The sequence below is a fragment of the Melanostigma gelatinosum genome (assembly GCF_949748355.1).
Source record: "Melanostigma gelatinosum genome assembly, chromosome: 5".
Classification (NCBI taxonomy): Eukaryota; Metazoa; Chordata; class Actinopteri; order Perciformes; family Zoarcidae; genus Melanostigma; species Melanostigma gelatinosum.
The window spans coordinates 14,058,873-14,130,961 of NC_136638.1; the positions used below are offsets into that span (position 1 = coordinate 14,058,873).

At 42.3% G+C, this 72,089-nt stretch overlaps 5 protein-coding genes across 6 annotated transcripts; 2 read left to right on the forward strand and 3 right to left on the reverse strand.

Annotated features, from left to right (window-relative positions):
* Positions 1-18,381: 18,381 nt before the first annotated feature.
* On the forward strand, positions 18,382-23,696 carry LOC306777609 (uncharacterized protein; the record flags this gene model as incomplete). Its single annotated transcript, XM_079268772.1, has 7 exons — positions 18,382-18,524; positions 21,011-21,164; positions 21,598-21,741; positions 21,865-21,993; positions 22,076-22,324; positions 22,575-22,700; positions 23,163-23,696. 7 exons carry the CDS (start codon positions 18,382-18,384, stop codon positions 23,376-23,378), a joined length of 1,161 nt encoding a protein of 386 aa, XP_079124898.1. The 3' UTR covers positions 23,379-23,696.
* Positions 23,697-25,409: 1,713 nt separating this feature from the next.
* On the forward strand, positions 25,410-27,172 carry LOC306777485 (putative alpha-ketoglutarate-dependent hypophosphite dioxygenase; the record flags this gene model as incomplete). Its single annotated transcript, XM_079268626.1, is given in 8 exon segments — positions 25,410-25,467; positions 25,470-25,535; positions 25,862-26,034; positions 26,038-26,099; positions 26,184-26,275; positions 26,648-26,787; positions 26,879-26,983; positions 27,086-27,172. Coding segments are annotated over 8 exon segments (783 nt in total).
* A 976-nt stretch (positions 27,173-28,148) lies between these two features.
* On the reverse strand, positions 28,149-29,396 carry glod5 (glyoxalase domain containing 5; the record flags this gene model as incomplete). The annotated part of the gene is made up of 4 exons (XM_079268628.1): positions 28,149-28,292; positions 28,437-28,592; positions 28,817-28,972; positions 29,340-29,396. 4 exons carry the CDS (start codon positions 29,394-29,396, stop codon positions 28,149-28,151), a joined length of 513 nt encoding a protein of 170 aa, XP_079124754.1.
* A 487-nt stretch (positions 29,397-29,883) lies between these two features.
* Positions 29,884-38,417, reverse strand: rlim (ring finger protein, LIM domain interacting). Of its 2 annotated transcripts, none has more exons than XM_079268621.1 (4): positions 38,286-38,417; positions 36,993-37,220; positions 33,984-34,097; positions 29,884-33,901 (listed from the first exon to the last, which is right to left on the reverse strand). In XM_079268621.1, the coding sequence occupies exons 2-4, from the start codon at positions 37,159-37,161 to the stop codon at positions 31,875-31,877; spliced, it is 2,310 nt and encodes a 769-aa protein (XP_079124747.1). In that variant the 5' UTR covers positions 37,162-37,220; positions 38,286-38,417; the 3' UTR covers positions 29,884-31,874. The 2 variants fall into 2 exon arrangements, with proteins under 2 accessions (XP_079124747.1, XP_079124748.1); XM_079268622.1 differs by having other exon boundaries at positions 36,993-37,217; positions 38,286-38,402.
* Positions 38,418-41,062: 2,645 nt separating this feature from the next.
* On the reverse strand, positions 41,063-52,359 carry nexmifb (neurite extension and migration factor b; the record flags this gene model as incomplete). Its single annotated transcript, XM_079268620.1, has 3 exons — positions 41,063-41,129; positions 43,437-47,646; positions 52,278-52,359. 3 exons carry the CDS (start codon positions 52,357-52,359, stop codon positions 41,063-41,065), a joined length of 4,359 nt encoding a protein of 1,452 aa, XP_079124746.1.
* Between the last annotated feature and the right edge of the window lie 19,730 nt (positions 52,360-72,089).

The following is a 72,089-nucleotide window of genomic DNA, read 5'->3' on the forward strand; positions in this document are numbered from 1 at the left end:
CAAACCTGCCCCAGAGTCTGACATCATTGTTTTTAATGAGCACTTCAATCCCCCCTCCAATCCATTTCTAGAAATGGATATAGATTTCAGGGTGGAGAGACAAAGTGAGAGAGTAGTGGAGAGACACGGCAAGTAATCTACTACTTTTATTTAAGGACATGCATATTCAATATCGGGTAGGCATTACTCTGAAAAATAGGGCTTTTTCATTGAGCTGTAGTGAATCATATGTCCGTAGCTCGGGATGTATAGCTCCTATTAAGGACACTGAGGTTGTCATCTGTGTTTATTTTCTAGGAATTTTGGAGTTTTAGAAATGCATGGAAGTGGTAGAATTTAAGTTTACCGTGTTTTAACATATCCAAGTAAAGAATATATAAAATTATATTTTCTTATTATCCTTGGCAGTCTGCAGAAGGCTATGGCATTAGTATTCATCAGTATTGAAACCAACATGTAGAAAAACAACATTTTGACAATATAATTTCACAGTTAACCTAAACATTATGAATAAAATACAATATATCTAAACATTTTTGTGACTTGACCAGACCTTTTTTATGCATATTTATTACTTCTCGTATACATTTTAAGTATTTGTTTTCATTATTTTAGATATCTTTATTGTTTTTTAGATATTTATTTTGTTATTTAACAGTATTTATACTTGCCCTCAGTATCTTCAGGCTACTGGGCTGTCCGTAGCAGCAACTGTCAAGTCCCTAAGACTGGCATCGGTCAGATTTGTGATCTTATTTACTCATACTTTAATCTTCTACGTTCTTTGTTTCTTTTTAAATTTTGCCAGTTTAAAAGAAGTTATTCTCCAACTGCTTATGTGCTTGTGCATTGAAACAAGGCAGTGACATGGCTCAGTGCTTTGAACGCCATATTGTTTATAATATTCACCCTCTTAGTTTAGCCTGTTGATATCCTATCATTTCTCTATCTCTCTCTAACTAACTCTCTGAACAAAAAGTAAAGTTGAGAATGATGGGAATGTTATTAGTGTCACTGGACACATTGAAATGTTGAACTGATGATGGCACTAGAGAAAAAGCTAAGGGGTCACCAGAATTCATACTGAGGGAAACAAATTCCATGATAATTTGTTTCCCTCAAATCCACAACTGTCAACCTCCCGGTGGTGCTAGAGGCCGAGTCAGGGGATCATCAAAGGCAGTAGGAGTCATCCTCCAGGGACCATGACATGTTCAACCAAAGTTCATTCCAGTTCTCCTGACAGTTGTTAGATATTTCAATCCGGACCAAAGTGGTGGAGCGACCAACTGACCGACCGACACGAAGACCCCGATAACAGAGCCCACAAGCCTGGCTTGCTGTTGTATTGGTATTATGTTCGCATTAGTATTGAAAATATAATATATAATATATAAAGACATATTGTTGGATACACATGGCCTGACACGATGCCCGTCTTTTCATCTTTAATCAATTCTTGTTTCAGGTATTCAGTATTCATCAGTGCAGTTTATTAATGTATTGGGACTGTCAGTTGCTCAATAAGTGCCGGTGACTCACCTCAAAGCAACATCCTCAGTCACTCTTCTATAATCCTCCAACTCCTCGTTGCATTCTTTTCTCTTTTGCGTATCTATATCGCATAGAGTTTTTTTAATCTCACAGATCATTAAAGTGATCGGCCTGTGCAGCAAAACTAATTCAGTGGATTTGGAGTTGTTGCCTTTTGAGCTATAGTTCACTGGGGAAGCGAAGACTCCCAAAGGCACTGGAATGGAGTTATAAGGAGACCGAATGAGGAACCAGAGATGCCCGAACTGACAGACATCATGAAAAATTGAAGAAAGGAAAGGATTATGCTAATATGTGCAAATGTTGTGTTAATTCTCATTCTGAAGACTGTAGTTCTCCAGTGTCACAGCATCAACTCAGAGCTGATTTGTGCAGCTATATCTGCCTCTGTTGTATCTCCTCACCACTCTCCCACCTTGTCTGACTCCTTCCTAAAATCCCCCTCTATCATCTGTGTCTCCGCTCACCCGTCTGCCACGTCCTCTGGTAATATATATTAGGTTGATCGACCTCCCACTCAGAATCTATTTGTTTTTCTGAAATGTTGTTGTGATGCAATTAGAGTTGTGAACACTGCAGTCTGATGATATCAGTGTGGTTAAACTCGCAATCAAAGTCTGCAAAGTTGCAGTGACATATGTGAAATACTAATTTGACTTTCATTTAATCAACACATAGTTTCCTGTTACTTTTTCATCAAAGGTTGTTGAGTTTTATCAAAACTTGTTTGGTTCCCATGAGGACCACGCACATGTATAAAGGAACCACATATCATGATTTATGTTCCACAATTGGCCGTTTGTATGATTAGTTGCCACTGCTGCTGGCCCGACCTCACTTACTCACCTCACTTGACAGAAACAATTGCTACTCTTCTGGAGACAAGCCATATCTAGCAGTACATGATGGTTGGAAAATGCCCAATATCCCAAGAGGAAAACTTCATTTTTATATATAATTAGTATATTGTATTATTATATTAGTATAGAATTACCCAGATGCATATACTGTATCTAAAGTAATCTGCTCTGTGATTAAGCCCCCAAACTGTCTTAATAACATGAAACCAGCCGTAAACACAGCATGTTTATGGCTGGTTTAATGTGAAGTGCAACAGTTTGTCAGGCTTTATGATCCGCGCTTTGCTGATCGATACAAAGTTAAGTGTTGGTCGGACTACTTAAGTTTCATAAGCAATTTGGTGATGGCTTGTATTTCCGGTTTGATGGAGGTGGTGATAGACTGATGGTTTTAGATAATCATCATCAGTAATTAGCTTTTAGTTGTTGCTTGTACATGTATTGTACATTGTCCCTGCTTAATATACAAACTTCATTGGGATATTTTCCAAGAACATTTTCACAAATGTTTGTACGGTAGTTAGTGATTCACATGTGCACTTGGAGTCTATTTTTGCGTTCCCCTTGAGCTTGAGTTAATAATCTTAAATCATCTTAAATCCCATATTGACACGGTTTCATATGAGTGAAGCTTTGCCTAATTCTACTTCAGGCATCTTCTATGAGTATTTTACACACTCTTATTATTCAACCTTCTTCATGGAATTTCATTGATCTTGAACAGTAAAATTATATGAATTCTTTCGATATGCAAATGTATGTTTCATACAGTGGAAAGGCAGTCCGATATTATGCACAACACATGTAGTATTCAGCCTGTATTGTATATGTGTCGATGTATTTATATTTGTTTAGAACTGAGAATGATCCAACAGCAATTTAGAGATATTTAACTTCTTTATTATTCTTTACATTCTTTATTCAGAAGATTTAATATCTCTCCTCAATGAACCATGGAAGAATCACACTTTTTAATCTGTTCTCAAAGACAAAGAACGATACAAGATGAAAAGCAAAATGTACTCATCTCTTTAGAGACTACAATAACATCATTTAAACCAGGGCGTATACATTCTTTTGAAAATATGGATTAAGTCACATGAAATAAATGCATTGCAGCTGCACAGACGTCTTCAAAAATATATTGCAAACCATTCATGACCGAAGCTCAGTCACACTGTCTGTCAGTAATCGTGCATGGACCTTTAATTTCCATTCCAAAGTAGTAAAAAGCACACAATGTCTTCTGCTAACGTGTAAATGCAGTGAGGGAGGTGTGTTTGATGAGTAATATTTCCTATCCCTTCGGACTTTTGAAACATTTCCAAAACATGATGTGATTACATTCTGGGGTCATTGAGGTGTGACAAACTGAGCTGAGTTTCACTCAGTGATTGGATTCCTGGAAGAGAGGTTAGAAGAAGAACACACTCATACTGTACACACACACACACACACCAAATGATGCAATACTGCAGTCTGTCAACAAGAATGTTCACAAAGCGCAATTAAAAAACGTTAGTGACTCAGCAACAGTCCAAGGTGTCACTTAAAGTGTGATTTGTTCAGAGTGTAACTGCCAGTTTCTGTGAAAGATGTAACACACCGTTTTATTTGTTTCATTTAAAGGAGTTTGAGGGCGATTGGTGTTTGATGGGGACGAAAACGGTGCTTGCCGGACACCATTATTAACAGAAATTCCTCTGAAGCTTTCATATGTTTAAGTACAAGTTTCTCCACTGTTTGACAGACTGATATCGTTTGTGTGTGTCCCCCATAGAAATGTGTCAATGGTGCCCCCTCTAAAAGCTTTTGGTGGAAATGTGAAATAGTATGCTGACTATCTGTTTCCAACTGAATTTATTTCAGTTAAAGTCAAAAGATATTTCAGTTTCTGCAAAGTCATATGGGAGAATAAGTTCAAATTCAGTTTCCCACATCCGATCAGGAAGATGACTCATCATACAATACTGAAATTTGCAGATGTTGAGGGGCATCCCTAACCAGACAGCCCCATTCATAAGTCATCTCTCACTGGATGAAATAAAAGAACTATATTTTCTGATATCTTTCTCCAGCGGCAGAGGATCATCTCATTATGTCCGACTCTGCAGATTTGCCAACATTCTGAAGCAGTAGTACAGAAAATCCCCCTCACTTTTAGTTTGTGCTGCTATCTGCCATGATCTATTAGAAGCTCACCACAAGGTTGAAGGAATTTGCTCCAAAGACTTTGTATTTCTCTTCCCCTGGGTGAGATGTATGACAAAGGCGGGCTGAACCTGCACTCGTGATTAGGGGCAATTACGTCTCAGACCTCCTGGTGAAGGCTTTCAGAAAGCAGCCATTTCTTCAACTCCACACAGCTAGGTCCTGGTGGAAAAAAATGAATAATTAAGAAACTTAGCAGGAGTTTTCGTTAGAACCACCTTGGAAGGGAAAGCCCAGGCTAAAGAAGACAATACTGGCAATGAATCCACCAAATGCCATCGAGACAGTTTAAGCTAGTGGTGAGACCTAATCTCCAGCGATGACAAGGCAAAATACTTGCGGGTGATAAGTCCTCTTTGGTTTCAGTGTCTTAAGGTTGAGATAATACAGTATATTGTGGTCCCTGCTGGACAAATACATCACAGGAAACACATATATGATTAAAAGTTGCCTGGCCGTCTTCTAAATCTGCAAAGCTCTTTGAAGCTTGACTGAGATCAGTTTTGTTGATCTTAGACTTTAACGATGCATTTTTCAAAGATTCTAAAATCCATATGGGAATATGTTTTTTTAAGAACGCTACTGGGGGCTTTTAAGTCGTACTGCTCCTCCAAGGGAAGCAGAAATATCTGCCATGCTATATTAACAACACGAAAGAGCAACGCTCTTGCTGTGTGTCAAATGACGAATAGCAACAGATAGACTCGCAATATCAAATACATTGGGCTATTTTGTGCTGTAAACTTGACAACTTGTAATGTAAAAGTCTTTCCTGATTGTATTAAAGGTAAACTTCAACATAAATGTAATGTATCATTTGGTATTTCATGTCAACACCAGTGACACAAATCCTGGCAGAAAACAAATGTACTTGCTCCATAGAAACAATCAAATATTAATCTGGAATCAATTTTAAGTGCCTGACTATTCAGCACTCGATTGTAGCAGTGTGGTCGTGGTGCACAACCAGAAACTGTCTGGGACACTTTTTGAATCAGAAAAACCTTTCAGACAGGCTGGAGTTGTGTTCCTGCCCCTGTGACTGTGAGAAACCTTGACTCAAAGCTGTTCCTCTCTGCTGCACATCACCGACTCCCTCTGGACGCTGCCGCCACTCCGCTGCCACCACATGCTCTATTTCCCCTCCACATGTGAATACTCTCAATCCCTCTGTCTTCTGGACCGCTTAGTGACAAGTGTTTGCGTGTGCCTATGTGTGCATGTACATACAGTGTGTGTATTGTTGTGTATGTGTTCTGCTCCTGGCTGCATGAATGAATGGGTGTGCGTTAGGGGTGTAACGGTACGCGTATTCGTATTGAACCGTTCGGTACGAGGCTCACGGTTCGGTACGCATGACGAACCGAATACGTTTGAATAATTATTTTCTTTTTTTTTTCCTTTTTCTTTTTTTTTTTAAACCTTTATTTAACCAGGTAGTCCCATTGAGATTAAAAATCTCTTTTGCAAGATGTAAGTAACAATACTACATAACATTAAGGAGCAGTTTTTGTTTTTTATGCTTATGTGTTGCTAAGAAGACACCCCAGAAGATGGGTCACTCAGGTATAGTTCCATCATTGTTCAAAGTCAAAGAATAACTTTATGATGTTAGTTGTAATGAATAAATATATTTTAAAATCCAGTACATTTCTCTGGCATTTATAGTTTTCTACTGTACCGAAACGTACCGAACCGTGGCTCCACTGTATCGTACCGAACCCAACCGTGGATTTTGTGAACCGTTACACCCCTAGTGTGCATGTGTAGTCACTGTTTTCTCTATTTTCCTCAGCAATTAGATAGACTCCCACAGAATCCTTCCATTAGTACCCATTTCAGTGGAGGGTTTTACTGTTTCTGACATCTCTCCAAGTACTTTTTGGTGTGTGTGTGTGTGTGTGTGTGTGTGTGTGTGTGTGTGTGTGTGTGTGTGTGTGTGTGTGTGTGTGTGTGTGTGTGTGTGTGTGTGTGTGTGTGTGTGTGTGTGTGTGTGTGTGTGTGTGTGTGTGTGTGTGTGTGTGTGTGTGTGTGTGTGTGTGTGTGTGTGTGTGTGTGTGTGTGTGTGTGTGTGTGTGTGTGTGTGTGTGTGTGTGTGTGTGTGTGTGTGTGCTAAGTGAGACTGCAGGCTCTCTCATGAGGAGCAGAGGGAACAGTGGGACTGAATGGCGGACATCTTGGAAGGCTTCAAATCCGATACCTTTGCTTCTTCTCCCTCAGGCTTGGTTAACATTTAATTTCTCCATCCTGGTGACCAATGCATAAAAGAAATGGTCCTGCTGCAATTACAGCCAAGGTCAGTGTAGTGTGCCATAATGTTAAGATGTTGAACGGAGGCTTTTATGGCATCGCTATTCTGTCATACATACACACACACACTGGTATGCACACAAAAGGGAAAGGCAATCTTCATTTCATTCAAACAAAGATGTTATTTCTATGCCATATCAATACATTGCAGCAGCCACAACCTTCTGTGAAATTACAAATGTAATGCAGCATGTTTTTTCACGTCAGTCAGGATGTTTTCATAATTAATTTAATCCATTTATAGCTGTTTCAGTCAACCGGCATAGAAGCCATGCATGTCATGAATTCAGCCTCCTGCTAATTGTTTTATGATAAGGCTTCGGCTTATAATCGACTCGACTCTGCCAGTGTGATGAACATGTAGGATTCCATGTTCATTAATAACCTGTCAGTCAAGCAGAAGCGGCACCGCAGCAACCAAAGGCCATTTTTCATTGGTCCATCCATCTTTAGTAGGGCTGCCCCCTCTGAGTTGATTAGTCTACTAATTGGGCATTTTGGTCTCAGTCGATTAAGATTTATTTAGTTGATAAGTCGATTTTTATGATTTCTCATGCTAATTAACTTATTTCCAAGAAACGTATGAACACATCTCTGGTAAACACAAGATTAAAAGTGGTGCTTTTTGTTTGTTTCTTTGTGGAGAAACTCAGTTTTACAGATCTTTCGATGAAATCAACAAATTGATAAGTTGACAAAATTGCATTAGTGTTGGTCAACTAAGTATTTCTTTGGTCAAAGACAGCCATAATCTCTAGCATGGTCATTAGTGTGCCTCTCGTTGTGCAGATGCTTTTTCACACTCTAATCCTGCCAAAGCGTTACATCCCAGCCTTGCTTAACATCTAGCCAACTGAAGCAACAGAGCAACACCTTGTTATAGCTTCTTTTTTTTGTAGCCCATTTACCGCAGCTCTTTATCCTGCCAGCTTTGTTTCTCTCTCTTTCTCCCTCTCCTCTCCAGGTCTTCTTATCCTCTACTCCACTCCTCTCTCATTTTCTTCCTTACCGGATGCTCATTAGGAGCTTACACACGCCAGAGACCCTGCCAGTCAAACTGGAGGTAATCATACCTGTGAGATGTAGTGGCCACACTCTACCACCGGGGGCCGGTAATTTGGCACAAAGTACTTATCTTTCCAAACCTACGAAGCGCAAAATGCCCAGGAAATAAGGTGAACCCTCATGTTTCAGCAGCAGATGGATTGACTGAATTAATAAGTGAGGAACTCCTGCACCAAACTGAAATCAAACTGTACTGGAGGTCACATGGGAGCAAGGAAGTTAGAAGGATGGAGCAGATGGCAGACAGATGGAGACGGGAGAGCAGAGAGGAGCGACTTAGAGAGAGAGGAGAAAGGACAAGATCCAGGGTGAATCCATCAGCGTCTTCCTGTGAGGCGTGACAGAGTGCCGGACAGCTAGATGGATGCCTGTAGGTGTGCCCACTAAGGGGCAGAGCAGCTGGCTATTCACTCCTCCGTCTTTTGCTGGATTCATTGACACATATGCTGACACAGCACTGGTACCACACACTCACGCATCCACCCACAGCCGGTCAAGCACGTACAAACGTGCTTAAAAATTCACAGTAAGTCCTGCAAATAGAAAAAAAAGGCTAAAGCACGGAGCAGTGGCACAGACAGCCTCAGTATTGTTTACAATAAGCTTAATATCAATATAATTCCAGTCATTTCAGTGTGGAGCAGCTATCTCAAATGGAAGTTTACGCACCCGAAGCTTTTTCAGAACGCTCAGGACCAAAGCTCACTTGTGAAACTTTGGGCGAAGAGACAATGCTTATAATGCTGTGGTCGCTCAGTGGACTGGATGTAGAGACAGAACGAGACAGACGGAGATAAGTTGGTTAAGAAGTCGAATGCTGAGCAGCTCCGGCCTAAGGGCTGTGAGCCAATATCCGTCACCGTGGCATTAATTATATTCTCTGTTCGTTAGAGCACACCCTGGGGAACGCAGTTATTAGACACAGCCCAATTAGGTCTGCGGTGAGTTAACGATGCTGGGCCTGGGCGAGGGGCAGTGGGGCGAATAACAAAAGCTAGAGGGTTGCAGCAGTGCCTCCATCAGACCCTTTTCTGGGAGTTGGAGGACTCGGAGCAGATGGGAAAGGATGATGTAAAAGGAAATGTAATCTTACAAGCCATATCCTCAAAGAAATCCAGTTTTACTGTTATTCTCTTTGAATATATGAGGCAACAAATGTGTCGGGCTTTGGTGTATTCATATGAAAGAAGGATCATGTCAAAGGATAAGTAAATTACAGAAAAAACATTTCCAACACTCGCACTGAAATATGCTCCAGAAAAATCCTCTTCAGACACAATTAGCTCAGTGACTTAGTTGATGATGGACATGTATGCTTGTGTATGGGGGACAATGTCCCCCAAACACAAGTAGTTTGATTGTTTCATCTCATCCTGAAAGCCCTCGTGTATCCTCATACTTTTATTGCTCAAAGAAAACTGCTTGGGAAAAGTTACTGTCCCATGAAAGACAATGACATCTTCTATTTCTCATTTTTAAGGTCCCACAAGGACGCAGCGGAAGTAAGACAGAGCCCTAGTATTGAGGAGATAATAGACAATCTCTATGATTTGGTGAACAGCTTCCAAATCTAGACGGGCATTAGAAGATGAGGGGAGATTTACCGTCAGCGTTGCTGCTTGTGATACTTTGTAATGTCACATTTTATATTCATTTGTGTTTGATGACAGTGTCAGGACAAAGCTGCTATTTCAAATTAGGAACCCTCAGATTGAACAGATCAATTATATGTTGCCCTGATGTGAGAGGCATATTGATCTTTTAGCAGCACAAATCCTCCATTTCCTGCTAAATACCTCCTCTTTCAGGTTATCTTTCTCTCTGTCATGACGACCGTATGTGTGCCCCTGGCTGCCCTGGATCAGGCAAATCAGATAGGCTGTTATGGCTGCAGGTGCGGGTTAATCAATGTATCAGCACGTCTTTGATGCAGAGCCTGTTTCCCTATATCTTGTCTTTGGTTGATTAAACACATCGACTGCTCTGTCAGCGGGCTGGAGGGACGGCCCGCTGCAGCACTCCGTGGCAGCGCTTCTCCAGGTCTGAATTTAAGCTGGAAGCGTACAGGCAACACTGGCTGTGTCGCGATGTCAGCACAATCAATTTGACACGAGAAAGCTTCTCTTCATCTTCTCTGTTTTCCCTCTCCTTGCCTTTGTACACTTCTACTGACAGGAACCTTTTTTATTTGTTCCTCCTCTTCCCCTGCTTCACATCCTGCAGCCTTGCAAGCTCCAAGACTAAGCAATCTCACTATACATGGCAATAGTGCCCCAATTCCAATGCTAAATAGACAGCCACATTCTGTAATTGCTTCGGCCTGCTCGCTGTCCATTACTGAAATAATAATTTCTCTCTTTCTCTCTCTTATCCCCCCTGTCTCTAACCGTCTCTCCCTCTGTCTCTCGAGCTATCTCTGTCTTTCTGAGGGTGAGCTGATGCAATAATATCAATGGCTCCCTGACTGCAGTGCATCCATGGGCTGATTATGCACTTTTCCCTCCAATCTAATCCAGCTAATGATCCTGGGATTTCATATTTATTCGGCAGCACACCATCATTTATCATTTCCCAGCGCCCCACATAAATAGTCATATTGGCTTTGAGTAAATGAAAAGCAGGCACAGGCAGACACTTACTTTCTGGATAATGCCCTCATATGCTATTACAGGCCCAAAGCAGTCATTTATCTCACGGAATAATTGTCTAATTTTCCCTGTCAACGCAATAAGACCAACAGTAAATCAACTAAATAGCTGTTTTTGACCTTACCTTGAACACATGACTGACTGAAAGGTGTCGCATCAACACATCCGGTCCCTTTGGACAGGTAAAGTGCAGGCAGACCTTAAGGTTTCATTCAAAGTGGCACTCCACAGTGGCACCTTACGAAGACAAAGTTAATTTAATGGTCACAGGGTGGACTGCTCAGCCTGTGAAAACCATTGTATAATGTCTTTTAAAGGAGCGTCGTCATGTCTGCAAAAATTACATCATCTGGGTTTATTGCGGATTGGTTTTGGGGACTACAATTTTATAACAAAAGATTACTTTGCAAGATAAGGGAATTTACCCGACAGCATAAAAAGAAGCATAGGATTCTGTGTTTTTGGAGCTTAACCCACACTCAGAACTAAAGGGAAATGTATACTTATGCGTTAAAGGTGATGGCGTAGGAGCCTACACATGTAGCTGCTGTTGCTGAGCCACAACTTACATGCACCTCCTCTAAAATGCCCGGGGCTACGGCAACTACATCGATGGAGGCTGTGAAAAACTGTGATTGGTCAGTTTTGGCTGCTTGTGTTGATGACAGTTGACAGTTAAGAAAACATTAAAAGAGGAAGGCCAACATGTTTCACTTCCAACTTGTCAAATACCACAGCTGGGTCAGTGGCCCTGAGCTTCAAACTATGATGTGTCTTCTAGCATCAGTTTTGGACTTGTCAGGGACTCATATAGGCTCCGCCCTTTATTGGACTCAATGAGTAATACTCTCCTCCAATCACAAGCACATATTCTCCTGCTGAAAATTTGCATACACGTAAACGTCCAATCAGGATGTACGAACCCGAATACGTGCAAACCCAACAGTGTATTAGATAGCACACACCACTGTTCAACATCATTTTTTCTTCAACAAACGGCGATTTGTCCACTGACTGCTCATCTCCACTGATGGAGTCAAGTCAATTCAATTCAATTTATTTTTGTATAGCCCAAAACACAAACAAATTTGCCTCAGAGGGCTTTACAATATGTACACATGCAGCATCCTCTGTCCCAGGACCCTCACATCGGAACAGGAAAAACTCCCCCAAAAAAACCTTTAACGGGAAGAAAAGAGGAAGAAACCTTAGGGAGAGCAACAGAGGAGGGATCCCTCCCCCAGGATGGACAGAAGTGCATGTCATGTCCCGGCCTCATCGCCGGGACGAATCTTCACGACATAATATGCTTCAAGTGCCCGACCATGCAGAGAGCGGCGTTCAGTGGCAAGTCTGCTCCCCAGCCGCCAATGCCTCACCGCTGCCTAAGGTCACCCGCGCTTCGTCTGCAGATAATGGCGATGAAAATATCTCATCTATCTGGTACATCAGCACTCCATGGAAGCCCACTGCCGGCATCTCTCCGTCGGGACATCCCGCGAGTGATGACAACACAGTGCAGAGCGGTGGCCATTAGCGAGCCGCTGCTCAAGTAGACATTGCTCCACTATATCTTTACATAGCAAAGATAGTTGTTTGATGCTATATTCATTTTCTGAATCCTGTATAGAGAACCGTTAAATATTTGCCATTTCTTTCTTTCTTTCTTCAGCTTACGCTGGTCTTCTGTCAGCAAGGGGAAATTACTTCTAATCCTTTTTCACTTTTTCTTTTACTACATGTTGTATGCTGATCTTAGAATCATTCACATCAAAACGCACATATACACACACTGAAGAAACACAGTGGATTACAGATGGATTTGATTTCGTGTTTGCTTTCAGTCAGGCCCTATGTTAATTGATCCCATTGATTATGTCAGGCTGATCCAGAGCCTGCAGGCTCCCCCGCCCTGTTCAGCTCACATCCTCACAGACCTCATACTCTGTCAGCCAACACGCACATATACACACAGCATTTCACCAAAGCAGTACGTGGCATACAAATACATATTTCACAGGCCATCGAGTTCCTATTTATTTTACTCCTGCCCCATAATGGCCACACACTGTTCTGAAATGATTGTAATGGTAATTTCTGTTGTCTCAGCAAGTATGTGCTGCTCTATACATTCATTCATATGGCTGAGCAATTGTAATGCAATCAGGGGCTGGCCAGAAAATATGACATGTTGAATATAGTAACCTCGCACCACTGCGGGACTTATTAGCTCTGCAGAAGCAGCAGAGTAGAGTTATGACTTATGAGTGGAGTTATTGTCATGGCCAGTGTGAAGTCTGCAGGTGAGGATCAATACTTGGCTCGGTTTGTTCATGAGGTCACAAGTTGGTCCAGTGATGAGCACATGAATGACACTGATTTACTGTCCCATGGTTGATTATCACCTGGTGTTAGGTTTCTCTGTGTCCAGGACAAACTTTACAGAGGATGTATGTAGTAAAGGCTAGCATGCAGAAATGTATGCACACTATTGTGTGGGTATGTGAGATTTCGTGAATACGCTACAAATATTGTAATTGATCCATATTTTGCAGCCATTCCAGTAAAAGGTATGAAAGGGGTTAAATGTACCCAGTGGTGGTTCCATTTTAAGTTGCCAAGAGTCTATTTTTGTTTGATTCTTTGCTCAGACATTTTTCCAGGTACTTTGATGCTTTGCATGTTCAATGCAACCCTGCCCTTTCTCTCCCAATTCGACTCTCCGGCTCCAAGCTGGCACACAGATTAGGCAGGGAGATGTTGGAAATGAAATCTTTCAGATTCAGCCTGGTGTGATATTGCAAGCTCCTGCTTCCCTCACACTTACTAACGGCCTGTTACCTGTACAATATGCATTCTATACACACAAACATACACAGGACAGGTTTATTTGTTGATGGATGTTTATGTGACTGGGGGGGCCCCCTTCCTCTTCCTCCGCAAGTCAGTGGGATAGACAGAGCAAGTCTAGCTCAGCTCTATTTCTAATTTAAATGAAAACGATCCAGACAGAATTTCACTCTAGCTCTCCCACTGCACTGTGATTGTGATTCACAGTTTAAGTAGCAGAAGAACACAGTGCTGCTCCATCATGGTGTCCCCTGATATCATTTCTACAGCAGATAAATAGGGGTCATATAGGTCTAGGCCAGATATGCAAAGTGTTTGATTCTCGTCTCTTTGTCACGCCAAAGATATAAAGTAGAAAAGATAGAGGGGAGGACACAGGGAAGGACCTTCCAAGCATGCACGAAAGGACAGAAAGACTGAGGAAATATAAATGAAGGACATATATATAATTTAAGATCGAGATCAAGATTACACAAGGAGATAATGATGGACCTGGCTGGGCTACTGATTTAAGTGGACCAGATTTATTCCCCAACAATATAATCCTGACAGTAAACCGGGACTCCGATGTGTCGTGTCATGGCCGGGCAGGGAAGAGCCATGTTCAGACATCTTCCCTAATGAGCTCACCCATGTAGACGTGCAAAGCAGGGTGATATTAATTCTTCATGGGGGCATTCAAAGTTTAGATAGTGAAGAATCGGGAGCATTTGTGATTAACTGGCCAAATTAATAGCAAGTGGCACATTAACACTTTGCTGGGCTCAGTCTGCCCTCCTTCCTGTCACAGAGGGTTTTTCAGATGCAATCAGAAGGGACTCTGAATGTTGAACTAGAAATGTGCGCGTATAGAAAAGAAAAGCATAAGTCTAAGGTTGAATGTTGAAGCCAACAGCATTCTTTCTTTATCTTACTGTCAACAAATCACATCAGAAATGAAAGCAGGTACAAAAAACCCACAGCTGGGCCCTGTTGTTTTCGTCACAAGAGGACGTAGTCCTATTTTTAGCTGAGGATTAATCCACAGCAGCAGGATAGTGTATGTGCAACTGATTCAAAACAAACTAAAACCTCTGTGTTAACATTATGGAACAGATCAGTCAGTGCACGTGTAAATGGTAAATGGACTTGTACATTTTCTTGTCTTCCGACCACTCAAAGCGCTTTGCACTACATGTCATTCATCCATTCATACAGTGATGGCAGTGCATGAATGGGTGTGAGTGCAAGGCGCCACTATCCATCAGGACGAACTAAGCATTCACACCCATTCACACGCCGATGGCACAGCCCTCGGGAGCAATTTGGGATTAAGTACAGTCCATCGCCGTTGACTCGTGGAGCCGGGAATCGACCCGCCGATCCTCTGAGTGAAGGAAAACCCGCTCTACTACTGAGCCACAGCCGCCCCAGTGTGAATGTTTACCTTGTGTGGCACCTTGTATGGTAGCCTATGTCACCAGTGTACGAATGTGTGTGTGAAAGGGTGAATGCTGACTTGTGTTGTAAAGCGCTTTGAGTTGTTTGTTGTGAATGTTGTTTAACACCTTCAGATGTGTTACGCAGTGTATAATTACATGTGATCAATTTCAATTTAAAAGTGTATTTCTTTATCTGTACAATATCAACTGTTTTCCAATGACACATTCCACTTATATATTCCCTGTTTGTTTTCCAATGCAAAACATTTCTGCTGAAATGCTGCAAGCAGCTGAGGAACCTTGATCTTACTCAGTTTCAAAGCTGGAACATTTTGCTTCGTGCTTTTAAACAACAGTCTCTTTTCCATTCCGACGATTTTCTCTTCGTGCTTACCAGCAGGGGAAGGCCATGTTCCATCAGACGCTTAATTAAAGAGCCTTTTCTATTATTGACAGCCTTTGCATGTAAAATGGCCTTCAGTTGCATTAGTCTGTCTGCTTACACATTCATCTTCTTTGGAGGACACAGATGTATTATGCCTCATCTCACACTTTCTCTCTCATTGCTTCATGCATTCTTATGGGTCGCACACAAATCAACATTTTATATGTTCAAAATATAATTAAAGTGACAGTGTGCCATGCATAGGAAATAAATAAAACATAAATAAATCTTTGTGATATAAAACTGCTCTCCCACGGAATTCACGCCCAGTCGTTTCTTGACTTACTAGTCAGAGCAGTTTAATACAAGCAATTCTACTGCACTGCAGGGCACTAATTCAGTACTTGCATGCTGCCCTGTGAGGCACGTCCCTTTGTGGTAAACCACGAGAGGACAGCATTGTTACGCTTTGACAGAAATTCCCCGGAGCCTACATTTTAACTCTCACACTCACCCATAGTCATGCAACTCAGACACACACACACACACACACACACACCAGTCTCTTAGTTAAGACATACAGAGATGCACTCAGTCACTGAACCTGGAACAGTCGCTCAAATTCAATTATTGACACCGGTTGAGTTGGCCAAGCTATTGCAGCTTGAGACTTAAAAGGTGAAGCAACTGTTAGGGTCAGAGTGGCTCTGCAGAGAGACCAAGTGCTAAAGAGCACAATATGCTCCAACCCAGTTAAAAAAAGCCAGACTTTCTGCTTTTATCTGCTGATGAGGAATTCAGCTCACATTAGGAGCGACAGTAACCCAGGAGAACTATCCACCTCTCAGTTGTCCTCACTACATGGGGCAGTCTCTATTCCCCTCCACGATCTCCTGTTAGACTAAAAATCAATCCCCCAATGGAGCAGCAGCGCATTTGTCTTTGACTTGACAGAAGCTTGGGTCAATAAAGACACTGCATCGCTACTCCCTCATTGGGCCTCCCAGCAAAGCCTCTGCTTGGCACAGCAATACTGACTATCATCCATGATAGATGGCACAGGCATGCGAATGGAATCACTGGACACATTTTGTTGCCGCTGCCACTTTTATCTCATGGTGGTGCATCAGATGCTAAAATGACAGAAACTTTGAATCTGCCTGCTGGATACCACAGATAACACTCTAACTCTTGTTTTTTCCACCAAAGTCTAAATTGAAGAAATGGAAATAGTTATTTTTTGACTACTCTATCATCTCTTTTACTGCGAATCAAAGTACTAGTTAGTTTGACATATATTTTAGGCACGCTAGTGATGAAATGGTGTCTGTCAGTCATTCACATTGGGCACATGGGAGAAGTTTGCCTTTAGGACTTTCTACTTTATTCTAACACAAACCACAATCTTTAACCTAACTTAACCAAGTAGGTTTGTTGCCTCAAGATAAGGATAATTCTGGCAGAAAGCCCTGAAGGTAAACTTCTCCCATCAGCCCATTTCGGTCCAAACTGATACGATCGGATGGATTGCTATGACATTTGGTACATACATGCTGTCCCCCTCCAGATGAATCACTTTGAGGGTCCCTGACTGTTTACCACCGTCAAGTCAAAATTACAATGTGTCCAATACTGTGGTTTATGATAAATAGCTGCCAAGCTAATGACATTCCCATGAGCCTCAGCTGTACTTTGTGTTGAATGCTAAAGGCCTAAACTAAGATGGTGAGCTTGGTAAACATTATATCTATTAAACATCAGGATGTTAGTATTGTCACTCAGACCATTCAGGTTGTTTTCAATATCGCATACTAACATACTGCATATTACATACGCAAACTGTATCAACTGCATACTGCCTACTAAATTAACTATTAGTATGCCATTACCAGCAGACTGTTCATACTGAAGTGAACTCCAGAAATACTCACTTCGCTGCATCACATGATGTTACCAGTCTGAGCTACCGTTGAATGAAAATAACAATATTTTTTTCAGTAACATACTGTGTATAACAAAACGAAATAAAAACACCAACTATAACCTAAAATGTATCTTGAGCAAGAGCTTTTTCTCATCTCTCATGCATGCTCCAAGCATAATTTAAACGTTCTGTACGTAAATATCTAGGTCAGTTTTTGTGCATCAACCTAAAAAAAACATCTATCTCTGTTTTATCTTACTACACAGAATATTATCCGGTTCCTGGAGATGCTGACGAGCTTCACTGATAAGTAGAGTTGTTTCTAATAACCTTTGAACTCTCAACATACCTTAAACAATGTCAACTATGTCAATTCATGGAGAAGAATGTGTAGCAGACGAGGTTGGCTAATTCATTTCCTTGGTGTTAATAAAAGACAGCTTAGCCTGACTAAGAGGAACATAATTACAAAATTCCTTTAATTTACTTGATTGCCCCTTGGATGAACATGGGATTTCCTAATTAACCTGCTGCAGCCCACTTCCTTCAATACCAATAATGAGCAGACTAGTGACTCATCCTGACCCTATTATTATTTGTCATGAATAAATGTATGTGTCGCGATTATTATCAATTACATGTTCTGCAATTATGCACATCTATGCAGGTCCCCTGCTATTAGCTCCTTCCTGAATTTCTCATTTAAAAACACAAGACAGCAGCTCGGCTAACAGGCAACGGTCTCCTTACCGACACACAACACATTCACAAACAAGCACACGCACTTCCTACACAGAGTGGAGTTTCCCAGATTCTCCAAATGATGTCAAAACAAAACAACATCTCAACTGTGTAAACATTACAAATAATGTACGATCAGAGTACAATATGTACAATACATTTATTCAATTCACCGCAGTGGGACAGGCCCTCTTTAAAGAAAGGCTGAAACAGTTATGAGAGTCACTTCCTATTCTCATAACTTTGCATCATGTGGCTAAAGGTCTCGGCTACTTCCTCTTTTGTTACGTATCAATACTGATGACACGATTTACTTTCCACCACATCCTCAGCAGACAAACGTTGCCCCGTGTGTAGAGCAGCATTTTAATTTTCTTTCACACTTTATGAAGATTTCAACATTAGAACGATCATGGATGGAGACGTGTTGTCGTTGTCGTCTTCCTCATCATTATCATCATCAGGAGCTACAGGAACACGGAAAGAAACCTCACCAAAGAACGACAGCAGCCTCCCTCAGAGCCAACAGGATCACAAATCAACTGAAGAATTATGGTACGTGTGTTTCACATTTCTACACTACGGGACAACACGAAAACAGGAACATGTTACAGTATAATCTATAACAATTGAATATAACGACGACTCCAACAGCCATCAACACCTCTCTGACTGATGGTGAACAAATGTTAAACATCATACAGTAAAGGTAGTATTTATTGTAGGGATATTGTATTGTATTTTACAGGGATTCCTGCACTAATGAAACCTATGTGATCTGGCCATAATTTGTAATGTATTACATTCTAGAAACAGAAACCCATTATGGATGAATTATATTTCATCAGTCCAATAAGAGGAGGAATAAAGAGTGACTGCGGAGTTTCCCATGAGGTCATGCAGATGTAGCCTTCAGTTCAATATTTCACAACACTGATACTCGTCATGTTGTAAAAAAATGCTGTTATAATGATATCGATGATATAATGTCAAGCCATCAACCTGAAATTAGCTTTGTATGTCACGGTCTCTACTTTCATGGCTCTTAATGTGGGCACACTTGCTAAATGTCGTGACGACATTACCTACGCAAATGATTAGTCTGCCTTAAAATAACCATGTTGAAATAGTGAAACTGCACACTTCTCTCCTCTGTAAGAGGATCCGACTGTGGCCATCAACCAGTAACACACACAGGCGCATCTACAGTGATATTTCTCAGGTTTGCCACCAGCAAGATAGAAAGATGAGATCTCTCTCTTTATCATATGCCGTGACAGTGAATTGTCATATTGCTGCTGGAAGCAGTGGCATTTTGGTGTCCTCCCAAGGCGGCATACAAAAAAACTTTGTGAAACTGGGTCAGACAGTGTGGATCAGAGAGACATGGAGCATGGTGTGCACCCACTAGGACGGCTGAATACACAGAGCTGATTGCCATGGCAGGGTATTGGGCCACTAACACATGGCTCCATTTCATGTGTTTCATTTCAGCTTCTCACTTGATCCTACACTTCCCAAACTGTAGAACTGTTTGTTCTGTGTGGCTAATTCTCACATTAGTGTCCATAAAGAGCCTTCACTGAAGATTGTTCCCGCCTTGTTGAACTTGATGACAAATGTTTTCACTCTGGGTTAACTTTTCTATTTTGTTTTTCCAGATACTTATTGAGTATCTGATGAGACTATGTAGGTTTCACACAAAAATCAATGTATTGTAAAATAGCACTTAATTGTATTGAGAACGTAACCTTGTTTTAGGATATTATCTTTTCTGAAAAGTCGTCTTTTCAGGAAATAAGGAAAATCCCCTTGTTCTGAGCTTGATAACAACACATTTATAATGTTGTCCGGGGGCTTTTACAAGTTTGCGCTAAAAGCCCCTAAATATGCCAATTATACGGGTCGTTTTATACCCCATCGTTTTGTTGTTGTTGTTGTTTGCTTGGAAAGAGCCAGTTCAGCTGTTTCCACCTGTTTCATGTCTTTATGCGTTTTTTTAAGTGTTTGTTTGTTTTTAAAGCAGAGTTTACTTTGACCGGGTAGCACGGTAGACAGGCCAATGTCGCCTCAACCCAAAGGTGCCATATTTGCGCCCATTTTGGATCCATATTGATACACATTTGTTGCAACTAAGTCCAGTCCATTTCCATCTTTGTCAGTAACATCTGAAAAATGTCTCCAAATGTCAGTCTTGCCTTGCTTTGCTTTTGAATTGTAATTACCTGCATTTTAACTTCATTTGTTGACTCCATTCTTCCGGTTAGCGCTAGCAAAATCCTCGGACCCGCAGTTAGTTTTTTGATCGCCCGTATTGCCTTCAATACAACTCTCTAAAATTGTGTAACACCGGTTTTTACATAGCAGGACATTGTGCATAAGTGGAGGAAAATGCGTGTTTGCGATGGACCTTAAGGGGGATGGGAGGTGATCGCAGATTGTGATTCATTGTCGTACTTAGTTCTCTGAGGTTACAGCAGTCCTACAGTATTGTGTGACGAAGCCCTGGGGGCTACATTCAGAGATGTGTGTTCTTCCATAGCAAGCAGAACCCCCCCGGGCTTAAGATCTCCTCTACATCTCTGTCAGCTTTGCCTTATAGACAATACCTCACAGCTGGTAGAAAGGACACTCATTTGAATATTAATCTTTGCACATAGTTGTTAAATAGAATTCAACATTTTGCAGGTGTCATCACCCATATTGTTTCCAGGGGCTATCAATATGCAAAGACATCTAATAATAAACAGAGATTCTGATTGGCTGGGACGCAGAGAAATGCACCACCCTGTACGTGTGTGTGTCTGAGGTTTTTCAGTGCATAATGTGACTGCATACATGTGTGTGCGTGGGTGTGCATAATAGCTCCGATTCAATTCTCTGTAAGTGCACTCTATGCAAGTGGGTGTTCAAAAGTACTCTGACGTTCTTTTGTGCGCACATGTGTTTGCTTATTAATGGAAATCCTTTGCGAATGTTCTTCATCATGACTTTATTTATGGACCATTTTCTCTGTATCTGTGTGTTGGTGTGTGATGCAGGACAGAGGATGTGAGTCCCGTGGGTGGCAGCAGGCTGCTGTCCACTGAGGAGCAGGTCACTCTGATCACTGAGAGTATGACTGTCACCTCCACTGACCAGGAGAAACTGCTGCTGCTCAACAAGAACACTGAGCTCCGCCGAGTCAACAAAGAGGTACAACATCACCTTAAACCGCTGCAGATTCTCTACAGGACCACATTTGTATTGCTGATGTTGGCCATTGCGTTTGGTCTTCTCTGAAAAACCAGAGGAGGCTTGTCGGCGTTTTGTGAAAACTGCTGCTAAGCTGTGAAGAACCATCATTAAACGTACGCAACCTTTTCTTCTTGATTTTAATTGGATGCTGCTTCATAAAAAGAGAAAGAAAGAAGGAGAAATGATTCTCTCAACTGCTTTAAACTGTGATGTATTGAGAGTGTGTTGTGTTGTGTCTCACCTCACTGACCTCAATCTACTTCTTGATGCCCACGTTGTTTTCAGGACAGCCTGAGAATGACAACAGTAATGATGGAATGACTGCAGCTATCGCTGGCTGCAGTGGAGGCCATGGCACTGATGATAATGTGATGATGATGGTGTGTTACAGCTGATGAAGCTGAATGGGGACTGGGACCAGGTGTACCGCAGCGCCACGCTGGGTCTCCAGCACAGACTGGAGGCGCTGGAGCTGGAGAACACTGCCGTCAAACAGCTCAACAGCAGACTGTTGCTCAAAGTCGAGCACCAGCAGGTAAACACACAACACAGGGGTGTAATACCTAAACGGTGCATTATGGCTGAGGAGGTATTGATGGTGGAAGATGATAGATGTGGTTTATGTGTGTGAGGTTTTCTGCTGTGTTTGGGATTGCAGAGTGCAAAGGAGTACTATGAGCAGACTTTGATGCAGGAGCTGAAGAAGAACCAGGAGCTGTGTGAATACATCAGATTGGTGGAAAGCAGGATGCACCACCCAAACAGAGACTGCACACCTACCAAACAGGTATTATACCTGTCAGTGGAAATTTCTCTCATGAGTTATGACTTGTATGTTGTTCATCTTTTTTCTTATATCTTTACTGTAGGGCAGCGTCAGTACTGTGATACGCAGCCCTGTGACTGGGCCCACCACCAGTCCTCCAGTAGGTCCCGACCTGTCACCCAGTCACGTCTCTGGATACAACCCCTCATCCTCCCCTTTCACAGCTTCTTCCAGCCCAGAGGCCGGGCGGCAGGGACAAAGCCAAAGTAGAAGTACCCCACTGGGATCACTGGGAGACCCCCAGCGAGAAGTGCAGGATCTAAAAGAGCAGCTTGAGGCACTGCAATGTCAGGTGGGGATGCTCTCGTCAGCACAGCATCAAAAGATGTTCCCATTTCTGATGTGATGAGCGCAAAACTGAAGTCAGCTCACTGTTGCCAGGGAAAGATTTGCTTAATGCTTCAACTTGAATTAGATGGTAAAGTGCACCACCAAGTGGTGCCTTGGCGCTGTTTTCTCACAGGAAAATAAGAAGTATCTGCAGATCACATGACATGGCTTTGATATTGGCTCACTGCCATATTGATGACTTGTGTCAGCAGACCCAGATATATGAAGCAGAATATCAGACAGAGCATAACGACCACAAACACACACTCCAGGAGAACCGGAGGCTGAGGAAGAAGAGGGAGGAGACTCGCCAACAGGTGGCACTACTGCAAGAGCAGGTAATGTTTTACAGTACACATTCACACAGATGCACACTCTGCCAAAGGCACACGCTCACAAACATATACACTCACAGATATACACATTCATACTTGATGATACATTTTTAAATGTAAATAAGCTGTGATAAAAAAAAAGTAATTGCAGTGCTGCAATTATTTTGTTAATTCTTACAAATGTTGGTTTGGTTGAATGTGTAGAGGATAAGTGTCTGGCTAGTGCAATAGCAGTTTAAACGTATAGTATGTGATCGAAAATAAAGTCTCATTTGCTTAAAAAACCTTTATTAGATATTTCCATAGCTCCACATCTCCTCCCAGGGTTTAAAATAACCTATTTTAACAATATATGGTGATGAACCAAGTTATTGCTGATTCCTGAATTTCTTTCGTGTCTTTCAATGGAATCTCATGTTTTTTTTAATGATTATTTTACTGTCTCTGGTTATGACATTGCTACAGATCAAGGTTTATGAGGATGACTTCCGCCGGGAGCGATCGGACAAACAGATGCTGCAGCGGCTGTTGATGAAGAAAACGCCTCCAAACAAGGAGCCTGTGCTTATCCACCGCTGCAATAATGAGCAGCAGCCACCAGGAGGAGACAAGAGGACACAAAGTGGAGAGAAAAGAAAACAGCACCACCCACTCTGCCCCAAGCACCCAAACAGGGACTAAGACTCAGACTGAGGGCCGGAGATCAACTCAACCAAGTCAAATTTTGGCCGTCAACTTTTAGTTGTCCTTAAAACTCACTGACAGTACTTTTATCTGATTACTAACAAATTCATGTTTATGTTTATGGAAATAGCCCAACATCAGCAAATCTGAGGTCAAATGAATTGTTTGTTCTTTTAGGGTTCTGCTTTCTACCCTTGATAATTAATACAGTGTTTTACTGTACAATCCTTACATTAATAGAAAATAGTTGCCAAGTTTGGTACCTACAGTATATATCATTAATATATTTAATATGCGTTCTTTAATATACCTCTTTCCAATATACTGTTTTTCTTCATAGGTAATGTTTTTTTTGTTTTCTCTGGCTTTGATTACTATCAAGACAAACAAAAAAACTATAAATATATTCAAAATAATACAAAATATATGATGATAACCGATATAAGCTGGTGGTGTGTTACTGCTTCAACATCTCTACGTCAGAGGAGGTTATCCGACTTATTTCTTATAACAGTTTAATCATATCTTCCTTATGTTGTACATTACTTTGAAGTCTGTAAAATAACTTATTCTCAAATGACTTGACTCAATAAAACAACCACAATAAAAGTCAAAGACCTGAATCGGTTGGAGTGTCCTGCTGAGTTAATGCTTTGCTCTTACACTGAAGGAAGCTGTGCGGTTTACGGCTTCTGTTTCCTGTTCACTGGTCCACATCTGAACTGAAGCTATTGACACATCATCACACAACAGAGATGGCCACCAGGACATCAGATGGCCACCAGGACATCAGGGGTTTCCCCTCTGTAGATTCGTCTCTCAGCCTCCTCGGAAAGTTCCTTCAACAGACTGTTAAAGATTCCTTAACCTGCCTTTTGTGTTAAAGTACACAACATCAAGTACATTTTATGAAGCAGTCCATCACAAGTGATCTATTCCTTTATTTGGATTTGTGTAAATGAAGTCATGAATGACATCAAGCATCAGACTAAATAAGTCCATGAGGAAACCAAGAGGTCGCATCACATAAGTCACGATGACTGAAGTTATAATGTGGACGCTGCTGTTTCTTGACCACACAGACAACGATCTGCATCCTCAAAACATGGTTCTCACACAGTTTTCAGAAAAGGAAGTTGATAACTTGTTTGTACGTTGTGTATCTTCCTCCTTCCCTATTTATAAATCCAAATGTAAGCGCCTAATAAATAAGTAAGGGATCAAAGAAGAGAATGTATGTTTTTCATGCTTTTTTTATTGAGTGAGTGAATACAATACAAATATTGCAACATGTTACATATTAGTGCTTTCTTCAAGAGTTTTAAACAAAACTATGCCCACCCCACTTTTTGTGACCAACATTTTAATGTGAAAATTTGCCCTGTTTTTCCCTTCTGACATTCATTCCCACATTGTACACACTCTCCTGCAGAAACACACAGATCACACATATGAAATATCTCTTTGTATTGTGATCCATCATCATTCCTTCACTTCCTCACAAGGAAGAGAAAAGTTGAATATAAGGCGGTGATGACTGGGAAAGACTGTGTTTACCTCGTGGTAAAACATGACGTCAGTCCAGATGGAGATGACACACGACCGGCACGTAGCTGCCCCCAAAACAAATGTCACTTTCGTCAATGAATGTCTTTGAATGGCCCGATACACCTGGATTGCACAGTAATGTGAAGGCAGTGTGGTCACAGTCATGTGTTTTTCCCTTCAGTTAAGTTTTTATAAGAATGTAAGTCAACACTTTAATTATGCTATCAAGTAAATCGTAAGATGCTGACAAAGAAAGGGGAGTTTCCAGCAGGTGCTCTGTGCAGTATATAATGGTTGCCACAGAGGGGATTGTCAGCATCCAGAGACTCACAGAGACAGGAAGAGAAGACTGAACACCAGTAAGGTATGGAGACAACAACAACTCACTGCAAAAGTTATAGTTAATACTGACAAGTGTAGTAACTTTGTGTGTGTGTATGTGGGCCCCCAAGGCATCAGCAGTGAAACTGTCTAAAAGAGATGACTGCATCCACAACTACACTGCGGGAGATCTACAAGCAGCAAGGCTTCCTGTCCGCGCTGTGTTGAAGGAGACTGAGCTGATTGAAGCCAAGCATGCCTTTTCTGAGCTGGAGAAGGAATTGGGTAAGTAGCACTGGAAGATGAAGGAGTGATGATGAAGGATGAATGAAAGATGAAAGATGAAAGATGAAAGATGAAGGATGAAGGATGAAGGATGAAGGATGAAGGATGAAAGATGAAGGATGAATTAAGTGAAATAAGATAGTGATAATTATCACTAATAAGACCAAATTTGGATATGAGGAATGTGGTTTTGGTGTACAATATAGACTGTAAATCAAAATGTATGTTTGCGTGCTGTTTCCTGTTTAGAGTGTGCCCATCTTTTTGGGGTAATATATGGTGTTGCCCTATTCGTCAGTGACCTGGCTTGTTCTGTATGTGTCCAGGAGAGGAGTATACCCAGTACAGCCTCCACAATGTTCACCTTCAGTATCCGTGGGTGAGGGGCCTAACCAAACACCCTCAAATCACACAAGTGGTCAAAGCCATCCTGGGTCCTGACGTCATCCTGCTGGACTCCCGCTTCATCTGCAAATATCCAACACTCAAACCTGACATCTAGAAGAATGAAGAAGGGGAAATCAAACCTGGTCTTCCATATGTGGCCTGGCACCAGGATATGAGGTAGATTCACATCCTGAGAAAACCACTGAGAGGTTTTGTTTTGCTTTGTTTTGTTTTCTCTAAGGGTAATTGTTTGGTTCACAGGTATTGGGGTATTGCTGGTGGTCCTGTTCTCTCTGTGTGGCTCGCTTTAGACGACTCGCTGCAAGAGAACGGCGCCCTTCAGGTCATCCCAGGTACCTCAGCTACTCAGTTCTGCTCCTCATGCAAGTGTATGGCCTCTATGGCCATTGTCCTGGTTAAATCTTTTCATACTCCTGATTGCTGAAATTATTCAAAATGATTTAATAGCATAATTAAAGATATGCATTTACTTCACACAATACATAGCTGTGTCACCAAACAAATATAGTTGAAGAGCCTACCTGGGACAACGCATTACACAAATGAGTAGCTGGATGCTCCAGCTTAACTGATTACAACCAGCCTACAAGCTTTTTTTGACTCCCACCAAAGACTATAAAAAAAGGTCTTGGATTGATATCAGTGTCGAATGAAATAAACAACCTGCTTTATAGAGTGGAACCTTTTACATGTATGCCTTGTAGGTAGCCACTGTGCTGCCATGTTGCCCCATCGCCAAGCTACTCGCCCGGGAAACATGCTGTCAGTCAATCAGGAGATCCCAGAGCAGCTGGTGCAGGCTGATGAAGCTGTGTTTTGCCCTCTCCTAGCTGGGCAGATGTCGGTGAGTTTATTCCCTGTTTGTTAAAGATGACAGGGTTATGCATGGGTTTGAGTTGAAGAAAAGGTGGATTAATAGGGATTTCTTTTGATAGATTCATGATGGACTCCTTGTCCATGCCAGTGATCCCAACACTTCCCAGAGGAGGCGCTGTGGGTTTGTGATCCGTTATGTTTCCACCTGTGCATATCCCATTCAGGTGAGACAAAAATTAATATCGGTTTATTGCTGTATTCCATGCAGATTATAACTTCACACACTCGCACTGTGTATTGATCCTGATTCTTTTTGTTGCCGGTAGGATCCTGATCGTCCCAGGAAATTTGCTGCAGCAGTGTTGGCCTGTGGAACGGATCTGTTCAACCATTTCTCCAACAAAACCACATGAATACGTCTTTGGTTCTTCCTATAAGAATAGATACTTGGACACTTTACTGGAATATTTCATACTGAGCCCAAATGTCTATTCTATGGTCTTTGTATAAATAATGTTGTTTATCAAAATGAATGGCAGATTTCTATAATAGTTTGTACTAAATTGTATAGTATTGAAATGTTGCAACTGTTAATGGATTAGTATTTAATCAAATATTGTTCTAATGTTAAGAATATGTGGACATTATATTGTGCCATATTTACATTTAAATGGACTGTTTTAAACTGCTCATAAATATACCCAAATATTAATTGTATTTTCAAAATACTATGACACTCTATGATTAAGTTATGAAATATGATCCAAAAGTGGAGGTATATTTTTCATTACTAGGATTTGGTAATACAAATAGAAAGACTTCAAAATCCAGCGCTTCAATCATTTAGTCACAGCTTGTTTTAGTGTGAAATCTGTAAAATATAAAAGTTTTAAGTCTTTAAGTTTGTCGATTTGCATATTTGATTCACATAAATTGTCAAAATGTAGCACAATGTCATTCAGAATATGAATAGGTGTTCTTGTTCAACAGTACTTAATTGATTTTTGTGGATTATACTTCTTACATGATTTCACAGATAAGGAATAAAAGTTTAAAACACCAGAAGCAACAATTGTGTTACTGTATACACTTAATTAAACCCACTTTTATAAAAATGGTGGGTTGTTGTGTTTTTCACTTTCTATTGCGAATTCAAAGTGCTAAAACAGCCTTTACCGTGCATGATTAAAATAACAACCACTGGTCAGCAGAGCTACACAGGAACAGTGTCTTTACACAGCCAACTGATGTTATCTAGTCTGAAAATAGTGCATGTGTTGTTTGAGTTACAGTAATTCTGGTGGAAAACTTCAAAGCTTAAACTTAAATTGTACAAAGTGGGTCCAGCAGACAGAGTTGGGTTCATTCACCAACAAGGCAAAAGAAGTCTTAAGAAGTTCCCTCTGATGTTAACTGGTTATAGTTTGACACTTCAATGAGATTGTGGTCTGGATCTCTGAAGTAAAGAGAGGTGATGGTCCCCACAGCTCCGCTCCTTTCCACTGGACCCTCCTCGATCTCGACCCCACAAACCTGCACAGAAGAGACGATACAAACTGACATTGTGCATTTCAGTGGCATGTAAAGCTGACTGGTGGTTTTAAATGAGTAGCCATCTTGCAAGTTTACGATTGACATCAGTAATTCAAGACAGTATGTAGGAAACAGGTGAACAACCTGCAGATGTGCAGCTACTGTAGCCAGGGGGGTTTTGGTGATGAGGCACAGATCTGCAGAGCCTGCGGTTGGATGCTTGGCTTTGGGCTCAAACTCCTGACCCAGCTGGTGAAGATTAAACTTCTGCTGCCCAAAACCCAGGGCCTTACGGGTTCCCTTGAAAGTGTAGAGACATGTGTGGGTGTTGAGAAGTGTCTGTCGGCTCAAGGTCTCTTGCATCCCTCCTAAATGAGTGGAGAGGGGTGCTACCAACTGGTAAACAATCAAAGCCTGCCATCTAGCGGATGTTCTCTCAAACCAAAAACAAGAGTATTTCTAGTCTCACTTCTAATACTAAAATAAATAATAAATCACATTATTGTACAAAGCACCTTGCATACCTTGAAAGTGATGACCTCCATGCCAAGGACCGAGGAATAGAAGTCGATGGTGTCCGGCACACTTTTCACTGTGAGAACCAAATGGTCGAGACGGCTCACTTGAACTGGACAGGTTCGTTTGAATCTGACAACTCCAAGTGTCTGTATGGAGACAGTCTATAAGAGACAACACAAATACATTCTAGGGATAAACTAAACATATCGACATTAAAGAAGGTATTGCAATGTAATAGCGCATCAACAGCGCCGCTGAGTGGAAAGCGTGTACGGCGTCGCGTGAGCACCTGAAAGGTGGAATTCGAGTACCGATAAGCAAATAGCTTCAGCCCTCTAAAGTTAAGTCGCGTTCAAGTACGTGGACATAATTAGCTACCGTAGTAACGATTTCTCTACAGTGAACTCTTCACCCGTCTGCCGTTAATGTTACTTCCGCCCGTCCCGTGCAAAGTAATGAGTATGGAAAGTGCGAGTGAGAATAAATGTAACTTTGGTGGTGAAACAATCGGGTAATTAATTAATTTACCTTGAAGCTGTTCCTCTGAAAATGCAACAATCGACTCCCAACTCTCTGAAGCGCCATCGTTGCCATACAGTGACACGGGTACTTCCTTGTTTCTGGACCGTGAACGACTGACGACTCTACAAATGAGGGGGGGTTAAACATTATTTTCTTCTAAACTATAACCTTTGTAAACCAGACTTCACCGATGTTTGTCTCCAACAAAGATCATGCTCGCGATCATTTGTTTATGTCAGATGTGAATGAATGGGGACTTCCACAAATCCTACCAGTGACGGCGCTACTAACAACACTTCAAGCGCTTCATACATGAGTACACATATCCAGTGTATATTGTGACAGAGGACTGGCACAATGGGTGTGATCTTTAATGCTAATAGCACTGAGGGGGACACCAATCATCAGTCAAAGTCATCGGGATCAACGTTCAAGAACGTGAAAAATTAAATTCTGTAAAGCTCAAATGTGAAGTGGTTAGGGGGAGAAAAATCGCTGTCAAATGAAAGCAAACATGTAAATAAAGTATATTTAGAGTGTTTAATATAAGTGTTAATATGGTAATAGTAGCTCATGTGTGCACCTTAATTCAGAATGAATTTACCCAACAGCACAGAGTGTAAATAATGCATACCTGCGATGCATTTTCTAACATAACTTGTTTAATTCAGCGGTTAGTTTCATTTAACACCCAGTTAACATACTGCACTGGGTGACACAGAACAAGACCAGAACTAAAGAATGGCTTAAGAGGGAACATACATTTCATTTACATATTTATGGTATTCAACAATGACAATGTCTTGCAGTCAAACTTTTATGTCCCACAAAGGGAAGTAATAATTGTGGCAAAGACATCAAACAAGAAACATGACAGGATGGCATTAATAGTGATGCCCTTTTCTTACTTTAGCCAGTGTTTCTGATCAACAGTGCTATTAAAAACTACTGAACTTCAAAATAAAATAACTTCAACACATTTTAAAAAGGTAATAAGTCTTCATTTAAGATTTTTGCCATTAACAACAGTTCTTAACAATAGCATATATTTATATCATAGTTTGTATTTCCCTACTTTCACTTTAGCATGTATTGCACACTGATATGGAGCGTCTGCTCATGGGGCAGGAGGAGGGCACAGCGGGTGAGCCTCTGGGCCTTACTGTGACAGAAGGACAATTGTGTGAATTGGTAAATGTGTAACCCTCAAACCCTTCGATTAATAACTTAAGTTGTCACGTGTACATTGAGGTGGACCTCCAGGTAAAGAGATCTGGTTTGAGTTGACATTTCACTTGGAGTCAATTTCTGGTCATTTCAATAAATGCCAATACCATCTTAGAGAACATGATTCAATCAATCGATTATTAAAGACAATCCAATATGTTAGTGGAAAAATAAAGAATCAGACCAGTAGATAATAGATGACAGGACGAGTGATTGTGAAATCATTGTTGTACATTAAAAAGTAAGTATCCTTTGACATTCGGGGGGGAAAAGGCAAGTATATTCAAATAGTTTGACACGTCATGCCTGATGTAGTAATTTTGAGGTGAGTAAATTCACATGCCAACCACTTGATTTCGACATTCAATATTGAGACATCCCTAATTTCTGGCATGAATACTACGCAATCGTTTCAATGATCAAGAAAATAAAGATGCTAGGATTCCAAAATAAGTGGACATTTTGCAAAACTAGCCTGGTTTGATTAGTCTTTCCCTCATGTCTGTACAACAATCTACTTTTTTTTTTTAAACAATTCATCAGAGTCTTCATGGTAAATGCCACCCCAAAACAGTAGTTTTGGATTCTTTCAAGTGAACAAAAAACAGAGAGCACAAGTCACACTGTTAATGGCAAACAAATTTATGTCCTACATCCTGTGGACACCTCAAACTCTAAATAATTCAGCTGTGTACACTGACACCACCTATTCGTCAACAGATAATTTAGGGATGCTCCGATAGAGAGTAATTGCGGCTAACACAACCCTAATCTTTATGAGATAATTTACAATTCAAAACCAATTCACTAATACAAAGTATGATTCAAACTTATTTTTACAAGCTTATTTACAGCTAATACTTTGAACTTGCATAACTAAGAACTGTACCAATACCCAACTTCCGGTATATAAGGCGCCATTTATGAGTTAATACAAAAGAGCAGCTGTGCCGCAACTACCTGCAGATGTGCAGCATTTATAACCGGGGGATTCTTTAAGAGATACCAGTCTGCTTGTGTGCACGGATTAATGCAATGAAACAGACTGCTTGGTCACTACAAGTTGATTCAAACAGCATGCATTGCTTGTGCCTAACTTTGGACTGCAATAATAAATGTCTTACTAAAGACTGAATATGCCCCGGTGTCACTGTATGGAGCACCCCGAATCAAATCTATAAATGCATTATGATCAAACTCACAAATGGTATGAAGGAAATACATTTCAACAGTGGAGACACATTCAAAGCCTCTTTTGGACTTGGGATATTTGATTACTTAGGTTGAGACAAAAGGCCCGCAGTCTTTAATAAGCTACACCACACTCTCTCGGTTGGCCGATACCAAGACTGCCCTGCGGCAGATGGGGCAAGTGGAGTTTTCAGAGAGCCAGCGATCAATGCAGTGCACGTGATACTCGTGAGAGCAGGGCAGCTTACGTAGCTTGTTACCTTCTGCATATTCTGTTATGCATACACTGCAAGTCTTCAAGGCATCACTCTCACCAAAGTTGCGCATTGAGAGGTTGTCAATCTGCTCTTTGGTCAGCCCTTGGGGCTGGTCCTCGTCGTCATCATTTAGGAGGAAGAAGTGGGCAAGCCGCAGGAAGGGCAGTGAGCTGGGCTCCTCCAGGCTGATAGGTGGTCTAGGTCGAGCCCTGCCCCCGGAGGGAGGTGGAGCAGTGGCAAGGCCCTCATCAATATCAGATTCAGCTGTCCTTGCTCTGACTCCTGCAGCCACAGGCGGTTCATCAACATCAGCAACAGGAGCAGCGGAAGCAGCAGGAGTAGCATCTGGGTTGTTGAGGGCTTCAGCTAGATCTGCAGGTGTGCTGGCGCCACGGTTTGAATCTGAAGAATCAGAGTCTGAATCCATGAGGTAGCCGAGTTCACCAAAACCAGTCATTATCTGCCTAATCATAGATTGGAGAGCCATTGAGGTTGCCTCTCCCAAACCTGCATCAGAGATTCTTCGGATAGGGATGCGAATAGTGCTGACATAGGTCCTCACACCAGCACGCTCAGAGCGTGAGAAAGTCCTACGGAATCCACCACGCTCACTCTCATAAAGAAATGTGTTGTTTGAGTTCTGGGAGCGTGAGCGGGTTCGGCTAGCAATGCTGTCTCTTTGGCGATATTCACCTGGACGCACACGGCGCACCTGGAGATCAAGCATAATAGTAGGGGGTCGGCGCACGGCTGCGCCCGCTTCCCCCCCAGCAGCTTCTCCTTCCTGAGACGCCATATTTTGAGCCTCTGGGACCGTTTCTGCACCAGCCCTAGATGGCTGAACATCACTGTCAGCAGTGCTTTGCCTAGAAAGAACATGTTGTCGAGTCCGAGAACTGCCCTCCACTTGAGGCACAAGGGGCGTATTGGCAGCAGAGTTGAGGCCTTGAGAGCCGTGAGCATTATGTAGATTACGAAGACCATCCTGCTGATCCAGGTTGAGAGGGGAGCGGCTCCTAGCTGTACGGGCCCTAGTCCTGCGTGGTTCTGGACTGCGGCTGCGGGCTCTCCTCTGTCCTCTGCGTGGAGAAGGAGAAAGTGGTGGTTGTACTGTTAAGGTGGCAGGTGACCTGGGTGGTTCTTCAAAAGTCTCTTGTGAAACAACTTCTTCTAATTCAGGCTCTAGTTCTGGTTCCACTATGACAGCCAATTCCTCTACAACTGGTTCTTCCACCACTTCCGTCTCCATGGGCACCTGGGGTTCCTCAATGGACACCTGGGGTTCCTCAATGGACACCTGGGGTTCCGCAATGGACACCTGGGGTTCCGCAATGGACACCTGGGGTTCCGCAATGGACACCTGGGGTTCCGCAATGGACACCTGGGGTTCCGCAATAGACACCTGGGGTTCCGCAATGGACACCTGGGGTTCCGCAATGGACACCTGGGGTTCAGCAATGGACACCTGGGGTTCAGCAATGGACACCTGGGGTTCAGCAATGGACACCTGGGGTTCAGCAATGGACACCTGGGGTTCAGCAATGGACACCTGGGGTTCAGCAATGGACACCTGGGGTTCAGCAATGGACACCTGGGGTTCAACATTTGCCACCAGCGGATCACCATTCGCCATCAACTCTTGACCCTCTGGAGACTCTTCTTGAGACTCCTGCTCCCCTTCAGCAGCTGCCTGCTGTTCAGCCAGGTTGCGATTCACACTGATTTCCAGGCTGAAGCGAAAATCGCCACTGTTTGGGTTGGTCTGGCTTACAGCCCGCCATGACTGGTTTCCACGATGACCAGTTCTGGTTGTGTTGCCTGTGCGCCTTACTGTGTTCAGCCAGTCTAAGAGACTATCCCCATTGGCAGGATCCTCAGAGTTTTCTGGTGGTTCTGAAAAACAATAGAGGGAACAAGTGACAAATCATATCTGAATTTGACAGTACATCACAGAGTCAACAAAAGGCAAACTTACCAACTGGATCTTCTACACTGTCAGTGCTGGGGGCACTAGTACTGTTATTCTGCTGTTCTGGACCATCTTTTATTTGCTGAAGTCTACTAAACAGCTCATCCTCTGTCACCTCTCCTGAAAGACACATTACAAAAGAAAACAGTGCGTTATTGAAAAAGAAAAATGATCATCCACTAGGGGTGTAACGGTTCACAAAATTCACGGTTGGGTTCGATACGATACAGTGGAGCCACGGTTCGGTACAGTAGAAAACTATAAATGCCAGAGAAATGTACTTGATTTTAAAATATATTTATTCATTACAACTAACATCATGAAGTTATTCTTTGACTTTGAACAATGATGGAACTGTACCTGAGTGACCCATCTTCTGGAGTGTCTTCTTAGCAACACATAAGCATAAAAAACAAAACCTGCTCCTTGATGTTATGTAGTATTGTTACTTACATCTTGCAAAAGAGATTTTTAATCTCAATGGGACTACCTGGTTAAATAAAGGTTTCAAAAAATATATATATATATATATATATATATATATATATTTTTTTTTTTTTTTTTATTCAAACGTATTGTTTGGTTCGTCATGCGTACCGAACCGTGAGCCTCGTACCGAACGGTTCAATACGAATACGCGTATTATTACACCCCTACAATCCACGTATTCCTTGAAGGTTTTTTAAGTGTTTATTACACTTCCTCTTCTCTAGTCTGACCACCAATGTGAGCTGGGAGAAAGCCATTTGCAGATGCTGAGAGGAACTGAAAGATTAACTCCCTGCAATTAGAACAAACATTTTCTGATTCAATGCATAGAGAGAGGTGAAGTCAGCAGGGGGACACAGTCAGTAAATCTAAATCCACAGTAACATGCCACTATTATTCCAAATCTGACAATATTCTGAATTTAATATGGATCATGTAAACAGTGTATTTCGCTTGGATATTCTAAATTCGGCTTACGTAATACCAAACGTAGCATTTTCAGATTTCAGATTTGTCGATTTCTTCTGGTTTGAGGAACGGCTATGGACACATATACAGGACATATGGAATATGCATCTCAATTGGGGGTTTTAACCACAGTTTGCGACACAAGACCGTTTACCTGTTCACAGTCAGTTCTGTGCTCGTCAGCAAAAGAATAGCTCGAGCAACATGACGGTAGTTTGAAAGGAAGGTAAAATGTAAGCTATTTAAAGGTAGCCATTGGACATAAAACGGTACTATTAGCAGAATGTTCTTTTTCAGTTTAGATGAGTCTCTCCAGACTCATAATATATGTAGTGAAGACTTTGAAGGAATTTAACATGTAGGATTCCATTGAATCATTTCCAGTGAGAAACATGCTGCCTTCCCTTTAGATAGTCTTTTTTTTTTTGAACGAGAGCTTTGTCACATGGTGCACCGACAATCACCTGAAGATTAATATCAGCAAAACCAATGAGCTTGTCGTGGACTACAAGAGGAACAGGAGCCCCCCTGTCCTGGTTGTCATCCAAGAAGAGGGTGGACTCATACAACTACTGTGGGGTACAAATCAATTAAAAAAAACACTGGACTGGACTCACAACACCTCGGGAAGGGACAGAGCAGACTGTTCTTCCTGAGGAAACTTGGATCCTTCAATGTACGCTCCTGCAGATCCTCCATCTTCTAGTAGCCAGTGCTCTGTTCTTCATTGTGGTGTGCTGGGGAGGTGGCATCAAGACCTGGAGGTCAGCAGTCTCAACAAGCTGTTATGCAAGGCCAGCTAGGTGATGAGGTTGGAACTGAACAGTGGCAGTGGCGGAGAAAAGGACGGGGGCCAAAATCAAAGCAATCTTGGATAACCCTTCTCACCCTCTCTACAACGAGCTGTGGCATATTGGCAGCTTGTCGCAGACAGAAGGATAAAGGACAAGATCAAAACCTGCGGGTGTTTCTCAAAGTCAAAGAAGGATCCTTCAATGGCTGAATTTCAAGGATGCTACGTCATCAAATCCTGACGAAGGACTGTTCCAATGTCGGAGATCCTTTGAACTCTACAGAGGACTTACTACTTCATTCGGGTCATTTTCAAGTATGTGTGTTGATCCTCCGCATTCCTAAAAACACCCACAATCATATGCGCACAATGCATTTCCTGTCCCCCAATTTGGAAACATTGGAAGAATGCTCGTAAACTTTCAGTTAATTGACCTCAGCAGTCCACCAAAATCTTTTCCTCAACAGATTTGAGGGGAGAAATTGCCAATCCAGTTGCTGAATCTTCAGTCACAATAGATCTTAATAGCCTAATATAAAAGTTTAAAATGTAAAAGCAGCAAACAGACTCATTCAGTGAGCTATTAACAGCGCTGAAGCCAACAACAGCAAAGATGGACAGCAGGGTAGAGCAAGCATATTGTCACATCTAAGTTGGTAAATAAGGGCTTTATCTAGACCAAACCAGAGTGGGTGATTGTTGGAAGTGGAAAGGCTAACCAAGACAGTTGTGATGAGTTTTATTTTGTTTGTCAAGTTTTGATTTGTACAATTATAATAATTGTACAAATCCCTGATACTTTTAACAGGCCTATGTATTTTGAATGCAAACTCAATATTCCTACTCGAATTAATTTGTCTAAATACGTATTGGCACTTTCTTTTTTGTTGGCTGACTTTTTTTTGTCAGTTTGAAACTTTGAAAGGGATTGGAATTAAATTCAGCCCAGACAAAGCATACAGGAAAGCAGATACAATGACAATGGGGATTTTAGATAAAAAGGTAACAAAAAGAAAGTAAAACTAAACCTAAAATGACTGAATCCTATATTACACACGAGCTTAGTAAAATCCATAGCTGGAGAGGCAATCTGTGCTGTGACCTGGTTTCATTTTAATTCACTTTAAATAAATAAAATGTAGTGAGTACCGACAACCACCCCTATCTTTGAGTTACTTAGTATTACACAAATGTCAACAGTTTCACAGTCAGAGATTACAGTCACAAGACTAAAGACTATTGTAATTAGACTAAATGTGTATTACCTGGGGTGCCCAAAAGATTGTTGTCTCTCATGAGACGATAGTCCTCATCACTTAGATTGTTGACAAACTGGTAGAAGGCCTCCTCCCTGTCCAGGCGGTCCAGCTGCCTTCGGCGTTGTGACTCTGGCTGGTCACTGCCACTCTGCTCTAAACTGTCAGACCCTTCCATTGATTCAGAGGGGAGGGAGGTTGAGGGAATACTCTCCAATCTTCAGCAAGATCCAGCTGCTGAAGCAAAAAATAATGATTATATGTATAGCGTATTGACTCTAAAAATAACACCCAGATTTAGAATAGGATTAGGCAACAGGGATTTACCACCAAAGGCTCATGAAATATATATCCACTCTGTTAGCTAAGATGAATCTAATGTCATCAGTGTATTACCTGCAGCCTCTGGTGTTACAATCAACCAGGGAAATGGTCAAGGGAAAACTCGGCTGGAAATACAGTACACAATGCGACACGCGAGAATTTGTAAACCCAGACTCAGTATTATAGTTACCATAAACACAACACTGGCCAGCTGAGCCATTACGTTTATCGCAACGTATTTATCCCGAACAAAACATACAATGTGGCTATTCAATAGCTACTATAAATGTGTATACTTTGATAGTTAGTGTATTTCGAAATCCTACGGGAAAGCGATGTGTTTGTCAAAGTCGAGATAAAAACAAAATGGCATCATCTGGTTTAGCTTACGTTCCCCAGCTAACGTTCGCTAGCTAGTATGTAACTTACACAATTTGCAACACTGACAACTTCGATCACAATTAGCTATACAAGATAACGCACTATGTTTGTAGTAAAGGATGAAGGAAACACGGAAACACTGGTGATCGGATGAGTGTGGTTACGTTACCATGTGTATCGTCGGCTCAAAACAGGCTTCTTAAATGACCAAACAACCCCGGCTGTCTGGAGCTTTCACTACGCTAAAGCTAGTTAGCCTCCATGTCTTACATTAACTAACGCTAACTTAGCCAGTAACTTCGTGATAAGTGTCCTCCGTTACAGTACATTTACGTAAATACACATATAGCTGGTGTTAGGAAACACGACGTGGACTTGATATTAGTCTTGTTTATTATTACTGAGGAAACCACGAGGAGTTCCTTAAAAATACGTTGACGCTACTGTTAGCATCACCACAAGCTAACTTAGCGAGCAACGTCAACCAATGACGTTCACAGCCATTGACCAGAGCAAACAAGCTAAATTAGCTAGCTAATGCAAGTGAAGGTAGTCAGGAGAAATACACAGTCTGTCACCAAATGTCTGTTAGATTACCTGTTCAATAACGTTCGTAGCAATGTAATCGTACTTCCAAATTGTTCTTCTAATATTATCCCAGAAACGTTCGACTGTTTAGCTAAGTACAATTTCAGGATTCCATTTTCTTTCTTTTAGGAAGGCTACAATGATTTACCGGAAACTGAGTACCCACTAACACATTCCCCTGAGTTTAACCTCCCAGGTAGACACAAGCGCCGCAACATCACAGGCTAAAGGGTTTGAGTTTACGTCGGCCAATCGTGGCGACTGAGGCGGGGTGAGTTGTTACGCCTGAAAGACTTAACTCAGAGCAACAAAATATTCACTTCCTCTGAGAACAGCAACAGAGAGAGGATGTTTGTGTTGGACAGTGTAAGCACTGTGGAGCTGCAGCGTCACGATGCGGTTGTAAAGACAAAAACACTTACCTTCCCCAGAATTCAGGCTAGAAGACAAAAATCTGCAGGCACACGATCGGCTTAAATGGCCAGCACACATAGCATTATTCAAAGGCTTTCAATATAATTATCTGTCTACTGTTCATAATAAAGCACGACATGTACCCCTCAATAGCATCCAATGGCCTATGTCACAGCATAAATCATAATCATCATAAATTGAAGCAACTCATTTAGGCTATTTTAGTAGTATGTGTCACTATTGTACTATGGAATCCCATTTTGACTATCTGTTGTTTAGTGTGTTTTAAAACGGGTTATATTCTCTTGTTAAACAAAGGAAAGAAGGCCTGCAGTTACTAAAATCTCATGTGACTGTTTAGCATCATTAATGCCTTTACTTAGTTGTATAGTTGCTAGTGTTGAACAACATAGTGGTGTGCACTGTGTACAAAACACACACAATATAGCATATTGCCCAAGGCAGTGTTGTATGTAGCCCTCGTAATCTTTTTCAATATTAACTCACTCAATTCTCAAAAGAAGTGCTTTTTCAGCCAGCGGAGGGAACTGAAAATCCAGAGTTCCGTTGATAAATAGGCTGGTCCTGCTATGTTCATCGTGTACTGTAGGTACGTCTACAGCAGGGGTCGGCAACCTTTTTGATATTAATGAACAATCACACAAACAATTGTACTAATGAGATAGTCTATGACTGCTCATGCAGTGTGAGCATGCACTGACAAAACAACTAGGGTCTCATTTAATAACCACAGATGTATCTGATCCATTGCGTGAGACATTCTGTCTTGTAATTTGCTTGCTGACTTATTGGCTATGGGTGACTAAAGAACAAAAACAATGCTAACACCACCTGACAATTTTGGAAGCATATATCACAGAATCTGTTATGGTCTGAGACAGTATCTCCAGCTCCAATTAAGCATGCCAGAATGAGTTGCAGTGTGGACCACAGCAGCCCAGCTCAGAGTTATGGATGAGCAGTCACTCTAGCAATGGCTGACCCATGAGTGCTAATTAGATATGACATTAGAATAACATGAGCCGAAGTCAGGCTTGTGCAGAAATTAAAATGCCTTGCGTCGAAGAAACGTCCAATATAACAAATAAGGACAGACTAATTGGAGTTACTGAGGTTATAGCTAGACTTTCACAGTTTTGTGGAAACAGCAAAAAATGAATATAGGTTATATTCTTCCCTATTACTGTTATTGTAGTATACCACAAATATGGGGCGGATATTTGCTTGACAGGCATCTCACTTACACTTCACTCCTGACATCTCAATAAGCTGTTTGTAATATTAAGTGTTTTCCCAAAACTGCATGCCATATAGGGGCAATTGTAATTATTGTTATGAATGGACTGAATTTGTAAGTGTGGAGAGTCTTGACTGTTTATACTGTAGTTACTGGCTACAACAACGGGTGGGTGGCAAAAAACACAACCTAACGCTCTTCAGAAAGCAGCATTCAAAATCTTATTTTAATTTGTATATTTACTCCATAAACATTATTACAAAACTCAGCAAGTTACCAATATTACAGTATCACCATACAGGCTTGATCACAAATATTTAAAACCTTTGCAACAGTTACAACAAAACAAAAAACTAAATAATACTCAAATAATTTACATGAAAATCTATAAAACAGCAAATTGTTCACAAATTATATATTTTTTTTCCAGGTTTTCATTTTTTTCTTTGCTTATTTGTGTTTTGCACAGTAACACAACACTCTCACAACAAGATCATGGTCTTATTACAAAACTCCCAACAAAATGTAAATATTTCTAGTTTTCTGTTGATATTCATATTTTGGTTTTTAAAACCAGAAACTTGTCATTGTATATCCTTTCCACTGCCCATAGAGGCGCATTAAAAGGTTACTCACACACACAAATACTTCACAGCACTTTCTAAGAAAAATATACACTTACAAAATATGTTACAAATTGGCACACAAAAAATATACAAGATTTTGTAGTGTCAAGAGTTCATTAAGATTCCTTCTGGTAACAACTCTAGACAGTATATATAAAGCTCGGTAATCTTTTAATGAAAAGAGCAAAAGTAATTCCAATCAATGTTAAAGAATCATGAAGTGAATACATCAAACATAACATTATAATATACATTCATAAAGAGGGTTAGGTACCTAATCTATTTTGCATTTATTTTTTGTTAACTCTGGGGAAAAAAATGAAAAAGAAAATGAAAAAAGAAAAGAAAATTGTCAGCTTTCTTAGCACCATTAACATGAGGCAGCTCAACAGTGGCACATTTTAAAAACGAAAAGAATACAAAATGAAAATAATGAACTCAGAGAAGTACATTCAATTTGACAATAGGCAGAAATGAGAGAAGGCAGACTAAATGGGCTTGAAGCCCATGTGGAGCTTCCCATCAGCAGCTTGTCTTGGTCCTAACCCTGATACACGGGAGAAAAGAAACAAAGGATCATGGCAGAGAGGAGAGAGAAAAGAGACAGAGAAAGATTGATTATGATCCTTGCCATATGCAAGCAATCAATTACTATCACCTCAGAATTACCATATCCAGTGTGACAAGGCCTGTTTTTGAATCAAGCCTGAATTAGACTGCACATTTCCATGCAGTTTCATGTAATTACTGCAGTGTTTACAAATTAAATTCAACATTCAAAAGAAAGAGAAAATATAGGCCTATTTTTCCGTATATATTTATAAAAGATCATCTTGTAACCAGTTGAAGGGGTTCTGCATTTCCCCTGAAATACATTTACAAATCAAAAGAATTTATAACTGATTAAACATGATTGTATGGTTAAATTCAAGGTGGATTTATTTTTGTGCAGTGAGGCAGTGAATGAGGCCAAAGTAATTCATATAAATGGCCCAGGAATACACTGGATCAGATAGTACAAATACATTTTATTTTTCAATTTGTGCCTTTATTTGGCCTCGATTTTCTGGTGACATTATTTCTGCCAAAATATTGACCCATCAAAACTGGAATAACAGTTAAAGACACCATATAAAAGAAAAACCTTTAAAAGAAAGAAGTTAAATTAAGACATCATGTGATCGATGAACCAAAAACAATCAGATAACAAATACACCAGTGGTGCAACTCATAAAATATGGCAGTGTTAAGAAACAACTTACATGAGAATGTCAAGAAAAATTACTGTTTAAATTACCATTTCAGGTAAGATAGAAGTAAGATTCCCTAGTGGAGCTAATGCAAAGACATGCTTTCCTTCATTTACAGGAGTACTGATTCCATTTGTACTGAAAACTGCTTTCACATTCACATTAAATCGAACTGCAAACATGTTATGTCCATTCACCACTGATGCGTGCATCAGAATCTCGATGAGTTATAAACTGCCTTGAATTTCTAGTACAAAACAGCAATCCAGTGAGGCACAGCCCCAACTGACGAATAATCTCCTTGCTTACCCTCAAACATCTGCACTACACTCTCCTTGGTCCAGAGAAAGCTCGTTTGAACATCTCTTTTTTTATCGTCTTCCTCTAGCCTTCAGAGCAGATCGCCCCTTTGCCTCTCTTTTGTTGCTTCTCAGTGCCAGGCGATGTTGAGGTAAATTGAATTTGGCAAACAAAGTGGGGGAAACGAGGAGAATTCAGAGTCTTTCTGATTTGGTTTAGTGAGTGGAGGTGTACCACTGCCAGCTGTTGGTGCCTTTCATCAAAGAAGAGAGAAAATTCCCAAATAAAGAATTCCTGTGGTGGCGAGTCTTTGCAAGGAGTCTCCAACCCGAGCAGCCAATACTCCAATGGATAAAAAAGAGGAACAGCCAATATTCACACATATATAAGAGGTCATTTACACAGCATTGTTACTTTTGGCACATTGATTTTAAGATTATAATCATCTTTTTTTGCAAATATTGCATGTCCCTGTACAACAACATTGACAAAAATACTCTGAGGGTGGAGCTTTTATGAATTTGCAAGGCGTAAAAATGTAAAATTAGATAACCAGTTCCTCGAAACTCCAGAGGAAAAAAGAAATGCTTGATAAAATAAAATGGGGAGTTATTCCAACTTTGAGGGGGTGAAAAAAAGACAAAGTCTGATATGTCATCAATACAAAATGGTCCCATCTTGTGTTTTCAAGATGTCTTGGGCTTAAATAGGGCTCATTTATTGTAGGTTTCCTTCTTGAAATGAGCCAGGCAGTGTATGAAGGACAGCAACAACAGGACATCCATATTCTGCATACAAAAACAGATGAGGAGGGGTGCGTAGATGTCACTCAATGCATTTGTGTATATAGCTACATCTTTAGGGAAAGGGGGAATAAATACATAATTCAGGGGAGCCAGTTCTGCTGAGAAACTACAAAAACAAAGTTCCTCAAAAAGGCGACAGAACTGTTTTCAAGGCTTATTCTTTTTTTCAGACAAAAATAAAACAAAAACGACTATAAGAAGAACAAACAAAGCAGAAACAACAAAAGCAAGAAAAATGCAGCCATGGTCGTTTCAAATCTCAATCAAGCTTGACACAATCACTCAATAGGTAGTTTGCAAAGTACAAGAAGTTTTTCATGCAGATATTAATTTCCTCTTCGGGTGGGGGTTAAAAGGAAGTGGGAGTAGTCAGGGGAACGTAGTACTCATGCAGCTCTGGCATAGCGTCAGTGTAGGTATGCTTGGAGGGGAGGGCTGAGCAGGTAGTGGGGGGGGGGGGGGGGAGTGAGAAGGGGGTGCAACAGCAGCTGATAACAAAATATTACCTCAGTTTCTCAAACGAGGTCATCAGTGCTATGTCCTTATTTGGGTCTCTCTCCGCTCGCTTCCCCTTCAGTGTCTCAATCCGTGGGAACTTTGCACTGGTCTTGTGGCGGTACAGCTTTTTGTGTGCAGGCCCGGGGTTAATAAAGTTGGGTTTATCAAACATGTTACAGCCAAGAGCTAGTTGAGGGAATAAGGGATGAGCGGGGTTAAATTTGGCCTGGTTCTTTCCTCCCTTTCCCCCTGCCTTTCTGCCTCTCCCAGCCCCCGTTAGCGCGGCTCCTTTTTTCTTCAGGTCGGCCTCTGTGCCTGCCAAGATTTTGAGGGTCTTTAGGTTGAGGCTATTGGCCTCAGAGGGCATGCAGGCCTCAGACATGGGATTCCACAGTGGCTCAATGGAGGCCATCATGAACCTTTGGACCTCAGCCATGCCAGAGACAATGTTGGACAGAATATTGGAGGGCTCCTCGAATTCTCTCTGGTCGTCCCCAACCAGGCTATTGCTCTCTGACCAACCGGTGCCAGACCAGTCTCCAGTACTGCTACTGTCAGTCAGGCCTGTGACACAACCACCTGCCTGGTTCTTTGCTGCCTTACCCTCCAACATGGCCTTTATCTTTTTGGTGGAACGCGAGTTCTGTTTGGGGGTCTTGACCTTTTCTGACTTCGGAGCTCTAGGAGCCCGGACTTTCTTAGGGCTCTGTCCTGTGGCTGTCTGTTTGCAATTGCCTTTCCTCTTTGACTTAATGCTTTTCGCACCAGCCAACATTTCCCCAGTCTGTTCATCAAATTCGTTAACTCCCAGCTCCTTTTTAGCTAAATGTAAGACATCCTGACTGCTGAAGTTGTGCAGCGGAAACTGTCTGTCTTCCACTGTGTATGCACTTGCTGTGTGCTCTTGTTGCTGCATAACGTCACAGTTCCACTTTACCTCCCTGTTGCAGTCCATAGTCATGTCATTCACATCCTGGTATTCTCCAACATTCCCTGCCATCTTCATATCACGCCCCACCACCTGGGGGGACAGGTTGGGGGTCTCAGGAGGGGAGAGCTCTGACAGTGACGAGTGTCTAAACTTGTCGGGGGTGAAGTTGGAGATGTCCAGCAGGTCCGAGGACTCCCTGAGTGGTGTAAGGGCGTCCACACTCTGCTGAATCACCACTTTAGGACTGCAATGAGCTAAGAAGCTGTCTCGGCCCTCCTCCTCACCCTCTCGCTCACAGGACTTGATACTGAGGGAGCTGTAATTGCTGGAGGAGGCTGACAGAGAGCCCACTGAGTCATAGCTGATGAGCCTGCCATTGTCTGTGCACAGGGACCCTCTCTGGTATTGCACCTGGCCCTCCACACAAGCAGACTGACGTACTTGCAGATCTGCCCCGGGCTGTAGCCCTGCCTCAGTCAGGTAGCTCTTCTCATAAAGTAGCCTGTCAGCCTCAGGGCTCAGCTGGCTGTAGTTAGACACTGGCAGGCTGTCATTCAGGGGCACAGCAGCTGGAAAGTTGTTGGGTAAAATGGGAGTCTCAGGGGTCTCAGGCCCAAAGCTCTGGCTGTGACTTGTACAGAGCTGCGGGTGCCACATCTGGGGGAAGTTGGAGCAGTTTTGGGGAGACTGCTGGAGCTCTGACTCGGAGGGAGGCGAGAGGACGCAGCTCTGAGCGAGCTGCAGAGAAGAAAACTGTTTCTCCTCTAGGGAGAGCCCCAGAGGATACCTCTGCCTAGAGGGCTGCTGGGGGAAATAAGAGATAGCTGATCCACCGGAGGAGTCTGTAGCATCTAACAGGGTCTGCAGGTAGCCCCCCGGGATAACAGGGACACCCGACTCCACCGCCTCTGTGGGGGGAGCTTTGTCAGGAGAGCAGGCTGACGACACAAAGGGGAATTTCTCTTCAGATGTGTGAGCGTTGGTGGTATTGTCAGAGAGATGGGGTTTGACTGCAGTTGAGCTAATGCCTGCCTCCTCTAACCCAGCAGCAGGGTCCCCAATCTGTGCCGCAGCGACACAGGCATCCGTTTCATTTGTCACGCTCCTCCCCTCCTCTCCTTCTGCCTCTTTCATTTTCTTGCTCCTCAGCCTGGCTTCGCTTTTGAATTTCCTTATCCTGACTGTTTTATTTCCTCCCAATCTCCTCCCCTCCCTTTCCTCCCTCTCCTGGGAGCGACTCTTGGCTGTGACTGCGTGCGTGATGGAGTTTGTGTCTAATGTGACTGGGAGGCCTGGGGCTGCTATTATTCCCCCTACCGTGGGGGTGGCCTCTTCTTTAGTTACACCTCCCTGGCCCCGATCAGAGAGAGGGGAACACTGTACTGTCGCTGATTGCTCCACAGCGTGAATCCTCTGAACCTTAAGCCTGTTTGCAATCTTGTATTTTCTTTTGGGATGACAAGAATTAAAAGGGCGATGATGGCGTCCGTTTAGATGAAAACCGCGTTGTTGTTTATCTCTGGCAGCCAGCTTAAGCTGCTCCTGTCGCTCTCTTTGCTTCTCCTGCCAGAAATCCTTCAGAGGAGCCAGTGTCTCATATTTGCTTACTGTGTCGGTGTTTAAGCTCACAGTAGCATCCACAGGGTCCAACTTGCCCAGTTTCACTGACATGAGTCTCTCCCCTTTAAACCTGTTGATGATGATGTACTTAATGACCACTGGCGGCTCTTTACGACAGGATTTCCGACGTTTTTTGGGGCACCAGTCTACATCCTCCTCCTCTTTTTGACCAGACGGAGCTTTCTCTTTTTTCTCTGCATTCTTCTCACTCTCAAGTGAGTCAACGTCATATAAGTAATCGTCACTGTATCGAACCTTTCTCTTGGAGCGCAAACCATAGTTGAGGGGGTTAGAGGGGCTGAGCAATCTCTTTGAGTGGCCCTTCTTAAGCTTGCCCTCCTGCAGGGTGTCTGAGGAGGAGCCAGTGCAGGAGCTGTCATCACTAAACTCGCCTGACTCCTCTGTGGAATTGAAGTCCATTAGGTAGCTGACTTTGGGAGTTGACATGGGTGAGCCTTGGGAACCATCAAGGGGACTCCTACCACTGCAGTCCCCAGCCTTTCCTTCCTGTCCTGTCTCAAGAATGAGATCATCAGATTTGAGCTGAAGCTCCTCAGCACTCCTCCTTAAGACTCCAGCTCCTTCCTCTTTCTTGGCACAGTTGGCCAGGACACTAGGGAAGAAGTTGAACTGCGTCTCCTCCTGGAGGACATTTGTCTTTTCCCTCATGTTGTCCTGGAAAGACTCGTAGCGAATCTTCAGCGAACAGACATCACTGCTTAAAGTGGAATCATCGTCTTCATCGTCAAATAGATTGTCAACGTCTTCCTCAGAGAAGAGGTTGACTGACAGTTCATTCTTAGAACAAAGGTCCAGCAGTTCCATCTTACTCTCACTGATAAAGGATTCAAAGTAGCCCCAGTCCTGACCGGCATTAGCCAGCAGAACCTCCTCTCCGCTCACTTTGTCCAATAACAGTCCCTCATACAAGTTCTTAGCTGTTGCATCATCTTCTGGGTCATCACAGTCCTCTGCTGTTTTGTTACCATCAACTCTCTTACCCTCACCTGGGGCTTTCGGCAGAGGAAAGCTAAGTAGCTGGTCAGAGAGGAGTTGTTCTCCAAAGTGACTCACTGCCTCCCCCGCATGGCTCAGGCACTGGATGCTGATGTTGTTGATGTCAGAGAAGTCCTCTCTGCTCACATCGCCTATCCTAACACTGAGCCCAGTCTCTGTGTCAGGGTTGGTGTTAGGGTCATGGGGCGGGTTCTGGATGGAATTAGGGTCAGTGGCATCACGGGTCTCAATGAAGCAGCCAAGGCAAGTGCGGGTAGGCTGAAGAAGACACTGCTCTGTCAGGGCAGACACAGTGGCAGGCTCCATCATTGTAGCTGACAGAGGGAGGGGAACAGGCAGCAGAAGGGAAGTCTTCTGAGTGTCTCCTGCTGGGCCCCAGGAGCTTACAGCTGGGGTGGGAAGTGGTGTGGGAGTGTGGTGAAGTTGAGAGACTACAGTTGGAGCATCATCAGAGGGAGGGCAGGGGGCCTCTGTCAGGCCCAGAGAAGAGTCAGTGCCAAGCGGCAGGGAGAGTGTTGGTGATGGAGGCGTGGTCCTCCGGTGTTTTGGGCAGGCCAATTGTGAAGTCTCTGCGGCAGGAAGAGGTGAGGATGGAGGGAGAGCAGCATCAACGATGCCGCAAAGACTCAGATGGCTTTGCTCACATACCCCTGCAGGGAAACAAGACAATAATTCAGATCTTTCAACTCTTTAAACTGGAATACATTCTACGGTTAAATTACAGTGTTTTTGTTCAGTAGTTATACTGACATTTGTTCCAGGCTGCTGAAATGCAATTAGTGTCAATTAACCACCTAGAGCTCACAATGTCATCCTGTGATGCCTGCCTTAAACATTAATATTTCAGTTTTGGTACTAGATTTAATAATAGGTATTAACAATGTCAAGTTGGGACAACTCCTCACCCATTACTGGCTGATTTTAAAATGTAAAAGGCGAGACAAAACACAGACGTAAACATTCCAACCAAATTCTCATAACACATAAAACACAAGGCAGGTCACTCACAAAGAGAGTCACCTGCCTCATGTTACGTCAACATGGTGGCACAAGTGGAAGTTTGATAGAGCTGCTGGATATGCAGTTCAACAGAACAAAATGAGCACTTTATCAAACGCTTCCAAGAAGCAGAAGCTGAGTGTCCTGAAAGTGTGTGCTGGTGATCAACAGAACAACTTCTACAATTATGCAATACTTATTTCATGAGATAATAGTTACTAAATCTTTTAAAATATTGTCATAAATTAAGCTTTAATTCATAGATAGAAAAAGTTACCCAAAATTAAATTGACAATAATGTTAGCTCAGAAATCACTTACTTTATGGAAATAATACACAACAATGATACAACAGTCTACCTTTACCGACCCAAGAGCAATAAATATGATCAAATCAATACAGTCATCCTGCATTACCTCCCTCTCCTCTTAGCATTTCATCTCTATAGACGCAGATCCAACTTCGCTCCGAGGTAAAAAATATACGACAAAATTACACAGAGAGGCAGCAACAACAGCAGTAATGACAAAATTGAAACTAGGTTTTGGTGATTTTCGACAGGTCGATTGTGACAATGTCTTAATCAGTTGAAGACATCCATCTGATTAGAAACTATCAAAACCCACAGAAGCGGGCTTGTAGCAGCAGGCAGATAGCTTTGTTTGCTCTGCATAATTAGAGACAGCAGCAGAGGCAGGTACGTACACATGGGACACGACAGGCCCATATGTTGGAGACTGTATAACCAATATCATCTACACCTGCCTCCCTCTACAATCTCAAGCTGCTCCCTCACACATATTCTTTAAAATCATGCCAAAAAAATGTAAATTGAAAAACGTACCACGGCAATTAATGTGTTGACAGAGGTTAACTAGCAACGTCCCCCATTTTAGAATGGATGCGCCTCGTTATTGACGTAGTGATAAATGCTGGAGGGAAAGACTGCTTAACAAACAGTATTCAACATGGCTGTATTAGCAGTGAGTTAATCTTTGAATATGGATCTAATTCAAGAGTGATTTAACAAGGTAATGAAATTTCTGAGAGAAGGTCTCTCTGGGTCTGCGGCCTGCAGACACATTGGAGCCACAAGAACGCCTACTAAAAGCATACAACTGTTAGCATATAACAGTCGCCCTTAATGAAGAAAACCTCGGGAGAAATATGCATCTTCTCTCTTCCTTTCGGAGTCAACAAACTGTTATAGCAGGGACTTGAGAGAGAGGCTGCAGAAGCATCACAGCGAGGCGTTTCCATCAGTTCCCTTCAATCTGTGAGCAAAAATGACCTCAAAGCAAAAAACATGTTACTGACACATGTTCCCTGTCGATGACAGATATCCTTTATACCTTTAACAACTCTCTTTTTTCACGATTACATTCTGAACAACATTCCATTGTATGACACTTGTAAGTAGAGGTGCATAGGATGACAGCGATGATATTTTTGTCCAGGTGTGGACACAATTTATTTAGATTTATTGGAATTATAAGTAAACAGCGCCAGTGCTTGAAATCCACCAAGTCATTTTCCAGTTCATAGATAAGTAATGATTTCTTTATATTTGTCTTATCTCTCTAATTAGCCCTACAAAGCAGCAAAGCCACAGAAAGAGGGAAATTACAAAAAAAGGGGAGAAATTAACTTCCCTTATCCCCCTCCATGCTCGCATGAAACCTCAGCTGTCACCTGATATTGCCAAAAGATTGTTCAAAATTGCTGTGAAACATTAAACTCACATTGAAAAATGTGTTTCCTCAGGGTTTATAATGGATTAACAATCTATCCTATCCAATGTGTGCGTGCATGTGATTGTCTGATGCGTACGTGAGAGAGAGTGTGCATGCTTAGATGTGTGTGTGTGTGTGTGTGTGTGTGTGTGTGTGTATGCATGCATGCATATGTGTGTGTGTGTGAGGGAGAGTGATAGAGTGTGAGTCTTGGCTTGGGGGTATAGTGTTATCGAGAGGCCATCTGTCTCCAGCTGGACCATTAGCTCTTCAGCTGTTCAGAATGTGCCACAGATCAGTCAGTCAGACAGGTACACAAGGTACACACACACACACACACACACAAACACACACACACAGCGATGACTGTAGATGACAAATCAAGTTTGACATTAGAGGTCAAAGGGGGATCAGCAGCCTCATATTCACTGATACGGTACAGCGTAATGTTACTCCTGCATCTGAGCTGGCAAATGTAAACAAGATAAACATCCAAAACACTCACTGCTGCCAGAATTCAATATCTAGCTTTGCAGAGAGAGCAGCTCATATACTAATAAAAACAAGCTTTATACCCTCTGAGATAATCCCAACAAAGTTGTAGTTTTGTAATTGTGTTATCAGCAGAAGTACTCCTTGAAAAGAAACTGAGGCTGGATGTGACACAGCTCACGCAAGCTGGCATGGACATTCACCACTGAGCATATGGAAGGACCCCGCTGCTGGCAGGAGGTGGGGATCTTCTGATCCCCAGCCCTGGCAAGCCCAGCCGTGCTAGACAGCCCGACCACCGCCAAACCAGACCAGTCCAGACCAGACTAGTTAGCACTCAGAGTCTCGCCTATCTTTCTAGCCATGATATTCAGGGCTTCATCCACCTGAGGTTACTGCTCTGTGCCAGGTGGCTCTGCGGGGAGATAAGCCCATGCTGCCGATGGACATGGTCATGGACACGAGGAGAGAGAAAAGTTGGCGTCTGTGCCTCATCCATTAGTGTGTCAGATACCACACATGCACACACAGCCACGCTTTTTCTCTCTTCACTTACAATCCACCTTCAGTCACTTTATAAACGGGACAAAAGCATGAAATCCCTGATATTAACATGAATCAAACTCAGGCCTTCATCCCATGTGACCAAAGGAATACAACAGCTCAAATAAAACAATATGAAGTACGCAAATGAAAACAGCTGACATGGCCTTTTCTTCCTTTTAATGGCTTTTTGAAATCATTCCACACTCCCATCCCCCCTTTTTTCCGTCTCTTCCTTCTCCCTTTTTGTTGCTCGCTATCTCCTTCTCTTCCAACTCCCTTCTCCTTATCCCTGCTATATGGAGGCTTTTACATTCACAAAATGCCGAGCTAGCCGTTCTGCAGCTCAGCCACCCGGGGCGTTCACTCATCCGAGCTGGTAGGCTAGCCACAGACGTCGCTTGCTACCTATGGCTCCATCTTCACGATGTGACATTTTGTGAATGGTGGGGGGAAATCAATCCAGCCAGAACAGGATGTTCATAATAAGTGGTGAGTAACTGCAGCATGATTCATGGCCATCCTCCTCAGAGAGCTGCCCTATTCCTGCTCAATGGAGCCGCTTTCACGCTTTCTTCTAGCGCTCTTTTTCTACTCTCATTCTCCATCCTCTTTTCCCTCTGTAGGAACACACTAGTGCTGGGGATAATCTGTGTGATTCTCACAGTGGGGGCCGGTCAGTCCCCATTGAGCCTGACCAGAGCTGAAACGCTGAGATAAACCTCATCTCAGGATCAGTGCTGCTTGGTGGAGGTAAACTTTAGGCGGCTGTAGTGCCTGAATGAGTCTTGGAAAATGCACATTGCATCAGCTTATATTTCAGAACACGGAAGGATCTACACAGCTGATTAAATTGAATTTGGTTTTAGATCAAGAGCTTACATCAGGTGAATATCATTATAACACATGGTTTATGTTATTGAGAAATCACAAAGTGGAAGCAGGTATTACCTCAATAAAAACGAAATAAATTAGAATAAACACACTCTTTTGTCTATGCTCATGAATGAGTGTGAAAGAATAAATTGTTGCACCTTCTTTCACATTTGCACCTTTTTAATGAGAAATGGTAGATGTCATTTCTCTGAGTTGGGGAAGCACCAGGAGAGAGGATTATCAATAGCTTAAAAAGATTCATTTAATGTTTCCTTTCCACTTTTCATTTAGAAAAGACACGATGTGTTTCACCCCCTTCCTATCTTGTTAAAGAGCTTAAAACTGAGTGTGAAAAGCAAATTTAAGAAAGCAAGTTCAATGCTTTGTGGTAATGCTAATTGTCTTTTCAAAGTTTTTAAGCTATTGCGATAGAAACTGTTGTTATTAAGCTTTCATTTATTATAACAAAATGCCTGATTATTCTAAGAAATATCAGAAATTCTTCTCTTAGGTCGACAACCAAGTGTCTCTTAATGTTCAAAGCAAATAGTCAAATAATAGAAAGGCAAAATTAACATTTTTATGCACATTTTCTTATTGAAAAAAACGAGCAACAAATGGAAGGCAAAAGTGTTCACCTGTGTTCTCCACCACATTTGCATTCTCTGGTTCTGAAGTCTTCACGGTCAATGTGAGACAGCTGTCTGTTAACACATCCATCAATACGGCTCAACTCTTCACCTCCTACGCATCATTTTGACTGTCCCACCTGTTGAAAGAGAGAGCCAGAGAGAAACAGAGAAGACAGAGGCAAACAGAAAGAAAAGTCAGCGCGAGAGGCATCATCAAAGGGTGACTGACATGTGTCTAATGCAGAATAACATTAACAGCATTATATTAGATTTCATTACAACAAAGGCAGACAAACATGAAGTTGCAGTAATTGAAGAAAAAGCTTCAAAGATGATTGAGACATCAGAGGGTCCCTCGGGGCACCAAACAATCACTTATTTCTTCTCTGTATCACAGATTCGTATCTAAGATTCATTTAAACTTTACCAACCAAGAAAGTACACAAAGAGTCACAGCTGAGATCGCTATGGCAACTATGCCGTACTATCCTAATTTAAGCTCCATTTAACATTTATAGCAGAGTCGTTAACCTATACGAACCTTACATAGGCAGCTCTGAGCATATTTGTTTGTTGTAATGAGCCAACTCCCTCCCTTCTGTGTGCCTCGGCATTACGAAAAGAACCCGGCTCAGAGAAGACAGATTAAAAAGATGTGACACTGGCAATACTTTTTACTGTATCAAGTGATGGTGATGGAGGTGGGGGCGGGGATGACTGAGCGCATGTGTAGCAGGCTGCAGTGCACTGGTGTACAATGTAAAACAAAACAATGCGTTAAGGTAGAGAGAGAAGAGGGTGACATTTCTCAGCCTCCTAAACATTGGGCGAAGACACAGAGAAGAAAAAGCATATTAACCTTGTGTGATTCCTGAAAGAATAATGATGATACAAGAGACTCTGGGCTAGTAAATGATGAACATTTGATGTTGTGGGCTCCTGCCTGTTTATGTTGTTTTCTTTTTTCCAGCTCCTTCTCTGGAGGAGTGGTGCTGCAGGATGACAAATGAGCCAGGGGAGGGGATCTAATAACATGATCTCCTTGTGGTGTGAAAACTGTGGCTGGGAGATTAAGACAGACGGCAGACAATAAGACAAAGGTAGTGTGCGGCTGACTACAAACAAGTGCCATCTCTTTCATCCTACTGCTTCTAAATGTCATTAGCTGTTCACTGACCTGAGTGGGGAGAGCTACCTGAAGGGAACCCCTGCTTCAGCTTACAATTGCATAGATACACACCGGCTCAGTGGGTAATTACCCCGTGAGCCATCGCAGCTGCTTATGTGTGCAGCAGGTATAAGAACCCTGTAGGTAGACTCAGCTGGAACCCGTTCTTCTCTTCATAGAGAGGCGCTATTACTCCTAAAGCCGAGGCTTAGGTGCACAAGGCATTTTACAGAGCTAAGAGTTTTTGAGGTCATCTTGTATCAACTCGGCAAACTGAGAAATTGAAATTCTACATCTGACAAGGTGCAGCCCCTTCAACAAAGCAAAAATTGGAATTGGATATCGCCTTTTGAACTGGCTGACCCAGATGAGCTAAATCCAGATTTATCAATGCAACAACCCACAGACCCAGAAAAAGTGAAGTCACAGCAGCACCCTATTACAAATAGGCTGCAGCCACCGAGCAGTGTGTCTCCAGAGTGACAGTGACACAACACACAGCTGGGATGCTGGTAAGGCTACAGAGGTCCTGCCAGAGCTCAGCGCCTACAGCTGCTTGTGGATGTGTAGTGGGTTCTCTGCATGTGTGTATGTGTGTATGTGTGTTTTATGCCCAATTGCATGTGTGTTAGACAAAACCCCAAGGCTGAGGATCCACAACATCAGCATCCACTGGAAGAGGCTGCACATACAATCACACGAAGAGTGAGACGGAGAGAGCAAGCGGAAGCCTCCCAACACCCCTCCTGCCAGCCAGCTCCAATGCCTCGAATGTGTTTATTCTCCACATTATTCATGATTCTCCTGTATGTCCCCCCCCCCCCCCGCCTCCCTTTACCATCTCCACCACTCTGTCAAGACCTGACGAGAGGCCATTTCAACAATGAAGATGGACTAACTGCAATGGAGAGTGCACATAAATTGGAGCTACAGCCAACAAGCATGTCCAATTTGCCAAGCGGTTAAGCCTGATGTCTGGGTGCAGCTTTAAGAGAGCGCCGCGGCTGCCGTCAACAGGTTTGTGCAGACCTGATTCATCCATCCACATCATTAATACTTCACAGAGGGCACCATCATTTAACTCTGCAGCTGGAAACCGCTCTTTAAACACCACACACTAGGGCACGTAATCACTGAGCACTCATTTCTGGAGCATTCAGCAGGTGTAGGAAAATGGCTAGCACTTCTGACCCCGCCATTGTTCAGTGCATGTGCGCCGGGGTTCTTTGCACCATGACAAACAGAAATAGAGGCAAAGAGCAGAGAGTGGGAAAAGTCAAACAGAATGATTAGGATTTGATTCATCCTTTTAAGCCCTCCTCCACCTCCTCCACACGCCATGTGTTAATGTGCAAGCTGGATAACAAGATAAGAACATGTTTACTCGCTCTATATGGAACTTATCAGTACCACAATCTAATTCCTGCAAGCCTCTTCCCGGATCCCCGTTTCACTGCATTTCTCCTCGATTCGATTGCGTTTCTCTCCAGTGAAGCGGCAACAAGAGGCATGGCTGGAGTGGGATCGTGTATAATTGCCAAACATACGAAACAAGGTCCCACAGCAGTAGTATTTGTAGGTACAAAGGGCCTATTGTGTCAACAGAGGGAAAGAGTTAGGGGTCAAGGAATAGATCCCCAACAGAGGAGCTCTCAAAGAGGGCATAGCGCCACAGGAACACAGATCCAGACAGACAGAGCTGAAATGGCGACTCCTCTTTTCAGCACAGGTATACAGTTTCAGAGCAGGCTTCACCGGCTGGCTGCAGACGAGCTGAGAAGCCTGCCTCACACGCCACAACTCCTGATTAAACCTTGGTGACCGGGGTGCTGGATCTTAAATGTAGCTGGTAAAAAAAGGAAAGACTTGGACAGCACTCCAATTTGACTTTTTAATCCTGCCAGATGGACGTTTTGGGCAAGACGCCCTTCTTCGGGGTTTGTTTCTGGCAATAAATCATATACACAAGCGGGGTTAATTGTAGGTGACCGCAACCGGCACAACACATCCCAACAGAGGGAACCACAACCTTTCCATGGCACAAAGTCTCATGATGTAGAATACTCAAATAAAAAAAAGAAAACAACACAAACTATCTTCAGTTTCAAAGAAAAAAGAAAAAGAAATCTCCTCATTCATCCCGTCAGGAATCAATTGAACGAGTCCTACTATTGTCAAGAGGGCAAACTTTCTCCAACACGCAGAGACTGTGCATCTAAGATCGAGCGAAGAGCTCTGATTGAGCAAAGACATTCAAACTCCACACAGACAGGCCTCTGGTGTCCTGATATCTGGTGACGGTGCTATCAAAGCCATCATGCCGCCTCAATTCTTGACATTCTCCTGTTTAATAATAGGTGGACTTGTCGTCCTACCACTGTTTGTGCCGTGCATGCCTCAGTATGTGTCTCGGTATGTTCCTTCTATGTTGGAGAAGAAGCAGTAGCTCTTACATACATGGCCATTGCTCTGTCAAAAGGTCAACAGGCCTCCTCACAGCCGATATGTCAGAGCTCTCCTCTTCTAAGGGCACCGACACACAGAGCCAACAAAGAGGCAACGCTGTCAAAGACGCAACGCCGTCAATGGCCGACAGATCAAACACTGTACATCTCCCTGTTTAATGTTTTACTTGAACATAACGCACAGGCCACAGCCGACCGACCGCCGACACATTAATATCTTCTGTGCCTGCAACAACAAGTGAGTTGTCACGTGTTTGTAATTAGACCTGGTTGACTGAAATCAATAGCACAATATTATTTTATAATATAAGAGTTTTTTCAGTATCGATATAATGTATGTCACACGAAGGCACACATCAGAATTACATGAAATAATGAGACAGATTAACATACATTCAAACTTGTCATGAAACTTATGTAAACTTGCTTCTTTAGCCACTTAAGGACAGTGCACCAAGCTGAGAGCAAAGGACTGACTTAAGACACCTTAATATGGTGAACGTGTCAGCAAAGAATTGCTAGTTTACACATCCAGCCGACATGGTGAAACAGCATTCATTCTGTCATGTTTTTGTCCATTATTCACTCCTCTTTTTCTCTATTTTGTTTGGAAGTGAGCAGGTGAGAGCTTTTCTGCTGTAAAAAAAGTAAAGTAGCGAGCCATGAAACAAAAACAATGATTTGTAGGTGCTATAAAGCACAAGAGTATAGGTTAATGATTCTCTGTTGGTTAACCACTGCAAGTGACACTTTTCACAATACATGCAGTCATTGTATTAAATGTTAATTTAAACCTATTGATTATAGCTGCTTTGAATAAATACTTTTGCTCATGACTCATAATAATTCGAAGAAAATCACATTTTTTAATTTGAACTGAGTAAAATTATGACTCCACTGACAGTCAATAATCAATAATATTGACTAAACAATAATATTGTGCTGCAGCAAAAGACGCAGCTCAATCATTTTGTCTCTGACACAGGAAGAGAGAGGGAAAACAGTCTTCTCCGTCAGCGGTTTGGTTCTGTGTTTGATCAAACCCCTAACATGGCCGTGGTGATGGCAGAGATATGCTATACGCTTGAGATAATCATCGTCAATCACAGGCTGCCGAAGAGCCCAGGAATCATCTGATAGGTAGAGATTGACTGTGAACCAGGCTTATAGAGCTGGAACTTTATCAGCACAGCAAAACCTGCAGAGCCAGATCTGGACAACTGTAACCACTGTTACCCCTAAAGCCTCAGTCTGCTTGACAATAAAAGGTGAAGGCCTCTGCTTGTATGTCAGAATCCAGCTGTTTTTCTCAGGAGACTGTACAATTAGTGTTTTCTTCTTAATGAGATCATGCTTCTGCTCAGATACAGTATATGACACTTCTGGCAGGATGTGATCCTAGCTCAGTACGTGGCTTCAGAGCGGATTTTAACTCTCTCATCTGCATTCATTCATCTTTTAGCTTACACCTACTTCACCTACGTTTTAAGGGAGTCAAGTTTTGGGTTACTGTCATTAACGGACAGAATAATAGTTACACTGTGAATAATGCACAATGCAAATACTGGTCCGAAATACAACATGTGCTGTAATTTCTGTCATGTGAGTTCAGCAAAAAATTCCTTTTCTCATAATTATATTGAGGCTTGAGGCTTTAAAGTGGCATTCTTGAAGATGTGTGTTGAGTCACTATCTAACACAACACAATGGTGATTGAGCGTATGGCCCACTGATGAAAGTATTGCAATATTTATACACAGTATTTACAAACTGGGTGTCTGTGGAGATATTTCTCAGAAAGAAAATGCTGTATTACTGTTTTTGTTCATTGTATACACATACAAAGGGGATACAATTCTGGAGCCCATATATTAACAAAAATGCTCCAGACTGCTGAACTCTAAGCACAACTCCATTGTTTTCACTTTAAAAAACAACAACAACCACACTATCTCCATGACAACTGAGCAGCTCCATCCAGAGGAAGGCCGCGAGATGTAGAAATAAGAAAGTTGGACCTTGTGTTGAGATTTTGTTTTTGTCAAGCTGCTATTTCCAAGGTCAACAACGAACCTTCAGCCTCAAGTAGTCTCCAGTCAGTGTGGCAATAACAGCTCCCAGCATTCACTGTGTATGAGGCTCCTGTAGACCGTGAGCAAACTGAGTGTCTGTACATTTGGTCAGGGTATTAAGCAGGGATGCAACGATCAGACTTTTTTCAGTCCCGACACCAATACCTGGGCTTTGGGTACCGGCTGATACTGAGTAACGATCCGATACCAGTGTTTATTGATAAGCTGTGTGGAAGAGACTGGGATCATTATTTTATGTGTAAAGAAACATCAGCCTTGACTTTAACATTGCCTTCCCAGCTTTGTAAAACTAAATATGACAAATAAATACATAGATATAAATGTACTGAATTGTTCTGTACTAAAATACCGGTACCCGAGACCAGATCCCCCCCATTTTCTCCGACACGTGATCCCGCTATTGAGTCAGTGTCGGACCGATATGCGATATAATTATCGATTATTCATTTCTGGGTCTCTGTAGATAGAACTAGATACATAAATAGATAAATAAAACACAAGCTGTGAGCAGCGAAGGGGCTGCTACTGATGTCCAACTGGACATTAGCTTGTTAGCTTGTATGTAGCTACCTGCATGTAGCTCAAGGTTCAACATGCAAACAGCATATTTTAAGGACAAAGTGCTTTCCTACAACATATGACAAGTAAGTAAGTACTTATTGTTTCTTCACAAAATTAGCCGTGAGAGTCAAATTTAGTCAAGGGGTGGAAAAATATGGACATCTGTAAAATATGATTCCATGCAAAACTGATCCCAAGAGACAATTTTACCTTTGCAATACATGCACTGATTCATTTTGTTTTGAGGCAGTCAGTGGATTGGACTGCATAACGCAGTAACACCCTGGACAAAATACAGTAACAGTAACACCTTGTTGTTGAATTGTATTGTACTGCATTACCGTATATTGCAAGCTGTTTATTACTTTGGCTTCACAACTATTGCACTAGACTGCATTATATTTTTCAAGTGTATTCCAGACATGTTCATGTTATTGTGTCAGCCATTGTAATTAAATGGAGGGAAGCCATTACAGGTTCATCAAATTGAGACACTGCGTGCGTTAAAAATAAATTTATACATTTATATATTTAATCAGTACACTGTGAAATACTGCTCCGGATGATGAAGAAGTTCCACCTCGGTGTTTGCATGTTACTCATTTGTTATGTTCAATGTTCAATAAGTAAAGAAAACAAACACGTGTTTTAAATTATATATAGCTTCAAATAATTTAATATTAGCTGATAACTGGACTGTTTTATTTACTTTTTGCACAGTCTGAGCTCTTCAGCAGCAAGGGAGGAGGACAGAGAGAGATTAGGACGGGAGAGAAAAAAGCAGAGGGAAGGTCAAGAGTGAGGAGAGAAAGAACCGATTACAATACATCACTGCATGCCACCAGAGACTGCTGCTGCATGTGTTTACAATGCTGCGTCGTTCGTACAGATGATAAATGAAAACAAGGCTCCTGCTTATGTCAGGAAAAAGTGATGGAGTCTAAATGGGGATGGGGCCCCTCTGGTGAATGACAGAGAGAAGACTGGCAATAAGGCAGGTATAGGCAAGGTGTTAAAAGTAGATTAGTTTGCTAAAGGTCACTTCGTCAAGCTTCATCAGCTGTCCCAATGGGGCAGAAGAAGCAGCTCAGGGCCTCAGCACTGCTGCTAATGAGACAGAAGCAATGGCATCCTCACTGTGGATATATCTTGCTTCCATGTAAAGCAATGTTCTGACGGCACATGCACGCCATGTACCCAGTTAATGTGATGACGATAACAAAAAACATCTCGACTAGCCTGAGGTTAATGTAACAAGCCCCGCACAAGAACACACAGTGCAGAGGAAGAATGGGAGAGGCATGGAAAGCTAAATGATTTGATCACAGAAACTGGGAATGCAGTGTATGTTTAAACATGCATATGTACCACACACACACACGCACACACACACACACGGGTCTACACACTATAAACTTTCATATTACAGATTCATTTGCTCATTTGAGCAAATCTATGTTTGGTCCACCCACTGTTCTTGAAGGGTCAGTCTTATGAAACGATTGCGTATTTAATGAGGCTCTGCATACAAGTTCACACACGCACACACACTTACACACACGCATTCCCATACACACTCATTGCGTACACAGTGCTCCCACTCAGTGTAGTTAAAAACATGCTGAGGTATGAGTAACTGCTGATAAATGCAGAAGATGCATCCACCCCCCAGAAACACATAGCCAAAACTACCAATCATGACCACACCTTTGAACTCCTGACTGACACACACACACACACACACACACACACTTGCATGCATCAACTCATTTTTATTGCAACAGTGAAAAAAGGTCAGCCATCAGAGATGCAATTATCATGTTTCCAACAGGTGCATTTATTAGAGCTACGCTTCGTTTGCTTTTCTGAATCTAAATCAGGCTGGGGGGGGGGGGGGGATCGGGGGGGGGGGATCGGGGGCCATTACGCTGCGGTGATCGGTGCTAATACAGCTACATAATGTCCTGCAGGTTTACATGCCTGCAAAGGCACTCTGTCAATGCCTGTTTCTGCTACAACAATGGCTGTCAGACACATTATGGGTTGAAGTGATCAATATTTTTTATTACCACCACTTTGTTCTCCCTCTCGCACATAAGCGTCAGAATAATTGACATTTATGCAATTTTCGGGGCCACTGCCTTTCTTCTCTTCACAAGTGAGCATTTGTGTGTGTGTGTGTGTGTGTCTCACTATAAATGAACATTTGCAGCATGCGGCTCTGGTTATATATGTAGAGAGATATGGAACACACAGTGCGTGTCTACCGTGTGCATGCAGTGCACGTCTGTTCATGTAAGAACTAAATATAAAGTCCTTCATAATGAGAAGCCCATAAAGGTGCGACTGGATCGCAGGGAAAGGGCATCAGGACAAAAAAAGTGATGATGGTCGCGACATGTAGCGACACAGAGCCACACTGTCTCTATTTTAATTCAACCGCTACAAGAACAGACCTGTGCCTACAGCGGAGATGGTGGAAGAAAGCAAAATCACTCAATATCAGTGTTGGCTACAACTGCCATCAATTGCTAATCAATAGATCAGTGTACCTATGGAGATGTGTTCCATTAAGTCTGCGGCTCAATGTGTTTGCCAGCAGATAGCACTAGTTTGTCCCCAGTCTGATACCCCACATGCATTATTAGCTGCCCTGCTTGACTCCATTGATGTGCATTAGTGGTCAACCCCGGAGTCCTATCAGTCAGTGACTCTGGGAGGAGGAGCACATACGACCTCTGACCTCTGACCAGGGTGACCCTCAGTTAATTAGGTGTGTGTGTATTTACCAAACATCTGCTCCACTTGCACCATTACTCTCCTGTCTGAAAAGTAGAGTCACATTTAAAACACAGACATAAACAATATTAGTGAGTTATGACGCAGAGGTGGGCTAAATATTGAGTGAGATTACTAACTGACAGAAAACTGCAGCCAAATTTCACCAGCCAATAACATATTGGCTGGTTTAACTAAACTGTGAAAATGTTGGTTTAATTTCTTTTTTTTTATATGTGAATGGTCATTTGTCCTTTGGTTGATATTTCTGTTTTTGTCAGTGGCAAGCTCTTTTGTCACTGTCACTACATCACTACACAGGCTCACGAACAGAATGTGAGAACATGCACGTAACACAAGAGCTAGTAATTAATGAAATGACCTCCGAATGCTGCACCTACAGCAGCCCCTTCTCATCACAGCCACACACACACACTTATACTAGAATAGAATGCCAGTCTGTAGCTGCTGGAGCCTGCCAATTATTCTGTACTTTACTGGACCCTCGCTGCATCGGAGGTGTGATTGGAATAACAACCATCCTCCGAAACACGCAATTCTCCATTCCCCGTAGGGCGGCACTGAAACAGCAGGGAAAGACGAGCTGCTAGCGACGATGAGGAAGAGGATGTGTACGAGACAGAGGAAGAGGAGGGGAAGGAAAGCAAAAAGTCAAGGATTACATGAGGAAGGAGAGTGTGTGTGTGTGTGTGTTGGGGGGGGGGTTTAAAGCCGGGGCTCCCTGGCAACATGCAGAGGCAGTGTGAGAGTGAGTGCTGTCTGAGTGACACTCACTCTCATATCCCCCCCTCTGGGGAAATAACCCCCTTAATCCAGCATGCTCTTTCAGATAGACGAGATCGCCCTTCTTTTCGCAGCAAGGATATGAATCGCTCCCCCTTGTGATTCAAATACCAGGGATGAGGGCTGGAAATCGCATAGACAACAATGTGACGTAGCGCAGCTAGAGAAAGACATCAATGCCCCCGTCTCCTCCTCTCCGGCAGCTGACTCGCTGCCATGGAAGGAGGCTCAAAGTCATTGGTTAACACTGGAGGAAGTGGCCTGCCATTGGCTCGTTTGTTGGGAGGTGGCATAACATTGGTAGTTAGAGGCCTCATTTACGAGAGCAAGGCATCTTTTACTCGAAACACTTGCTTTTTATAGGACAAGGAGACCATATTTTATTTTAGCACATTTGTGTGTTTATTTTATCGTGAGCAGGTTTTCTTTCTTTTTGTCTAAATTCGCAGCTCTTTTGCCTTGGATTCTGAAAATCATCTACTATATGCTGCCTGCTGTTTTTTATGCAAAGCCCCTCTTAGTAATATCCTTCTTAATAAGCACACACGATGTGAGGAACACTCGGAGACAGAGTTAATTAACAGTACATAGCGCTGGATGGACCACGGAATCAATAAAGTAAAGGTGTGCCCGGGCGCAGCAGGCCGAGCGGCGGGACCCGCCAACCACGCAGCCTTTCAGTGTAAACCGAGGGAGGTCTTTTTCTCTCCTTACTGGTAAATCACTCCCCAGCCAGGCTGCTTGGCACACAGAGCGAACTGCAGAGCTAGGCCGACACAGTGTGATATTATATTAGCATTACAAAGGCTTTCCCACCATCTGTGACACACAGTGGAAAAAAAATCACTTTTCTGTTTCCAAGCCCATGAGTGCTGATGTTTCCATAGGTTCTGTGAGGGGGGCTGATGGGAGTGTGGCTGGGGATGACAAATGAACCACGCATTTATTACAGCCTCTCTGACACGTGTGATTCACCTCCAGTTCAGTAGGCTACATACACGTTAGCACGTTCAAAGCCTTGCGGTTATTCAGAGCCTTTTAACTTCAGCTCAGGGTTAACAAATAGGTTTATAATGGCTGTGAATAACCATATCAGTGTTGCAACACTGCACTCTCTCTGGCATTTCTACTCCGATTCAAAACGATAGGCCGGGTTTATGATCATTTTCGAGCATAGCGTATGATAAAATGAATCCATAAAGTGCTATGTTCTCCTCAGTGAGAGCAGATAGAGTTCTGTGCTTCACTCAGCGGCCTAGGGGAATGAATAGACTTGGCTCGTCCACACAGCTCTCCTTGCTTTCCACTGTAGCCTGTTGTCACTAGCCCCTGGTTGTGCGCCAGTCGCCTACTTGGCAGAGAGAGGTGCTGTACAAAGCAACTGGCAGGTCTGGTAAATAATGCTGATGGAGTGTGATAGAGAGAGAAGCATCTCCTGTATTCCACACAGCTACTCTATCTGTTTCAGCGGGGGGAGAGGAGAGACAAATGCAGCCTGCTTTTTTTTCCAATCTATTCGACTGGCAAAGGAGGAAATAAAAACTACCTAGCTCCTCTTTGTGTTATCTTTCATGATGTTTGCGAGCTTAAGAAAAACCAATAGCCTTCAGCCAATGGCTTACCAGCACTGCAGGAGCAGAAAACCTGCCAACAGCTGGGATTTACAGTTGAAACGTCATGCATACAATTACACAGATGAAGGAGGGACGAGTGGACAAAAGCAATGCAGAGTTAAGGGGAAACACTCATGTAGGCAATCATGCAAAGCCCTCTACTTGGTTTGTAAAAGAGGATAGAGGGAGAGCGAAAGGACACACATGATTATCAAAGTGACTTTATAGTTCCAGCTTCGGCGTCGACACAGAAACGTGATCACCCTCTTATGTGAATGCTGTGACTTCTTCAACCTTAACTTCAGTCTCAAAGAGTTCTAAAGTAGATTTGCATGCATTTTGGTAATTTTTGTATACGTGGCTTTATTCATGCTGAAACTATAGCAGAGCTGAACTAGGACCAGAAATACCGCCATTAACATTGCCTGTTCACCACCATTACATACTGCCATCAATGCCTTCTGTGTGGGGACATGACGGAGGTGTGCAGCTTACCAGAGGCTACAGGAGAAAGCCCTGCACGGTCTACGTGCACACATTCAGTGGGCAATGGGCAAAGGAAGCATGAACACTTATTAGTGAAAGGAAATGGCAGCGCACGATCCCATAGAAAGGCTCTGCGACAACCTGTAATCCATATATTTGAACGAATACTTGTACCCATGGACCTCTTTCATCTGATGTGGTTATTAACTGGGAATATTACTGCATATATATGGCTCAGTGGCAGCATATAAATCCACTCTCATCCGTGTGGGAGTGTGAAGGGTCACTGAGGTTTCAAGCCCGGTTTAATATTCCTGCCACTGAGCCACATTCTGAAAACACCTGTAGACGCATCCGGCATCTTCCTCTTCAATAAGAGTAATTGGCATTAGCATAAGGCCCGGCACATCCAGCCCGGTGAAGCAGTCAGGACGACAGCCTGGTGAGAGCGAAGGTAGCGGGGTTAGCTCTCGTGTCAAAACCAATATCCACCTCTTGAAGACTATACTGGGGAGGGGCAGCCCAAACCATCTGCATAAAGGAGAGGCACTGAAATCACCTCTCATAAAATATGACAAGGACGCCAGCTCACACTGGTTAAAGCATGATGAAAGGAATGGAGTCCAGCACAGCTCTCTCTCTCTCTCTCTCTCTCTCTCTCTTCTCTCTCTCTCTCTCTCTCTCTCTCTCTCTCTCTCTCTCTCTCTCTCTCCTCTCTCTCTCTCTCTCTCTCTCTCTCTCTCTCTGGATAATCAAACAACCCTGGCGCTAAAAGCATGGCATTCAAATTCAATTGGGAAAGCTGCTGCTGTCTGAACTTTTGTGAGAGCTTAAAAGATGCGTTTTTATAAGGTCTCGCATTAGAAATATAATCATTTAAACCATATAAACCATAAAACCTGAAAAATAGTTAACACTTGGTATGCGCATAATGCAGGGCAAATAATAAAGATGTGTGCAGGCGTGATCTCATGGTAACGTCAACCCGGAGCACGACTCCCCAAAGGAAACATATTAACCAGCAGACGACTATGGAAGATCGCCTTGCTGCAACAAGGCGATCACCTTGTACAGCTGAAAGTGTCCGAGAAGAGACAAAGGATTAAAAGATGTTAGAAATATACATGCTTGAAAAGAATCCTTAAAATGTAACTGGTTGATGTATCTAAGGGGCAATATAACGTCGATGCACATCAAAGAGCTGCACATGCTCACTGACACAACAAGAGCGAGCTTTTAGACTTTTCGTGTAGTGGTGCGGCAGAACAGCCGGGGCAACAGAGAGGGAGTATGAATGCTTTATTACACAGTGTGAAGTGGAGCTGGGAGGGAGGGAGGGAGGGGGGGGGGGACATCTCAGTGACAGAGGCCGATGGAAGCCCTGCACAGAGCAGTCGAAAGCGCCGACACATGACACAGCTCATAACTGCTCTCCATCCAGGACAGGATGACATTCATGTAGCCCTCTTCTTCATGTATATTTAAACACTCACAGCTCCAGCTCAATTTCAGTGAAAAGACGTTGGCTTTTTCAACACGCACACACACACACACACACACGTACATGAAGTCTCAGGGCGAGTCTCGCATAGCAGTGAACTGAAAAGACGAAGCCGCGGACAAACCCCAAAAACGGAAAGACTTCTTTTTCTTTACGTCATTGTTGCATTTAAAATTAATAGAAAAATTGAGCAGGCTGTAGTGGCTCTGGCACATTAAGACAGTGTGATCTTCACACATGAGTGTATCTTCAAGGCCCTTGGTGTGTTTGTGTATGGGTGCCAATGTGAGAAAGTGCGTGGGTGTATTTGCTTGACTATATCTTTGTGTAAGAGAAAAAAAGGGAATGACGCGATGATGAGAGCAACTGAGCGAGAAGGAGAGAAAGTGTATAGACATGACGGCTGAGAGCGAATGAGAGGCAGAGGGAACATGGTGGTGAGAGAGAGAGGGGGGGGGGGGGGTGTCTCTGTGAGCCCAAGGGGTAGGTAAGATTACAGATGTACACACAATGTTCTGGAGCACAGGCCAAGGGCTGAATAACAGAGTGTTGCTGTTTCTCCAGAGCTGCTTGCTTCAGCTCACTGTGTGTCTTGTTCTGCTCAATGCCCAGGGCAGCCATTCAGAGACTCTCCCCCCAGTAACAGCACAGACACACTCTCATATCCCAAATAGTTCCTCCGACAGAATGCCACTGTTGTTGATGAGCCCTTACAACAAGAAGAAAACAGCCAGGGTAGAGAGATTCAAAGAGAAGGCTCACATATTTTCGTCACAGCGACCTTTTTTTTGTCGTGGGCCCTTCAGAGTACGTTTCCAGCATGTTATTTTGTTAGGTTCGCTTTATTCGTCTGTTCAAATGTAGGGCAGTAGGTAATTGCCTCCTGCTTCGCCTCCTTCCATTATCATTTCAACCACATTAAGGTGATACTACAATTATCTCAAATGTCGTGTAAACATCCAGGCTCATGTTGGTCAAATTAAGGTAGAAATAACCAGATTAACGTGGATTACATGTCAATCTTGTGAATTACTGTGGCACGTATAGAGCTCAGTCTAACTTCTTTCTATGTTCTGATTCTGATCACTCACACGGCAAAACAATACACAACCGTGAGCATCATTTATTCCTTTTCCTTTGAGGCAACAACAAGATATTTTCTGCAGGCTGCAACAAACCCCTCCAACAACAAACCTGATCATCAAAACAATTGAAATCATGTAAACTCATGTTACTGGGGAACATTACTGTTAGGAAGCTTTAATTGAGCATTTACCTTGATCTTGTTTTCCTCTTTAACTGGGTTATAATGAGCACATTAACACAGACGGCCTTACTAATATTTGCATTTTGAATATGTTCAGGAAGTATTGACGGTGGTGCAGTGTCAGCAAGCGAGGGGAGAGCCGGTACGAAAGTAACGCTTTTTAGATAAACGTCATTTTAAAAGATAAAGGGACAGATAGAACCACATTGTTGTTGTGATCAACAGCTCACATGTTTTATTTTGTACGAATGTGGATTGACTTTGACTTTGGTATGAATTGATGTTCATTGTTGCTAGGTCACACAATGGTAATAAACTTGAATTGTTTATTCTTGTTTTTATTAAAATTGTCAAACGATATCCTTTGTTAATATGAAATTGTAAAAAATGATGTACTATCTGTCATATATCATATTTCATTTTTAATTTTAAATTTCATAAAAGGTTTTACGACAACCTTATGAACAGTAGAACCTTTTAGAATTCAACAATATAACAGTGATTCAATTTGATATTCACACAACTTTATTGACAACAACATATTCTATTTATTAGTAATAGAGCAGGCAAGTAATTGAGCGAGCTATTTTTGTCTTTCATGGTGTACGTGCTGGCGTGGTGAGACACATCATACTCATATCGCTGCTTTACTTTTGTAAAGAACCTTTGTTGCTGCGGCTGACAATTAAACAGTCATGTTGTTACGCAGTGGCAAAAGGTACAAATTCTGTACACTGTTTTTTCAGGGGGGTAGTAAGAGCAGAAGTATTGAGAGTGTCTTGTGCACATCGCGCTGGTAGAAACACTGCTGCCAGCGAGTTCTCCTTCTGTCTGGCAGTTTGACTTCGTTAATCTCTATTTTGTTGACAATAGACTGACATCCAAAAAAGAAAACGGAAAAGATGCAAAAAGAGATCAACACTTCTGGAAAACAGTTACCTGACTGGAATTCATACTCTGACTAAACAGGTGTTCAACATCAGAGAAATCAACTTGAGAGGCCAATCCAAGAAAAGCCTGAAACAACAATATCCAGATATGAAGAAAACAACAAGCTGAATGGAGACACATTTGGAAAGAAATCCACCAAAACGTATTTTATTTGTTGATTTATCTGGTCTTAAATAGTCAATTTAAGCATTATATGTGTAGACATGTAGCCTATTTATATTTAGTGGATCCCTACCCTCATTTGTTATGTCTTCCATCCTGGGTTTTTTGTTGATATGTGGACATTGTATTTATCCTGATAAAATCTGAATCTCTAATAATTGAAATGAATAATCGCATCAGAGTAATGAGCGTGTGGCTTTGTGATTTTACCCAAGCCATCTTCATTTTGCAACATGTCATTACGACAATAAAAAAATCCCACATTACATTTCAAATGTAAACTGTGCACGAGGCGGTTACAACGTGGATGAAGTTGTGTTCAGAAGGGGATAGGCGCGTGTTGAATTAGTGCCGCAGGAAATGTGACGCACAACAAAGCAGAATCCAATACAACTATGATCAGCAACTCAAATATACAGCCTATTATTTTACTATAGTAAACACAAGGCTAAAGAGCTATTATCATAGCATTTGTTGTTGGAGGAACACATGCAAACTCCAGAATCCCTTGAATACGTGTGCATGCTTATCAAAACACTGTGTTACACTTATGGATAACCTGCATCATATTTTCCAACATCATAATAGCTTTGTTGTGGGAACAGCAGAGATGTAATCATGTAAACTGCAGTAGTAAAACAAGACAATTGCTGTCACACAGGACACGGTGTTGTATTGTCATTATGTAATTTGTTTTGTAAACTTTTATATAAATCCCAGGAGGAATAGCTGGTGGGATACTGCATCTAATGGGGACCCAAGTACCAGCAAACAAAGAGAAAACTGTGCAGCCATCCCTCTCTTTGAAAATAGCTTCGTGTACATCGTTAGGCATGGAAAGAAACATCATCTGTCCTTTGATGTATATTTAAGATGCTCTGTATTTCTCTGTTTTCATATAGTAGAAGCCAACCTGGACTGTGTTCAGGGCTCATCAGGAAACTACAGCCTGCTTTTGATCGTCCTGTAACTGTGCAGTGCTGAGCTCCGTTCACCAATACATACTTGTGTCCTTGGGCCACACCCATGGATACCTAGAGTTTGCACTTGTATATTTCAAGAAAACAGGATTGGTAGGAGGGAAAAAACGAGTTGAAGTTAGTGATTTCTTCTTGCTTGAGCATCCTGTATGGCCTTTCAAAACTGAATTGATGTCCTACAATTAACCTATGAATAAATCAAAGAGTTCAAGAAAAAACGCTTTGTACTTAAGAAGCGTATGACGGCATGACACAGTCCTTGGCATGTGAAATGATTCTTTTTTTAAATGAATGAATATTTAGAGTGTTTTTGATCTGATTCTTGGATTCCTTTCTAAGTGATCTGACAGAAGAGCCTCACATCCCGCACTGACCTGTAGGCCCGCCCCTTGATCATGAATATTTATGAGGAAACCAAGAGAAAAAACACATCCATAAAAATATCCCACAGACCTCGAGTGTGTCTCAATTTGATGTTGCAAAGTCAGAAACCTTGCCCGTAATCATCTCCGGTCGAAATATCAATGTTAATATTAGCATGTCGATTTAAATTCACCTCTGGTCTAAAAAAAACCTGAGCTTAATAAAACAGCAGTAAAATGACATTCTGGGTGTATAACCAGAGCTTTCTATTGTTGCAGCAGTACAATGCCTCTACAGTACAGTCAGTGATGCATTAGTGACCTGGTATAAACCCACAGTTGCCATCAGTCCAAACGACCATGATGTTTCTCCCAAACTGGGCTTGACACTTAACACTGCGTGGCGTTGGTGTGAAAGGATGAGTTTCAAGCACATAATGATAAACATGCCACCATTGTTATGAGGTACAATGGTGGCATGTTTATCAAATTGACCTGTGGTATTTATGGAACGGCTGACCTGTGAATAGTGACAACAAAGGATATCAGCACGCTGAAGAGGTCAAACGCAGGTGGAGCGTGAGTTTTCTCTCTCAAACTTTCAAACTCCAGTTTCGGTGTGTTGCACCTCTCTGCCTCTTGCTTCTAAAAAGGTTTGTGAACGAGGATTGAAGAACTGAAAAGTCTCTGTAAAATATACATTAAAAGGTCCAATTGACTTGTGTCGTCAATGAAATCGCTTTGTGACCAAGACCAGTAAGAACTTGTACACATCTCGGGCAGTCACCTGACATGTGACACCGTCTAACTCTTCTCCAACCTCCAGCTGACGAGTGCTGCAACACGACCTGGAGTCAAGCTCACTGGTGTTCCTGACGGAAACGACAAATTCAACATGTGATTTTGCAGCTATAAAGTAGCACACAAGTTATGTGTGTTACCTGCAGCACGTTGAGTGATATTTTTTTTACAAGAAGTAGCTGATATTAATATTAAAGATAATAAAACAGATATGAATGCTATAATTCAAAACACAGAACCTGCACTGTGGCAAGAAACAAAAGAGAAAAAAAGCATTTATACAACTAACAATTGTTTCCGTTATCAACCAATCAGACAACTATTTCCTTGATTAATTGATGAATCAGCTGCTTTATAAATTGCCAGAAAATAGTGAAAGATTCGAACAGTCCAAAACCAAAAGATATTTCGGTAATTTTCATATAAAACAACTAAATCCTCGTGCCCTCATGGAAGGGGTTAGAGCACTGACCATCAACCACAACAAAGCTGAAAACACTTTGGCCTTTTTGCTAAAAACAAATGAATAAATCAATTAACAAAATTGTTGCTGATTACTTTCCTGTTGTTCAACTGATTGATTAATTGCCGAAACATAATTAGCTACTACTGTAAATGCTTACTGTACCGCATTGAGGTATGAGGATTTTTTTGTAATTTATATATACAGTAGCTGTCAGTTTTATGAATAAAAATCACATTATTGCTTTAATCAGGATGCATAGGCTAATGTCGTATAATTTCACCTGTTCTATTCACAGATCTAGTCATACATCCTTAAACAACATCATATAACAGATGTGAGCGATGCAAGAATATCAAGTCTTCTTTGAAAGTGCACATGCTGATTAAAATCAAGGCCACAGTGTGGTTTTGTCATTGGAACAGTGCATCAGCTTCACCACAGCACCTCTCTGACCTCGTTAGATTCCCCAACAATTACAGCCCAGTATTAGGCTTTTGTCCTGTGGCATGCCACGGTGGCCTTGCTGCCAGTATGCAGCGTCTCCTGCGTGAATGACAGCTGATAAAAGCTCTGGGTTTTTGCTGGCATCACCACCACTATGTAATTCCACTGCAGGGGAGTGTGCTTTTAGCTATGAAGCCCGCTGCCTCAAGAGCACTAAAGACACAGGCACCAACCCTCGCCAAATTGCCCTTAAGCTCCAGAGACATTTCATCTGACATGTTATTGACAGGGACAATTGGTGCTATTCTAACCGTGTGCTATTTATTGTGTTGCATCACTAGCCCTGCGCATACCACCAGCAACAATGAATGCACAACAGCAAGAGATAAGGCTGGTAGCTGCATCAAATACAGCCACCCTAATTATGAGGGGCCGCATTAAAATTTCATAACAAAAAAAACACGATGACAGTAAAGCCTCTCAAGTCAATAATGCACCAAGGCGGCACAAAACAAGATTATTTTAAACAACCCAGAAACCTCAAGTAAAACACTGAACCCAGCTTATTTATGCTTGCAAAAGCATGTCTGTGTGTGAGTGTGTGTATGTGCATGTACATGAGTGCATGTGTGTGTGTAAGAGAGAGAAAGAGAGAGAGAGACCTTGAGTGCAATGGGAGGAGTAGATGCTGCAGCATTCAGGGAGGGAAAGCAAAGCTAACTGTGAGTCAGACTCTCTCTTTTTCTCTCTTTGGCCCTTACCTCCCTCCCTCCACTTCCACTCTCCCCTTCTCCTCCCTCTCTCAGCACTTAAGCAGCTGCCTCCACTTATGCAGGGCACATTTCAGATGACAGGAGAGAGGGAGAAAAAAGGGGAGGAAGGGAATGGTTGGGGGCGGGGGGTAGCAGGAGGAGCA

Coding starts and splice junctions, on each gene's coding strand:
- rlim (XM_079268621.1), bottom strand. CDS start 37,161: ATGGAAGGGTCTGACAGTTTAGAGCAGAGTGGCAGTGACCAGCCAGAG. Junction 34,098..36,992: donor CAATCTTTTGGGCACCCCAG/GTAATACACATT, acceptor TGTGTCTTTCAG/GAGAGGTGACAGAGGATGAG. Junction 33,902..33,983: donor CAGTGTAGAAGATCCAGTTG/GTAAGTTTGCCT, acceptor ATTGTTTTTCAG/AACCACCAGAAAACTCTGAG.